Consider the following 72,089-nt stretch of genomic DNA (forward strand, 5'->3'; position numbering starts at 1 on the left):
GTCTGCACCCTCGCTAGTTCTCATGTCCCCTGTTCCTACCAGTACCTGCCTGTACCTGTCTGCTTGTACTTGCTGTGTGATCCTGTATTCCAGTCATGCACGCCAGCACCTGACTGCCTGTATATCAGCCATGCTCGCCAGCACTTGCTTGCCTGTATATCAGCCATGCCTGCCAACACTTGCCTGCTAGTATATCAGCTGTGCCTGCCAGCACCTGCCTGTCTGGATATCAGTAGTGCCAGTCTGTATTCCAGCCATTCCTGCCTGCACCTGCTGTGCCTGCCTCTATACCAGCCGTACCTGTCTGCACTTGCAATGCCTGCCTGCACCTGCTGTGCCTGCCTGCATACCAACCGTCCCTGCTTCCACCTGCCATTCCGGCTCCCTGTCCCTTTGAGGGGTCAGCTGCCGTGTGTCTGAGGTCATGGAGTAGCACCTGGCATTCATCTGGAGCCAAGTCTAAGCACACCATCAGAGGCTCTAGTGAAGAGTCAGGTGTTCGCCTAGTTATGCACCTCCAGGCTGTCATCGGTCCAGGGCACAGTGGTTTCGCTACCACAGACGTTACACAATGTTCCAATGAAATGTAAAAAGCCTATTACTTCACTTTTCAAGTAAACTTGAGGGGTTTGTAGGTCAGAAGCTCCCCAAACAATACCACATTTTAAATATTTCAGCCCTCAAACTGCATTTATGAAGCTTTTTAACCTTTCAAATGCTTCACAGTAATTACCATAAAGCAAAATTAAAAATTATATTTTGTTCACTAAAATTTTATTTTTATTTTTCCTTATAGTGTTTCATTTTCACGAGGATTAATAAAACATGGATACCCTAATTTGTTATAAAATTTTTCCTAAACTTGGCAATACCCAATATATGGTCAGAGACCATTGTTTAGGCATTAGGCAGGGTTCAGAAGGGAAGGACCCCTGATTGACTTTTAGAGCGCAAATTTGGCTTGAATAGATTGCAGACGCCATGTCGCATTTGTAGAGCCCCAAAAGTGGAAGAATAGCAGAAAACCCTAAAAGTGACTCAATTTTGAAAATTACGTTCCCCAAACAATTCATCTTGGGGTGAACTGAGCATTTGAACAAACAGATGCGTAAGAGAATTTTAATATATTGGTCCATGAAAAAGAAAAATTTTTACTACTGAAATGTTGATTTAATACCAAATTTTCAATTTCACAAGGGTTAATAGTAGAAATCGTCCTCATAATTTTGTACACAATTTCAACTGAGAACACCAATATCCTATATATCGCCTGAAATTACTGTTTTGGGCCATGGCAGAGCTCAAAATGGAAGGCACACTTTTTCACTTTATGAGGGCAAATTTGGCTGGAATAGAATGTGGATGCCATGTCCCTCCTCGAGGTGCCAGAATGGCAGGAATCCCTAAATGCGTCAATACCCCTTATGTGGTTGGAAACTACTTTTTGGAACACTACACGTCTTGGAGGGGAAAGAATGCCATTTGATTTTTGGAGTGCAAGTTTATTTGGAATAGACTTTGTCGCATTTTACAGGCCCCCTGAGGTGCCAAAACAGCAGAAACCCCAAATAATGACCCCGTTTTCTGAAATACACCCCTCAAGGAATTCGTCTAGAAATGTATCGAGCATTTTGAACCCACAGTTGCTTTACAGAAAGGAGGGGGCTGGAGACAGCAAGGCTAGGGGGAAGCCACCCATGACTGGGGTTTGGCCTGGAGGTTTTACCCCACCCACTTTTTGTTTTGATTTGAATATAGTGGGTTCTGGGATTGGGTAATGGGAAGATGGGGGCGGGTAGTTGGAGGGGGGATATATAGGGGAAAAGTGCGGGAAAGCGGCCATTCCTATTGGAACAGCAGAGGCAATCACCTGTCATGGCGTCCGTAGAATCCCTGGTGAGCCAGCTTCAGGATGTCGCACAATCAAGAAGAGGTGGATGGCTGGAGGCCCAGCTGTCTGCATTACTGGGAGCAGCCGGAATTTCGGAGGCGCAGGCCGGAGTTGGTAGAAGAAGCAGGAGGACCCGACCCCCGGAGAGACTATCCCCAGAGGTACTAGCGCAGAACAGGCGCAGGCCCCGGAGCCCCTCCGGGGACCCTGCGGGGGGAGAGCAAGATGGCGCGGTTCCAGCCCGCCGCTCTCGCCCCGGCAGGAATCCAGCCGGCCTGTTGCTGTGGTTCGGCGTGGAGCGCGGCCTAAACTGGAAGTCAGGGCTGCGCCGGAAGTGAGGGCCGCACCGGATGTGCGGCACGACGGAGGAGCGACGCGGGACACAGAGGTTCCGGCCCCAGACGAGCGACGCAAGCGCGGCGCATGTGCGACACGCAACGCGGCTGCGACGCGCAACGGAGCTGTGACGCGCAACGCAGCTGCAAGGGACGACGCAGCTGCGATGGGAAACGCAGCTGCCATCAACGTTGGGGGCCTGAATGAATGGAGAGGACCCAGGACGATCGTGGGAGCGGAGACGGGAACGGCAGGCACCACTGGCGATGTTCCTGTCGGGGTGCCTGCTGGGAAGGCCATGAGGACACCAGGGAGGCGAGCATCGGCGAGCAGGCAGCAATCCTGGCATCCACGGCTGCTTGGCTCACAGGGAAGACGCAGAGGAGAAGGAGCGGCGGGCAGCAACATTGAGCCGCCGGGCAGTGTTGGTTATGGCAGCACGGACCAGGCCCGTGCGCCTGGGTCCGGTAACAGGAGGAGGCCCGGATCAACAACCAGGATTGCAAGTCGGTCCGGCGGGAGGCGGTCACCAAGGAGACAACACCCGACAGCATCCATGACCGTTAGGGTCCCCCCTGGTGACGGGGAGGCCAGGGGTGCGGGCCTAGAGCGGCAAATGGAAACAGACGGATCCGATTCCAGCAGCGACTGGGGCGGAAGAACCGATCGTCAGGATTCAGGATTTCCGGCTGGCAGGAACACAGCGCCTTCGCAGCGGCGTGAGTATAACTCCATGTCTTGTTTGTCGCCCGCGGGGGCAGCTTCGCTAGGGTTAGCGGTCCTTTTGTTGCCCCAGAGGGAGGTGTCTAGCCAGTCCGGGAGGGATAGAGGTATCGGGAATTAGGGAAATCTTAAATAGTATGTCGCAGGTTTTACGGAGAATGGAGAACGCAGCAGCGGGTGGGTCAAGGGCATCTCCAACAGAAGCCTGGTTACCAGGCCAGGAGGTGTCGCTTCAACCCAGTGGTGTGGCGGTAGGGTCTGCGGCTGGTGCAGAAGGGGCAGTTATCGAGGTTTCAGTATCGGTTCAGACGAAGAAGGACAAGGGCGATATGGTGAAGTTGGATGACAGGGCAAAGGGGGAGGTGTATGTGTGCTTCGAGGGGCCATTAGGATCACATTTGAAAAAAGAGGTGAAGGAGAAAATTTGGCGTGACGAATACGTGGAAATTTTCTCCCTCCTTCCCCTGGAGAAGTTTAATTTAGACAGGGGAAAAAAAGACGATAGCAAAAAGGAAGAGGAGGAGAAGCGGAGGTGGCGCTTGATACCTCAAACTTTTACGAATTGGCTTCAAACATTTGCGATTTTGGCCGGGGTCATAGGGGAAAAGTTTCCTTAAAATTGCTCTGGCTTATTTTGTTATTTAGATGCCATTGGGGAAGCGCATCGTACTTATGAGGAACAAACTTGGCTGAGGTACGACGAGCAATTTAGGCAGAGGAAGGCGGTACGGCCTGAGATTAAGTGGGACCAAAAAGATATTGGCCTTTGGTTAAAGGTGATGGCTCCCGCTAGATACGGGCAGTCCTTTCACGGGAGCGGAGGAAGTGGGAGTCAATCGTCAGGAACAAGTGGAGGTAGTCAGGGAGTGCAGGGAAGTAAAGAAAAATCAGGAACGTGCTGGCAATTTAACGACGGCCAGTGCAAATACGGAGCAGGCTGTAAGTTTAAGCACGTTTGTTCCCATTGCAACGGGAGCTCCTATGGGGGGCAAAATGTTACAAAAAAGGAGAGGGGAGAATGTCTGTGGGTCCCGGTTAAGGGGGTGACTCCAGTGAATCTGGAAAAGATGGCCCCCTTTCTAAGTAGATATCCTGATCAATTGAAGGCCAGGATTATTAGGGATGCGTTTTCAGAGAGTTTCAGGATCCCGTCACCCGACCATAAAGTTCCTTTTTCAGTTAAGAATTTAAGGTCTTCTTTGTTGCATCCAGAGTTTGTGGAGGTTAAGCTGGCAAAGGAGGTGGAGTTAGGTCGCATGGCGGGGCCTTTTCATAGCTTGCCGGTCGAAGGTGCGGTCATTTCTCCTCTGGGGGTAGTGCCTAAGAAGGAGCCGAACAAATTTCGCCTGATTCAGCATTTGTCGTACCCAAAAGGTTGTTCGGTTAATGACGGTATAGCCCAGGATTTATGTTCGGTCGAATACACATCTTTTGATGCGGCCGTGGCATGGGTTCGGAGGTACGGGCCTGGGTCATTGATGGCAAAAACCAACATTGAGTCAGCGTTTCGGCTCCTTCCTGTTCACCCGGCTAGTATTCCACTTTTGGGTTGTTTTTGGAACAAAAGTTATTACTTGGATAGGTGTTTGCCTATGGGCTGTTCTATTTCATGTTCATTGTTTAAAACCTTCAGTACTTTTTTAGAATGGGTGGTTAGGGATGTGGCAGGCATGCAGTCCGTTATCCACTATCTTGATGATTTTTTGTTTTTAGGTCCCCCAGATTCGTTGGTCTGTGGTAATTTGTTAGCAGCCATGAAGTGGGTTGCTGAACGCTTTGGGGTCCCTTTGGCAAAAGAAAAGACCGAGGGACCTTGTACAGTTTTAAGTTTCTTAGGGATTCTAATTGATACGGAACATATGGAGTGTCGATTGCCAGAAGAAAAATTGTTGTTACTCAGGCAGGAGGTTGAGCGAATTGGAAAACTGCATAAGGTGACATTGAAGGAGCTCCAGTCGCTGCTAGGGAGATTGAATTTTGCCTGTAGGATCATGCCGATGGGTAGAATATTCTGTCGTAGGTTGTCAAGGGCAACTGCGGAAGTGTGGGCTTCGCATCACTTTATTCGCTTGAATAGAGAGGATAGAGAGGACTTGGGGGTGTGGAAGCGCTTTTTGGACACTTACAATGGCAGGTCGTTGATTCAGAAGGAGTTTCTGAACAGCTTTGATTGCGAGATTTACACGGAAGTGGCAGGCGGAGTTGGATATGGAGCTTTTTGTAGGGGAAAGTGGAGTGTCGGTAAATGGCCCGATTCTTGGAAGGAGAGGGTTCTTACAAAGAATCTCGCTCTTTTGGAATTATTCCCAATTGTAGTTGCAGTCTCGATTTGGGGTGAGTTCTTTTTGAATCGGAGAGTCAGGTTCCATTGTGATAACATGGGCGTAGTAGCAGTGATTAACAGCCTATCGGCCTCGTCTCCTCCGGTTATCAAGCTGGTTAGGGAACTGGTACTACGGTGTTTGGAGCTGAATGCATGGGTCTCGGCGGTACATGTGCCCGGTGTCCAAAACTCAATAGCAGATGCTTTGTCTCGTTTCCAGTGGGAGCGTTTCCATGCGCTGGCACCAGAGGCAGAAGTCGCAGGAGTGGAATGCCCTTCGCAGTTGTGGCAGATGGTTTTGGACAAGCTGGAAGATTGATTCAGGAGTCGGTGGCAAGTTCAACCTGGGCGGCTTATGAGACATCGTGGCGAGTATGGCAAAGCTGGGTTGTCACAGTTGGGGGCATTAGAGAGTGATGAAGATAGGACGTTGGCGGTTTTGTTTTTTGTAGGAAAGGCTGCGGATTTAGGGTGGTCGTCATCCAGAATTAGCAAATTTATAGCCGGGCAGGCTTTTGGTTTTAAGTTGCAGGGTTGGACTGATGTCACTAGATCTTTTTTGGTCAGGCAGGCACTCAGAGGTTTTCAAAAGGGAAACAAGATTTTTGATAAGCGTAGGCCGGTAACGTTTGGTATGTTAGAAAGGTTAGGTCTGGTTTTGGAGAGCATTTGTTGTTCTGTTTTTGAGGCGGCGCTGTTTAAGTTAGCATTTGCCTTAGCATTTTTCAGGGCGATGAGAGTAGGGGAGTTGGTCGCCCCCAGCAAGAATAGGGAAGGAGGGCTATTGGCCGAAGACATGAGTTCTTGGGCCTGGGGCATTGATTTTTGGATTAGACGGTCTAAAACTGATCAGATTGGTAGAGGTAAGCGGGTCGTTTTAGGAAGAGTGGACGGGGCTCTGATGTGTCCAAGAAGGTGCTCGGAGGCTTATTGGCAATTGTGGACAGGGATATCCGGCCCACTCTTACGTCATTGTGACGGGTCATTTCTTTCCCGTTTCCAATTTATAGCGGTATTACAAAAAAGGGGTGCAGGAGTTGGGCCTTAGCCCGGAGGTTTATGGTTCTCATTCCTTTAGGATTGGCGCAGCGTCTGAGGCTAGCAGGCGCGGCTTGGGTGCGGAGGTGATAAAACGGATCGGAAGATGGAGTTCAGACCGTTATTTGACATATGTTTGCCGCTAGTTGACACAGTACTTTGTTAGTTGTAAAACAGTTGTTGAATATGCTTGTTTATCATTCTTTTAGGTGAAGTTCCCCCTTAGCTTGGATGCTTGGACACTCGTACGTGCATTGGGGGGCACGGCGTGCTGATGTCAGGCGTGACGGTAGGCAATTGGGCTTTCCGAGGGCACAAGTGATCATTAGGTGGCTAGGTTTTAGGGGCATGTTATGGAACCGGTCTTTGGGGGAGGTTCAAAAAGCTGCGAGATGGGACAGAGTACCGGATATTTTAGTTGTGCATCTGGGGGGGAACGATTTGGGGGCAAGGCCGGTAAGGGAGTTGATTCGGGATATTCGTTTCAATTTCTTGAGATTGTGGACTTCGTTTCCGGGGGTTATGACAGTGTTGTCGGATATAGTCCCCAGGAAAAAATGGCGGGCGGTCAGATCGGAAAAGGGCATAAACAGGGCACGGATAAAATTAAATAGGGCGGTGTCTAGCTTTGTGTTCAGGAATGGGGGCATAAGTGTTAGGCATTTGGAGTTGGAATCCGGAGTCGGAAATTTGTGGTTGGAGGACGGAGTACATCTCAACGATATTGGCATGTATCTTTGGGCTCTTTCAATTCGGGAGGGAATTGAAAGGGCATTGGTGGCTTTGGGGCACGCACGAGCCTGAGGTTTCAGGGCTGTTCGTGGTTGGCGGGGGGTGGGGTTCTTGGAGTTGGTTAAATTGAGTGGGGAGGTGATCTGGCAGTCGGTTATGGGCTCTGGACGGGGTTTTACCTCGGGAGAATTTTTGTAGTTGGTTGGCCTGCCACGGAACATGGAGGTCTTTGGTGCCCTCGAGCTGGCGCTGAACGGCTGGGGGTAACATGGCGGTGCAATGTTATAGTGAATTTAAAGCCAGATCTTTTAGCTCCACGAACCCTTCCTCCTTATATATATATATATATATATGGATATATATATTGATATACTGATATTTTATTTCATTGTTATTTGTTGTTTGTTAATAAACGGCCGCTGTGGCTACAATTTATCCAACAAATAACTTGTTGTGGAGTTTTTATTTCAGGGGACGGGATCATGGGATCGCCGGGTATGTTGGGCAGAGTGAAGGTATCAGGTAGTAAAACCACATTGGGCCATAACAGGTCAAGGAGGGGGCTGGAGACAGCAAGGCTAGGGGGAAGCCACCCATGACTGGGGTTTGGCCTGGAGGTTTTACCCCACCCCCTTTTTGTTTTAATTTGAATATAGTGGGTTCTGGGATTGGGTACTGGGAAGATGGGGGCGGGTAGTTGGAGGGGGGATATATAGGGGAAAAGTGCGGGAAAGCGGCCATTCCTATTGGAACAGCAGAGGCAATCACCCACCCTCCCTCCCTCTTTTTCTGAGTATTGTTAAAGTATATTGAATGATTCTTGTCTGTTTTTCTTTGTCACAGTGGCTTGGTTGGCGGGGGGTGGGGTTCTTGGAGTTGGTTAAATTGAGTGGGGAGGTGATCTGGCAGTCGGTTATGGGCTCTGGACGGGGTTTTACCTCGGGAGCATTTTTGTAGTTGGTTGGCCTGCCACGGAACGTGGAGGTCTTTGGTGCCCTCGAGCTGGTGCTGAACGGCTGGGGGTAACATGGCGGTGCAATGTTATAGTGAATTTAAAGCCAGATCTATTAGCTCCAAGAACCCTCCCTCCTTATATATATATATGGATATATATATTGATATACTGATATTTTATTTAATTGTTATTTGTTGTTTGTTAATAAACGGCCGCTGTGGCCACAATTTATCCAACAAATAACTTGTTGTGGAGTTTTTATTTCAGGGGACGGGATCATGGGATCGCCGGGTATGTTGGGCAGAGTGAAGGTATCAGGTAGTAAAACCACATTGGGCCATAACAGGTCATGTTAAAACTGATACTCACCTGTCTCCGCCTCTGGGCCTGGATCCGCTCCCTTTCCCTATGGCCGCCACTCTTTGTTATGCTTCACATTGGGCTTTAAAAGTTACCTGGTATGCCTCAGACATCTTCATGCAAGGTCTTTTAGGGTTCACTTTAGACACACCTGAAGTGTCCAACTATTCAGTCAGTGTAGAGTTGTGTTCAGTTGCCGTGTGTTTCAGACCAGCCACCATCCAGTTCCTTCTGCTGCATCTTCGCTGAAAATGGCTTCTGAGACCTGATAGTTAAGCCATTGTTTGCTGTAAACATTATGGGGTTTATTTCCCAGTCCTCTGACATTCATTATTGCGGATGCAAGAATCCGTTACTATAAATATCTCTGTGGCAATTCCTGTTGAGGAACCAGTGTATGGGGAAACGCATTGAGGCTTATGCTCTTTTTGAGGAAATTATTGTGGGACATTCGTCTATAAGGATCATCTGAGATAAGTTTTATTGATATTCCTTTCTACACACTGTTATTTACTCTCTATTTAGGAGGCTGCATTGGATTGTGGTACATCATAGTGTGAGGGCTATCCAGGGATAGTGAGGGACAACCATCGTTGAGCGGGGGCACCATACCGTCATCTTTAATTAGGGTGCCAACCCCCGCTGATAGGAAGGAAAAGGTGGTTAGCCTCTTATATCAGATGGTCTAGTGAATGATTATATGGGACCAAGTTTTTCTGCATATCAATGAAATTAAGACTTGTCTGTATGTTTTTAACATTTTAATATGCACTTTTGTCACTTTGATTGCACTTTTGACACTTTATTTTTGAGGACACTTCTGAACATGTGTGATTTGGGTCCAATCATCTGATTGCCACCTGGTGGAAATATCAGGAATATTGTCATATTCCATAAGGATATGGAATTTGACGTGGTAAAAATGCTCCTGTAATATTAGTTTGTGTTTATATTTGATTATTTGAAATCTTAATCAGTATATTTTAGTGTTGGCAGGATAGTATTAAGGGATATTTTTGCCCTGCATATCGGGTGACCCATCAGTGCCCTCCTTTTTTTTCACAGGTTTTGTATATGTAGTCCGTTGGTTAATGATTTATAATAAAGATTGTTGTTTTTAACTCTTTGAGGTTACATGTTAGCTGACTTTGACTCCTCAAAGACATTGAGATCAATAATATGTGTTTTTGCTATAAACATTATGGAAATTGTCTCTTCAAAGAGGAAGAGGACTAGAACTCTAGTGCAACCTATAGGAAGTAGCAACCCTAAAAGTCAATATTGACTCTCTAACGAGCCTTGTCACATGACTTAGGATAATAGCCAAAACCAAAATCTCAATTTGCAGACAATGTGTTTTGGGGTACTGCCCCTCGTCAGTGCAAAGTATTAGATCAGGTTTGGACTGGGTGAGAGGCGTCTGACCGGAATCCAATGGGTAACTAGATCTCACACTTTGCACTATAATCTGGATTAATGCCGTACATGATAGCTTGCTGTCAGGGGCCTCGCTGTTTCAGATGACTTCCAGCTTGCTGTGCCAACACTCTGGGTGCATGCGTCCACCCTCACCTCTAGCTGTGTGAATCCACCTTATCATGTGAGCACTAACAATGACATTGGGTAGTTAAGACAACGTTTTTTTTCCCACTTTGACCCCTTAATGTTTAATTTCCCCAAGAGATAACAGAAGTAAATGAATCCCAGAATTTGCTACGCACTTTCTCCTAAGTACGCCAATATGCCATAGATGGTCGTAAACTGCTGTTTGGACACCTGATAGGGTTCAAAAGGGAAAGAGCACTATTGCCAAATTTAACTGGAATAGATATCAAGTGCCATGTTGCATTTTCAGAGCCCCTCAAGGTACCATAACAGCAGAAAACCTCCAAAAGTGATACCATTTTGAAAATTACATTACTCAGGGAATTCATCTGGCATTTTTACTCTACTGGTGTTTCACAGAATTAGGCTGTGAAAATAAAAAAAAATAATTTTCAACTATAATGTTGGTTTGGCCCCACATTTTTAATTTTACAAGGAGTAATAGGAGAAAATGGACTTCACAATTTGTTACACAATTTCTACTGAGTGCTGCAATACCATATATGTGATCAGAAACTACTCTTTGGACAAATGGCGGGGCTCAGAACGGATGAATCGCTCTTTAACTTTTTGGGGACAAATTTGGCATTAATAGTTTGCAGGCACTAGTTACGTAATCTCCCAGGTGCTAGAATAGCAGGAAACCCATAAAAGTGATCAAATTTTAGAATTTACACCACTCAGGGAATTCATCTAGTGGTATGATGAGCCCTTTCTATCCAACAAGTGTTTCACCAATTACTTTACTATACAACTTAATTCTTTGGGTCAGTACAATTACAGCAATACCAAATTAATATATATATATATCTATAGCAATACATTTTTTATATATATTTTTTGCCAATAAAGCAATGTCGGACTTTTTTTTTTAAGTTAAGGTTTTTATTGGTTATTTGGTATACAAAACAATTTTTCTAACGCTTTTAAATTCTGCTTTTTAGTGGCAGAATTAAAAAAAAAAAAACAGCAATTCAGGAATTGTTTTTATTTTTTTATACCATTCACTATGCAGTATAAGCGCTAAGACTAGTGTTGAGCCACCCCCGTAGTGTTCGAGTTCGGTTCGGTTCGTCGAACTGTTCGTCGAACACCTTCGAACACCGTTAAAACCAATGGCAGGCAAACAAAAACACATAGAAACACATAGAAAACACCTTCAAAGGTGTCCAAAAGCTGACAAACTGCTCAGAAGACACAACTAACACATGGAAAAGTGACAAGTACATATAGTCATGCGAAAAGAAAAGAGGTGGAGGAGTAAAAGGAGGGGGAGACACAGATATAGCCATGTCATGCCCTTCTAAAATCCAAAAAGTGAGAAGCCGACACGTTCAGTCCGCTCCTGCCCGTGCCACCTCCGTGTCGCCGGGTTTGTGCCAGAGCCGCGGTGAACCCTGACGGCCAGCCCCCCTCTCCCAATACTGGTGCCTGTCCGCTGGTGGGTCGAGCGAGCCCCCCTGTGGTGGAGGCAGCTCTAAGCTTTTTAATTTAAATTGTCTCTCTAATTTGAATGAATACACTTTAAATCCATTTACAAGGATCTATTGGAGGGCAAGTCTCATGCCTGCAGCCGCGTAATTCCAGCTCCAGTAGCGTCCACTAAAGCTGCTGCAGTTAAAAAGCTTTTATAAGGATCGAGCTCGGCTGTCCACCGCAAGGCATCCTACTGCCAGTCCAAGCCCCTATGCCTTGGGGTGCCTCCTGATGCTCTTCACTGAGTATCCCGTGGTCCCGAAGCATTTCCTTTGAAAAAATGAAGTGTCCAAACTACAGGTGGTGTAGCTTGCTTAACAGCCGGGATAATCCGCTGACTAGCAGACCCTGCTACTAGGCACAAAGTATTTCCTGGGCTAGATGCAGTTAAAAATTTGTAATTAGATACTCTCGTTGGATGCTGAGAAAGCATTCCATAGAGTCTCCTGGCACGCCATATATGATTCTCTTAAAAAGCTTGGGGTAGGGGTCTAGGGGACCCTTTTATAGCCAAAATCACGGCCCTGTATCGCAATACGTCACCTAGGCTGAAGATAAATGTAGCACCCTGAGGGCTCGGTTGCTACAGAGGTATTGCACCTCACCCAGAGGTGTGATATCTCACTCTCAGGTAAGGATGTAGTGTGGATCAGGACCCGACACCTGCATGCATTACACCACATTGCCGTGGGGCAGGGCGACCAATATGCCCCTGAGATGGGCACGACAGTCCCTGTCCCTGGCTGGAGTGGGGGGAGGGAACACTGAGGAAGGGGAACCCTGTAGTGCAGGAGCAGGGAGGAAGCAGTTCCTGGGTGCATTGAGAAGGGAGTATAAAAGGTGGGCACCATCTTAGTTCAGTGCAGAGAAGTCTGAGCAGAAGTGGCAGGGAGCAGGGGCTCTGCATGAGCTCTGCTCCGGAGGCGGGCCTAGTAACAGAGGCCCAGGCCTGGAAGAGGGAGAAGGAAGGAAGAGGAGCGGAGAAGGCTCCAGGAACGAGGAACGAAGGGATCTCAGGGGTGCGGACGGGCGAGTCGCCACCGCACGCCCGAATCCACCTGCGTGGAGGGGTCAGGCCAAAGGGGGAGACCGGTCCCCGAAACTAGTGGAGGCAGGAAACGACCCTCAGCTAGAAACAGGAGGCTGTGACATTTTATGTGGCGCAGCCCCTCGCTACACCCGCTAGGAAGGCACCACATAGGGTCAGGGAAACTGGCGCCAAGTTTACCAAGAGGAGGCCCGAGGCAGCCGGACAGAAGGGTTGGTAAGAAAGGCCAGACAAAGGACACACAAAGGGGGTCCTGTGAAGCACTCCAAAGTTATCTGGGAGTTGTCTGAGCCCCTCACCTGGTGAGCACAGTACGACGTGGGCAGCCGTTACCTGCAGACGTGGTCTGGATAATAAGAACTGTGAGTAAAGGCCCTGGACTGCATCACTGACTCCGTGTCATTACTGCTGCTGCCCTGCACCATCACCCCCATCCTCCGCATACACTGCCCTGAGGCTATACTCCTCCCGTGGGGAGTTATGCTACGCTCTGCTGCACCCACAACACCAGCCTCAGCGGTCTGCCCTGGAGCGGCGGTTCACTCTGACCGCAATCCACGGGTGGCGTAGTCGGACATTTAAACATCAAAACCACATAAATAGTTCCGCCACTGGTTTGACCGCCCTGAGCCACGGAACCGGGTTGCCGCCACGGAGACTACAACCACCAGCATCCACCAAAAAGGGTCCGGCTCCGGGTGTCCCAAGGCCCAGGGGGCGCGTCAGAACATTTTCATCACCTTTCACAATCACCAATGGGACAAGGCAGGGATGTTCTCTGTCCCCTCTCTTATACATCCTAGTGACGGAGCACCTGCTCTCATCAATTCGCCATAACCCCAATATTAGGTGGATTGAGGTGGGAGGCACCGAGTACAAGTGCTCTCTATTTGCTGATGATGTCCTAGTATATATCACTCAATCACATATATCCATCCATGCTGTTATGGCTGAAATAGATCACTTTGTTACAAGGTCAAATTTTAAAATCAATGCAGCGAAGTCTGAGGCCCTCGATGTCTCCCTCCCCAAATCCATATAGGATTCCATCCAGTCCAACTTTCCCTTTGCCTGGCCCTCACAGGGTATCAAATACTTAGGAATTCCTATTCATAGAGACCTCTCCCATCTATGTTATCTTAATTTTGGGCCCTTTATTGAACAACTCCATACAGACCACGGTTGGCAAGTTAGAACTGTAAGATTCACTACGTGAACCACTGGTGTTTTGTGGAAAAGCACATGTACACTGTGTTCCAAATTATTATGCAAAAAGTGTTTAGGAGTGATAAGGGAAGAATTTGTTTGTTTGTCAGTTAAACTCATTGATGGTGATGTGTGTCAGGGCTCTTTATATCACTGTAAGCAATTGCAGACACCTGTGCTAATTAGTTTGGCAGGTGTGTCCAATGAAAGGCAAGACTACTTAAGAAGGCTGTCTCACATTATTAAGCAGCCTACATTTTCTGCCAAAATGGGAAAGAAAAAGGATGTGTCGGCTGCTGAGAAGCAACAAATTGTGGAGTGTTTAGGTCAAGGCATGACTACAATCAACATTGTGCGATGATCAGGATGAAGTGTCTTGGCAATCAAGAAGTATGTAGCTGATTCACAGTACACACGTGTGCGTGCTGATAAGGGCAAATTGAGGACTCTTTCCTACAGGCAATTACGTCAGGTTGAAAGAGCAGCGGCAAAAAAGCCTTGTCATAGCAGCAGACAAGTTTTTGAAGCTGCTTGTGCCTCCAACGTCCCCCGAACAACAAGATGCAGGGTCCTTCAGAGGTTTGCAGCTGTGCATACGCCATCCTGTCGACCTAATCTATCCACTTCACACAAGCAGAAACGGCTCCAGTGGGCCAAACATTACATGAAGACTGATTTCAAAACTGTTTTGTTCACGGATGAGTGCCGTGCAGCGCTCGATGGTCCAGATGGATGGAGTGGAGGATGGCTGGTTGATGGACACCCCACGCAAACACGGCTACAGCGCCAACAAGGAGGAGGTGGAGTAATGTTTTGGGCTGGAATCATGGAGAGAGAGATTGTCGGCCCCTTTAGGATCCCTGAAGGCGCTAAAGATGAACTCCATAATGTATGTGGATTTTCTCAAACAGCACTTCCTGCCATGGTTCAAGAAGAAGAACCGTGTATTTCACAGCAAGATCATTTTTCTGCATGATAATGCACCATCTCATGCTGCACATAAAACATCTGCATCTCTGGCTGATATGGGCATAAAAGGGGACAAACTTATGGTGTGACCCCCATGCTCCCCTGACCTCTACCCCATTCAGAACCTTTGGAGCATCATTAAAAGGAGTGTCTATGATGGCGGGAGGCAGTTCACATCTAAGCAACAGCTCTGGGAGGGTATTCTGTCCTCATGCAAAACAATTGAAGCAGAAACCATCCAAAACCTGACAAATTCAATGGACGAGAGAGTTCAGAAGCTCCTTTCGAACAAGGGGTCCTATGTGAAAATGTAACATCACCTAGAATAAAGTTTTGAGTTGAAAACTGTTTGATTTCAGTTTCTAACAACCTGCTAATGCTTATAATTTCAAAAATGACCATTTTTTTGGTCTTTATTAAAATGAAAAGGTTGATCGAAAAGTTTGGGGGATCTAAGAGTGTGGCAACCCAGTAGTCATGATTACTTCGAATTCTGACAATATGAGGGTCATGCTGCAGGTAGTGCAGCAAGAAGGCAATTATGTGTCTTGCGCATCTCGGAGCCCCAAAATTATTTTCCGGGCTAGATGCAGCTAAAAATTATTATTAATTTTAAATCTGGTGAAGCTTTAGTATAGATGGCCTAATAGGATCAGTGCTGCACACTGCTACAAAGCCCAAATTATTTTCCAGTCAAGATACAGATAAACATGATTAGTAATTTTAAATCTGGTGGAGCTTATTATAGATGACCTAATAGAATCAGTGCTGCACACTGCTACAAAGCCCAAATTATTTTCCAGCCAAGATACAGATAAACATGATTAGTAATTTGAAAGCTTAAAACGGTTGGTAGGGTGATTTTAACCAATTATCAAGCTTTTACTCTCCCCAGGATGACACAGGGGTAGAAAAGTCGTTTCGGATCCATGATTTGTTCATCTTTATGAACGTGAGTCTGTCTACATTATCAGTGGAGAGCCGCGTGCGCTTATCTGTCAGCACACCACCAGCAGCGCTGAACACACGTTCAGACAGAACGCTGGCTGCGGGGCATGACAAGATCTCCAAGGCGTAAGTGGCTAGCTCCGGCCATTTATCCAGATTGGAAGCCCAAAAAGAGCAAGGGTCCAGTGACACAGTCGTGGCTTCAATGTTTACTTGGAGATACTCCTGTACCATCGTCTCTAGGCGTTGACTATGTGTCAGACTTCTTATCTCCTGTGGCCTTGCAAAGGATTGGCTTTAAAAATTTGTGAAATGATTCCGCAAAATTGATGTTACCAGCAGATACTGTGGTTCTGTTACGGTTTGAGTGCTGAACACTTGACGGTCCCACGGTTGGCAAGTTGGAACTGTGAGATTCACTACGTGCACCACTGGTATTTTGTGGAAAAGCACATGTAAGATTCTGCAACAGTCTCTGCGGATACTCCTGCATGCGTGCATCCCTTTCTATGGCAGGAATAATTTCTGCAAATTTACTTTTGTACCGGGGATCTAACAGTGTGGCAACCCAGTAGTCAGGATTATTTCTAATTCTCACAATTCGAGGGTCATGTTGCAGGTAGTGCAGCAAGAAGGCACTCATGTGTGTTGCGCATCCAGGAGCACCAAGTCCCTGTTGTGTTGGTGGCGAGGTAACAATCATGCTTCCTTCCTCTGTCCTCTCCCCCCAACCTCGCACAACAGAAATGTGATCAAGGTCTCCCTCATCTGATGAGTCTTCCATCAGTTCGTCCTCCACTTCTTCCTGGGCTCCTGCACCTTCCTCACTAGTTTGGCTGCTACCATGCGCCCTGGTAAAACCATCTCCCCCACCCTCACATGCCTGCCGCCTTGGTGCTGCCGACCGTCTGGACCTTGCAGATGTTAGCCCTTCCGCATACAACTCCTCCTCCTCTACTTCCTCCACCTCCTCTTGTGCCACCACCTGACTCCGAATTCTGTTTAACATGTGCTCCAGCATGTAAATCACCGGAATAGTCATGCTGATAATGGCATCGTCAGCACTAAACATCTTCGTCGCCATTTCAAAACTGTGCAGAAGGGTGCATAGGTCCCTGATCTGAGACCACTCCTCCAGCGTGATTTGCCCCACCTCTGGATCTCGTTGGCCCAGGCTATACGTCAGAACGTATTGCACCAGGGCTTGTCGGTGCTGCCACAGTCGCTGCAACATGTGCAGAGTTGAATTCCACCGGGTAGGCACATCGCATTTTAGCCGGTGAAGTGGCAGGCCCAACGACTTCTGTAGAGATGTAAGTCGCTGAGCTGCGGGATGCGAACGGCGAAAGTGAGCACACAGCGACCGTGCCCTCTGCAGAAGGCCATCTAGTCTGGGATAGTGGGCTAAAAATTGCTGGACAACCAGGTTCAACACATGAGCCATACAAGGCACGTGTGTGACATTGCCCCGGCGAAGGGCCGCACCCAGGTTTGCAGCATTGTCGCACACGGCCTTCCCTGGTTTCAGGTCCAGTGGAGACAACCATTCATGAAATTGGTTCTTCAGAGTTGACCACAACTCCTCAGCTGTGTGACTCACATTTCCCAGACATTTCAATGTAAAAACCGCCTGATGACGTTGAGCCCTACTGCCAGCATAGTAAGGAGGTGTGCAGGATCCCTTCTGCGCAGTTAGAAAGCTTGTGGCATGACCAGACAGGCTTTGGGTGCAGGTGGAAGACCGAGAGGAGGTTGAGGAGGCAGAAGCAGTGGAGGAACTTTGACATAAAGAGGATTGACGCACAACTCGTGGGGACGGCAAGACTTGGACAGCAGCCCCTTGTCCTGCTGTCACCATAGTTACCCAGTGCCCAGTCAGCGACATGTAACGCCCCTGTCCATGCCTACTTGTCCAAGTGTCTGTGGTGAAATGCACCCTGTCACACACAGAGTTTCTCAAAGAAGCGGTGATGTTGTGTGCGACATGCTGGTGGAGCGCAGGCACACCTTTCTTTGAGAAGTAGTGCCGACTGGGCATCTGGTACTGGGGCACTGCGACGGACATAAGGTCTCGAAAATCCTCTGTGTCCACCAGGCGGAAAGGCAGCATTTCTGTAGCCAAGAACTTGCAGATGGTGAAATTCAACCTCTTAGCTTTCTCATGGCTAGGAGGAAATGGTCTTTTACTTGTCCACATCTGAGGGACCGAGGGCTGGCTATTGTGCTTAGACGGGGTTGATAAGGGTGTCCCCGGCAAACTGCCGGTCTGTGAGGAAGATGCAGGCGGACATGTTAGGTTGCCTTGATCCAAAGGTGGTGCTATCGATGTCGGACAGCGCTCAACACCAGCTGGTGTTACCACCTCCAAAGAAAATGATGACCTGCCAATCACGCTGGCTGTTGCGGGTAAAGAGGTGGCAGGTCTGCGCCCCAAAACAGGTGTGACTGCTGTCCCCCCAGTAACAGAGGATGAAGAGGCCACGGATGCACAAGATATGGCAGACGGTGGTTGGCCCGGCCGGCTAGGCCGCATTGTAGCACACTGAGCTTCCCACTGCAACTTATGCTTCATGTCCATGTGCCGGTTCATGCATGAAGTACTCAAACTATGTATTTTTTGGCCTCTACTTAGCTTTTGCTGACAAATGTTACAGATAACACGAGTTGGGTCATCTTTATCGATCTGAAAAAATGCTCAGGCTATGCAAGGCTTAGCACCCATGCGACCTGAAGAGCCACCACGACTTGTGGTGAGAGGCAGAGTTGTGTTTGAGGGTGCAGTTGTTGACGTGCTTCCAGTACTACGTCTCTGTCCAGGAAGGCGCAACCTGACCTCGTCGTCACTAGCATCTTCCTCCACCTCCTCTGCTGACCTCATCTCTTGGCTGACTGTGGGTTGACAGTAAGTGGGATCTCCAACCTCATCATCATCACCCTGTGCGTTATCACACCCGTCGTCCTCAGAGCCAACCTGTTCCTGCCCTGACAAAAAACTAAAGTTGTCGCTCCAATCAGGTATTTGAGTCTTATCATCGTCTTCCTCATTGTCTCCACCAACAGGAGTTACAGTTTGGGAATGAGGGTCTACATTATGGTCAGAACCTTCTGCGTCTGGTCCTGGATCCGACTCATAAAGATTCTGGGCATCAGTGCAGATCATTTCCTCGTCTGGATTCACAGAAGCGCTGGAGTCGACTTCTGATTCCCAGGCTATAGTATGAGTAAACAGCTCTGCAGACTCAACCATCTGTTCTACCTCATACTCAGACGGGCAGCTGGAGATTTGGGAGCTGTGAGGAAGCAAGTGCGATTGGGGTGACACCTTTGAGGACTGGAGTATTTGTGATGTTGAAGTTGATGTGGAGGAGAGCCCACTTAAAGGAGCATTTGATATCCATTGAAGCACCTGCTGTTTTTGTGCCTCATCTGGAATTTGTAGCGATTGGCGTGGCCGTAAGAAAGGATTCTTATCACATTGTCCGCTAAAAGAAGTAGACATTTTAGTTTGGCTGGAAGATGGTCTTTCTTCTGCAGATGTTACTGTTGCTTTAACACCTACCCCACGGACACAACCTTTTTTCCCCTTCCCAACACGCCTATTCCCCTTTCCAGCAGCAGCAGGCCTTTTTCCACTCATTTTGGTGGTTAACTAATTAACAACTCTGGAGTTGTTTGCACAAAAAAACAATGGATGGGAACCGAGCAGAGCTGAGTGGCCAAACTGTGGTATTAGGCCAAAACTATTGGCTGGGTTAGATGTAGAAAAAAATTATATTCAATTTGCAACCTGATGGAGGTCAGTATAGATGAACTAATAGAGAAAGTCCCACACACTGCTAGAAGGCCAAATATTTTTTCAGAGCTAGATGCAGAAAAAAATATATTCAGTTTGCAACCTGATGGAGGTCTGTATAGATGGATTAATAGAACAAGTCCCAAACACAGCTAGAAGCCCGATATTTTTTCAGAGGTAGATGCAGAAAAAATATATTCAGTTTGCAACCTGATGGAGGTCTGTATAGATGGACTAATACAACAAGTCCCACACACAGCTAGAAGCCCAATATTTTTTCAGAGGTAGATGCCGAAAAAAATATATTCAGTTTGCAAACTGATGGAGGTCTGTATAGATGGATTAATAGAACAAGTCCCACACACAGCTAGAAGCCCAATATTTTTTCAGAGGTAGATGCAGAAAAAAATATATTCAGTTTGCAACCTGATGGAGGTCAGTATAGATGGACTAATACAACAAGTCCCACACACAGCTAGAAGCCCAATATTTTTTCAGAGGTAGATGCAGAAAAAAATATATTCAGTTTGCAACCTGATGGAGGTCTGTATAGATGGATTAATAGAACAAGTCCCACACACAGCTAGAAGCCCAATATTTTTTCAGAGGTAGATGCAGAAAAAAATATATTCAGTTTGCAACCTGATGGAGGTCTGTATAGATGGATTAATAGAACAAGTCCCACACACAGCTAGAAGCCCAATATTTTTTCAGAGGTAGATGCAGAAAAAAATATATTCAGTTTGCAACCTGATGGAGGTCAGTATAGATGGACTAATACAACAAGTCCCACACACAGCTAGAAGCCCAATATTTTTTCAGAGGTAGATGCAGAAAAAAATATATTCAGTTTGCAACCTGATGGAGGTCTGTATAGATGGATTAATAGAACAAGTCCCACACACAGCTAGAAGCCCAATATTTTTTCAGAGGTAGATGCAGAAAAAAATATATTCAGTTTGCAACCTGATGGAGGTCTGTATAGATGGATTAATAGAACAAGTCCCACACACAGCTAGAAGCCCAATATTTTTTCAGAGCTAGATGCAGAAAAAAATTATATTCAATTTGCAACCTGATGGAGGTCAGTATAGATGGACTAATAGAATGATGCTATGCCCAAAAGATTTTACTTCACTGGGTGCAGTAAAAAAATTGGTATTCTATACACAGGTGGTATATGTTGCAACACAGATAGGCTACTCCACTGACTAACACACTCTGCAATAGGCCAAAAAGGATTAGCTTTGCTAGATTCAGCCAAATGCTGTGAAAAAAACTTGCACAGCACTGCCACAGACCTGCCTGGCAAAAACTGATAGGAACTGATGTAACCTAGTCCTGAAAAGGACTCCAATTACAATTAGTCTTTACTCCCACAATCTATCTATTTAAGAGCACAGACCTGCCTGATAAAAGTCGTAGGAAATGCTGTAACCTAGTCCTTAAAAGGACTGCAATCACAGCTATTCCCTACTCCAAAGCTATCTGTAGATTTGTGCGAAAATTGGCTTGAAATTAACAAGGTATAGCGCACACAGCAACAGCGGTGCCGTCTAACACGCAGCTGCAGCAGTGAGAAAATGGTGGCGACGGGGAAAATGGCTTGGTCTTATAGGGCAAGGACATGTGACATACACTGCCAATGACACATGCCCTTGCTTGTGTGAAAAAAAGCACTTCGCTCCGTGTGTGCGCTGCTGATAGGCTGACAGATTGCACCTCCCCACTGTAAATGCGGGAAAGAGAAAAAAAAAATGGAGATCTTCATTGTTCCTGCAGAGATCCATTCCCTGCCCCTCCCCCCACCCCGCTGTACACTCAAACTGCGTATTAACATTAATTTTCATCATTACTGAGAAAAAATCCAGTTATGATTTTGGTGCACGAACAGTTATCGAACATAACCTCGAACAGCCGAATTTTTCTCAAATTGTTCGTGTTCGCCGAACGGCTCGAACACCGCCCAAAACAGCTCGAATTTGAGATTGGCGAACAGTTCGAGTAGAACAACGCTCATCTCTAGCTAAGACAACTTTGTTCTTAGGGGTAAGCACGATTATAGAAATACCAGATTTATATAGTTTTTTTATGTTTCAATACTTTCGCACACTAAAAAACTGTTTTTTAAAAATATAATTTGTTTTTGTATAGCCATAACTTTTTTATTTTTTGATACAGAGCCAAAGTCATAAAAAAGGTTATGAATGCTTTTTTAAAGCATTTATTTAACTGAATTATGTTGTACAGGGATGGTTAGGGAGGGGGTATAATCACAAAAGCTGAATGCTGCTGGATTGGAGGGCATGGGGGACCTGACAGGTACAGATGCTACTGTAGGGAGGTGGACTGTCTTAACTAGTGTTGAGCCACCCCCGTAGTGTTCGAGTTCGGTTCGGTTCGTCGAACACCCGTGTGTTCGCCGAACTGTTCGTCGAACTGTTCGTCGAACTGTTCGTCGAACACCTTCGAACACCGTTAAAACCAATGGCAGGCAAACAAAAACACATAGAAACACATAGAAAACACCTTCAAAGGTGTCCAAAAGCTGACAAACTGCTCAGAAGACACAACTAACACATGGAAAAGTGACAAGTACATATAGTCATGCGAAAAGAAAAGAGGTGGAGGAGTAAAAGGAGGGGGAGACACAGATATAGGCATGTCATGCCCTTCTAAAATCCAAAAAGTGAGAAGCCGAGACGGCCAGTCCGCTCCTGCCCGTGCCACCTCCGTGTCGCCGGGTTTGTGCCAGAGCCGCGGTGAACCCTGACGGCCAGCCCCCCTCTCCCAATACTGGTGCCTGTCCGCTGGTGGGTCGAGAGAGCCCCCCTGTGGTGGAGGCAGCTCTAAGCTTTTTAATTTAAATTGTCCCTCTAATTTGAATGAATACACTTTAAATCCATTTACAAGGATCTATTGGAGGGCAAGTCTCATGCCAGCAGCCGTGTAATTCCAGCTCCAGTAGCGTCCACTAAAGCTGCTGCAGTTAAAAAGCTTTTATAAGGATCGAGCTCGGCTGTCCACCGCAAGGCATCCTAGTGCCAGTCCCAGCCCCTATGCCTTGGGGTGCCTCCTGATGCTCTTCACTAAGTATCCCGTGGTCCCGAAGCATTTCCTTTGAAAAAATTAAGTGTCCAAACTACAGGTGGTGTAGCTTGCTTAACAGCCGGGATAATCCGCTGACTAGCAGACACTGCTACTACGCACAAAGTATTTCCTGGGCTAGATGCAGTTAAAAATTTGTAAGTAGATACTCTCGTTGGATGCTGAGAAAGCATTCCATAGAGTCTCCTGGCACGCCATATATGATTCTCTTAAAAAGCTTGGGGTAGGGGTCTAGGGGACCCTTTTATAGCCAAAATCACGGCCCTGTATCACAATACGTCACCTAGGCTGAAGATAAATGGAACTGTAGCACCGAGGGCTCGGTTGCTACAGACGTATTGCACCTCACCCAGAGGTGTGATATCTCACTCTCAGATAAGGATGGAGTGTGGATCAGGACCCGACACCTGCATGCATTACACCACATTGCCGTGGGGCAGGGTGACCAATATGCCCCTGAGATGGGCACGACAGTCCCTGTCCCTGGCTGGAGTGGGGGGAGGGAACACTGAGGAAGGGGAACCCTGCAGTGCAGGAGCAGGGAGGAAGCAGTTCCTGGGTGCATTGAGAAGGGAGTATAAAAGGTGGGCACCATCTTAGTTCAGTGCAGAGAAGTCTGAGCAGAAGTGGCAGGGAGCAGGGGCTCTGCATGAGCTCTGCTCCGGAGGCGGGCCTAGTAACAGAGGCCCAGGCCTGCAAGAGGGAGAAGGAAGGAAGAGGAGCGGAGAAGGCTCCAGGAACGAGGAATGAAGGGATCCCAGGGGTGCGGACGGGCGAGTCGCCACCGCACGCCCGAATCCACCTGCGTGGAGGGGTCAGGCCAAAGGGGGAGACCGGTCCCCGAACTAGTGGAGGCAGGAAACGACCCTCAGCTAGAAACCGGAGGCTCTGACATTTTATGTGGCGCAGCCCCTTGCTCCACCCGCTAGGAAGGCACCACATAGGGTCAGGGAAACTGGCGCCAAGTTTACCAAGAGGAGGCCCGAGGCAGCCGGACAGAAGTGTTGGTAAGAAAGGCCAGACAAAGGACACACAAAGGGGGTCCTGTGAAGCGCTCCAAAGTTATCTGGGAGTTGTCTGAGCCCCTCACCTGGTGAGCACAGTACGACGTGGGCAGCCGTTACCTGCAGACGTGGTCTGGATAATAAGAACTGTGAGTAAAGGCCCTGAACTGCATCACTGACTCCTTGTCGTTACTGCTGCTGCCCTGCACCATCACCCCCATCCTCCGCATACACTGCCCTGAGGCTATACTCCTCCCGTGGGGAGTTATGCTACGCTCTGCTGCACCCACAACACCAGCCTTAGCGGTCTGCCCTGTAGCGGCGGTTCACTCTGACCGCAATCCACGGGTGGCGTAGTCGGACATTTAAACATCAAAACCACATAAATAGTTCCGCCACTGGTTTGACCGCCCTGAGCCACGGAACCGGATCGCCGCCACGAAGACTACAACCACCAGCATCCACCAAAAAGGGTCCGGCTCCGGGTGTCCCAAGGCCCAGGGGGTGCGTCAGAACATTTTCATCACCTTTCACAATCAACAATGGGACAAGGCAGGGATGTCCTCTGTCCCCTCTCTTATACATCCTAGTGACGGAGCACCTGCTCTCATCAATTCGCCATAACCCCAATATTAGGTGGATTGAGGTGGGAGGCACCGAGTACAAGTGCTCTCTATTTGCTGATGATGTCCTAGTATATATCACTCAATCACATATATCCATCCCTGCTGTTATGGCTGAAATAGATCACTTTGTTACATGGTAAAATTTTAAAATCAATGCAGCGAAGTCTGAGGCCCTCGATGTCTCCCTCCCTAAATCCATATAGGATTCCATCCAGTCCAACTTTCCCTTTGCCTGGCCCTCACAGGGTATCAAATACTTAGGAATTCCTATTCATAGAGACCTCTCCCATCTATGTTATCTTAATTTTGGGCCCTTTATTGAACAATTCCATACAGACCACGGTTGGCAAGTTAGAACTGTGAGATTCACTACGTGAACCACTGGTGTTTTGTGGAAAAGCACATGTACACCGCGTTCCAAATTATTATGCAAAAAGTGTTTAGGAGTGATAAGGGAAGAATTTGTTTGTTTGTCAGTTAAACTCATTGATGGTGATGTGTGTCAGGGCTCTTTATATCACTGTAAGCAATTGCAGACACCTGTGCTAATTAGTTTGGCAGGTGTGTCCAATGAAAGGCAAGACTACTTAAGAAGGCTCTCTCACATTATTAAGCAGCCTACATTTTCTGCCAAAATGGGAAAGAAAAAGGATGTGTCGGCTGCTGAGAAGCAACAAATTGTGGAGTGTTTAGGTCAAGGCATGACTACAATCAACATTGTGCGATGATCAGGATGAAGTGTCTTGGCAATCAAGAAGTATGTAGCTGATTCACAGTACACACGTGTGCGTGCTGATAAGGGAAATTGAGGACTCTTTCCTACAGGCAATTACGTCAGGTTGAAACAGCAGCGGCAAAAAAGCCTTGTCATAGCAGCAGACAAGTTTTTGAAGCTGCTTGTGCCTCCAACGTCCCCCGAACAACAAGATGCAGGGTCCTTCAGAGGTTTGCAGCTGTGCATATGCCATCCTGTCGACCTCCTCTATCCACTTCACACAAGCAGAAACGGCTCCAGTGGGCCAAACATTACATGAAGACTGATTTCAAAACTGTTTTGTTCACGGATGAGTGCCGTGCAGCGCTCGATGGTCCAGATGAATGGAGTGGAGGATGGCTGGTTGATGGACACCCCACGCAAACACGGCTACAGCGCCAACAAGGAGGAGGTGGAGTAATGTTTTGGGCTGGAATCATGGGGAGAGAGATTGTCGGCCCCTTTAGGATCCCTGAAGGCGCTAAAGATGAACTCCATAATGTATGTGGATTTTCTCAAACAGCACTTCCTGCCATGGTTCAAGAAGAAGAACCGTGTATTTCACAGCAAGATCATTTTTCTGCATGATAATGCACCATCTCATGCTGCACATAAAACATCTGCATCTCTGGCTGATATGGGCATAAAAGGGGACAAACTTATGGTGTGACCCCCATGCTCCCCTGACCTCTACCCCATTCAGAACCTTTGGAGCATCATTAAAAGGAGTGTCTATGATGGCGGGAGGCAGTTCACATCTAAGCAACAGCTCTGGGAGGGTATTCTGTCCTCATGCAAAACAATTGAAGCAGAAACCATCCAAAACCTGACAAATTCAATGGACGAGAGAGTTCAGAAGCTCCTTTCGAACAAGGGGTCCTATGTGAAAATGTAACATCACCTAGAATAAAGTTTTGAGTTGAAAACTGTTTGATTTCAGTTTCTAACAACCTGCTAATGCTTATAATTTCAAAAATGACCATTTTTTTGGTCTTTATTAAAATGAAAAGGTTGATCGAAAAGTTTGGGGGATCTAAGAGTGTGGCAACCCAGTAGTCATGATTACTTCGAATTCTGACAATATGAGGGTCATGCTGCAGGTAGTGCAGCAAGAAGGCAATTATGTGTCTTGCGCATCTCGGAGCCCCAAAATTATTTTCCGGGCTAGATGCAGCTAAAAATTATTATTAATTTTAAATCTGGTGAAGCTTTAGTATAGATGGCCTAATAGGATCAGTGCTGCACACTGCTACAAAGCCCAAATTATTTTCCAGTCAAGATACAGATAAACATGATTAGTAATTTGAAAGCTTAAAACGGTTGGTAGGGTGATTTTAACCAATTATCAAGCTTTTACTCTCCCCAGGATGACACAGGGGTAGAAAAGTCGTTTCGGATCCATGATTTGTTCATCTTTATGAACGTGAGTCTGTCTACATTATCAGTGGAGAGCCGCGTGCGCTTATCTGTCAGCACACCACCAGCAGCGCTGAACACACGTTCAGACAGAACGCTGGCTGCGGGGCATGACAAGATCTCCAAGGCGTAAGTGGCTAGCTCCGGCCATTTATCCAGATTGGAAGCCCAAAAAGAGCAAGGGTCCAGTGACACAGTCGTGGCTTCAATGTTTACTTGGAGATACTCCTGTACCATCGTCTCTAGGCGTTGACTATGTGTCAGACTTCTTGTCTCCTGTGGCCTTGCAAAGGATGGGCTAAAAAAGTGGTGAAATGATTCCGCAAAATTGATGTTACCAGCAGATACTGTGGTTCTGTTACGGTTTGAGTGCTGAACACTTGACGGTCCCACGGTTGGCAAGTTGGAACTGTGAGATTCACTACGTGCACCACTGGTATTTTGTGGAAAAGCACATGTAAGATTCTGCAACAGTCTCTGCTGATACTCCTGCATGCGTGCATCCCTTTCTATGGCAGGAATAATTTCTGCAAATTTACTTTTGTACCGGGGATCTAACAGTGTGGCAACCCAGTAGTCAGGATTATTTCTAATTCTCACAATTCGAGGGTCATGTTGCAGGTAGTGCAGCAAGAAGGCACTCATGTGTGTTGCGCATCCAGGAGCACCAAGTCCCTGTTGTGTTGGTGGCGAGGTAGCAATCATGCTTCCTTCCTCTGTCCTCTCCCCCCAACCTCGCACAACAGAAATGTGATCAAGGTCTCCCTCATCTGATGAGTCTTCCATCAGTTCGTCCTCCACTTCTTCCTGGGCTCCTGCACCTTCCTCACTAGTTTGGCTGCTACCATGCGCCCTGGTAAAATCATCTCCCCCACCCTCACATGCCTGCCGCCTTGGTGCTGCCGACCGTCTGGACCTTGCAGATGTTAGCCCTTCCGCATGCAACTCCTCCTCCTCTACTTCCTCCACCTCCTCTTGTGCCACCACCTGACTCCGAATTCTGTTTAACATGTGCTCCAGCATGTAAATCACCGGAATAGTCATGCTGATAATGGCATCGTCAGCACTAAACATCTTCGTCGCCATTTCAAAACTGTGCAGAAGGGTGCATAGGTCCCTGATCTGAGACCACTCCTCCAGCGTGATTTGCCCCACCTCTGAATCTCGTTGGCCCAGGCTATACGTCAGAACGTATTGCACCAGGGCTTGTCGGTGCTGCCACAGTCGCTGCAACATGTGCAGAGTTGAATTCCACCGGGTAGGCACATCGCATTTTAGCCGGTGAAGTGGCAGGCCCAACGACTTCTGTAGAGATGTAAGTCGCTGAGCTGCGGGATGCGAACGGCGGAAGTGAGCACACAGCGACCGTGCCCTCTGCAGAAGGCCATCTAGTCTGGGATAGTGGGCTAAAAATTGCTGGACAACCAGGTTCAACACGTGAGCCATACAAGGCACGTGTGTGACATTGCCCCGGCGAAGGGCCGCACCCAGGTTTGCAGCATTGTCGCACACGGCCTTCCCTGGTTTCAGGTCCAGTGGAGACAACCATTCATGAAATTGGTTCTCCAGAGCTGACCACAACTCCTCAGCTGTGTGACTCACATTTCCCAGACATTTCAATGTAAAAACCGCCTGATGACGTTGAGCCCTACTGCCAGCATAGTAAGGAGGTGTGCAGGATCCCTTCTGCGCAGTTAGAAAGCTTGTGGCATGACCAGACAGGCTTTGGGTGCAGGTGGAAGACCGAGAGGAGGTTGAGGAGGCAGAAGCAGTGGAGGAAAAATGACATAAAGAGGATTGACGCACAACTCGTGGGGACGGCAAGACTTGGACAGCAGCCCCTTGTCCTGCTGTCACCATAGTTACCCAGTGCCCAGTCAGCGACATGTAACGCCCCTGTCCATGCCTACTCGTCCAAGTGTCTGTGGTGAAATGCACCCTGTCACACACAGAGTTTCTCAAAGAAGCGGTGATGTTGTGTGCGACATGCTGGTGGAGCGCAGGCACACCTTTCTTTGAGAAGTAGTGCCGACTGGGCATCTGGTACTGGGGCACTGCGACGGACATAAGGTCTCGAAAATCCTCTGTGTCCACCAGGCGGAAAGGCAGCATTTCTGTAGCCAAGAGCTTGCAGATGGTGAAATTCAACCTCTTAGCTTTCTCATGGCTAGGAGGAAATGGTCTTTTACTTGTCCACATCTGAGGGACCGAGGGCTGGCTATTGTGCTTAGACGGGGTTGATAAGGGTGTCCCCGGCAAACTGCCGGTCTGTGAGGAAGATGCAGGCGGACATGTTAGGTTGCCTTGATCCAAAGGTGGTGCTATCGATGTCGGACAGCGCTCAAGACCAGCTGGTGTTACCACCTCCAAAGAAAATGATGACCTGCCAATCACGCTGGCTGTTGCGGGTAAAGAGGTGGCAGGTCTGCGCCCCAAAACAGGTGTGACTGCTGTCCCCCCAGTCACAGAGGATGAAGAGGCCGCGGATGCACAAGATATGGCAGACGGTGGTTGGCCCGGCCGGCTAGACCGCATTGTAGTACACTGAGCTTCCCACTGCAACTTATGCTTCATGTCCATGTGCCGGTTCATGCATGAAATACTCAAACTATGTATTTTTTGGCCTCTACTTAGCTTTTGCTGACAAATGTTACAGATAACACGAGTTGGGTCATCTTTATCGATCTGAAAAAATGCCCAGGCTATGCAAGGCTTAGCACCCATGCGACCTGAAGAGCCACCACGACTTGTGGTGAGAGGCAGAGTTGTGTTTGAGGATGCAGTTGTTGACGTGCTTCCAGTACTACGTCTCTGTCCAGGAAGGCGCAACCTGACCTCGTCGTCACTAGCATCTTCCTCCACCTCCTCTGCTGACCTCATCTCTTGGCTGACTGTGGGTTGACAGTAAGTGGGATCTCCGACCTCATCATCATCACCCTGTGCGTTATCACACCCGTCGTCCTCAGAGCCAACCTGTTCCTGCCCTGACAAAAAACTAAAGTTGTCGCTCCAATCAGGTATTTGAGTCTTATCATCGTCTTCCTCATTGTCTCCACCAACAGGAGTTACAGTTTGGGAATGAGGGTCTACATTATGGTCAGAACCTTCTGCGTCTGGTCCTGGATCCGACTCATAAAGATTCTGGGCATCAGTGCAGATCATTTCCTCGTCTGGATTCACAGAAGCGCTGGAGTCGACCTCTGATTCCCAGGCTATAGTATGAGTAAACAGCTCTGCAGACTCAACCATCTGTTCTACCTCATACTCAGACGGGCAGCTGGAGATTTGGGAGCTGTGAGGAAGCAAGTGCGATTTGGGTGACACCTTTGAGGACTGGAGTATTTGTGATGTTGAAGTTGATGTGGAGGAGAGCCCACTTAAAGGAGCACTTGATATCCGTTGAAGCACCTGCTGTTTTTGTGCCTCATCTGGAATTTGTAGCGATTGGCGTGGCCGTAAGAAAGGGATCTTATCACATTGTCCGCTAAAAGAAGTAGACATTTTAGTTTGGCTGGAAGATGGTCTTTCTTCTGCACCTACCCCACGGACACAACCTTTTTTCCCCTTCCCAACACGCCTATTCCCCTTTCCACCAGCAGCAGGCCTTTTTCCACTCATTTTGGTGGTTAACTAATTCACAACTCTGGAGTTGTTTGCACAAAAAAACAATGGATGGTAACCGAGCAGAGCTGAGTGGCCAAACTGTGGTATTAGGCCAAAACTATTGGCTGGGTTAGATGCAGAAAAAAATTATTTTTAATTTGCAACCTGATGGAGGTCAGTATAGATGGACTAATAGACCAAGTCCCACACACCGCTAGAAGCCCAAATATTTTTTCAGAGCTAGATGCAGAAAATTTTTTTATTCAATTTGCAACCTGATGGAGGTCAGTATAGATGGACTAATAGACCAAGTCCCACACACTGCTAGAAGCCCAAATATTTTTTCAGAGCTAGATGCAGAAAAAAATTATTTTTAATTTGCAACCTGATGGAGGTCAGTATAGATGGACTAATAGACCAAGTCCCACACACTGCTAGAAGCCCAAATATTTTTTCAGAGCTAGATGCAGAAAAAAATTATTTTTAATTTGCAACCTGATGGAGGTCAGTATAGATGGACTAATAGACCAAGTCCCACACACCGCTAGAAGCCCAAATATTTTTTCAGAGCTAGATGCAGAAAAAAATTATATTCAATTTGCACCCTGCTGGAGGTCAGTATAGAAGGACTAATAGAACAAGTCCCACACACTGCTAGAAGCCCAAATATTTTTTCAGAGCTAAATGAAGAAAAAAATTATTTTTAATTTGCAACCTGATGGAGGTCAGTATAGATGGACTAATAGACCAAGTCCCACACACTGCTAGAAGCCCAAATATTTTTTCAGAGCTAGATGCAGAAAAAAATTATTTTTAATTTGCAACCTGATGGAGGTCAGTATAGATGGACTAATAGACCAAGTCCCACACACCGCTAGAAGCCCAAATATTTTTTCAGAGCTAGATGCAGAAAATTTTTTTATTCAATTTGCAACCTGATGGAGGTCAGTATAGATGGACTAATAGACCAAGTCCCACACACTGCTAGAAGCCCAAATATTTTTTCAGAGCTAGATGCAGAAAAAAATTATTTTTAATTTGCAACCTGATGGAGGTCAGTATAGATGGACTAATAGACCAAGTCCCACACACTGCTAGAAGCCCAAATATTTTTTCAGAGCTAGATGCAGAAAAAAATTATTTTTAATTTGCAACCTGTTGGAGGTCAGTATAGATGGACTAATAGAACAAGTCCCACACGCTGCTAGAAGCCCAAATATTTTTTCAGAGCTAAATGAAGAAAAAAATTATTTTTAATTTGCAACCTGATGGAGGTCAGTATAGATGGACTAATAGACCAAGTCCCACACACTGCTAGAAGCCCAAATATTTTTTCAGAGCTAGATGCAGAAAAAAATTATATTCAGTTTGCAACCTGATGGAGGTCAGTATAGATGGACTAATAGAATGATGCTATGCCCAAAAGATTTTACTTCACTAGGTGCAGTAAAAAAATTGGTATTCTATACACAGGTGGTATATCTTGCAACACAGATAGGCTACTCCACTGACTAACACACTCTGCAATAGGCCAAAAAGGATTAGCTTTGCTAGATTCAGCCAAATGCTGTGAAAAAAACTTGCACAGCACTGGCACAGACCTGCCTGGCAAAAACTGATAGGAACTGATGTAACCTAGTCATGAAAAGGACTCCAATTACAATTAGTCTTTACTCCCACAATCTATCTATTTAAGAGCACAGACCTGCCTGATAAAAGTCGTAGGAAATGCTGTAACCTAGTCCTTAAAAGGACTGCAATCACAACTATTCCCTACTCCCAAGCTATCTGTATATTTGTGCGAAAATTGGCTTGAAATTAACAAGGTATAGCGCACACAGCAACAGCGATGCCGTCTAACACGCAGCTGCAGCAGTGAGAAAATGGTGGCGACGGGGAAAATGGCTTGGTCTTATAGGGCAAGGACATGTGACATACACTGCCAATCACACATGCCCTTGCTTGTGTGAAAAAAAGCACTTCGCTCCGTGTGTGCGCTGCTGATAGGCTGACAGATTGCACCTCCCCACTGCAAATGCGGGAAAGAGAAAAAAAAATGGAGATCTTCATTGTTCCTGCAGATATCCATCCCCTGCCCCTCCCCCCGCCCCGCTGTACACTCAAACTGCGTATTAACATTAATTTTCATCATTACTGAGAAAAATCCAGTTATGATTTTGGTGCACGAACAGTTTATCGAACATAACCTCGAACAGCCGAATTTTTCTCAAATTGTTCGTGTTCGCCGACCGGCTCGAACACCGCCCAAAACAGCTCGAATTTGAGATTGGCGAACAGTTCGAGTAGAACAACGCTCATCTCTAGTCTTAACCCTGTTCCTACCCCTGAAGACAACAGACACACTATGTGAATACTGTCGTACGGTTTTATATGTGAAAGAAACGTGTGTCTAATGTAATGTGATACAATGTATTATGGTGATGTACAGTTTATAAAGTGTTAGAGCATAATGTGAATATAGCATAAGGATAAGCTTTGGACAGCATAGAATATAGCATAAGGGTAATAGGTCAGCAGGTCAGATAGGAAATGGTTATGATTAGCCCAGTGGGTGGGCACTAGTGCTGATAAGAAGGGGGGCACTTCCTGGATATGGGGAGTTCAGTGTCAGCCGGTGAAATGTGGAGGAGAGTTTAGGTTCAGGTGGGGTGGTTTGCTAGGGGCAGCATGTTCCAAATGTTCAGGATAGTGGCAGCCAAATGGAGATCCTTGATGAACATTCCAACGAGGTCTGGAGACAAGGGGTCAGGCCAGGTACCATGGAGTGAGCCTGGTCTTCCGACATCACAAGGTCGGTGGACATGGAGATACATGAGGGGAAGCTGGTCAGACCCAGGTGCACTGCCAGAGTGGACAATGAATACCTGGGGCTGGTGAAGTCAGAGGGCTTGGGGATAGTCCAGAATGAATGTGTGGCAGAACTGAAGAGGAGTTGTGCTAAGGAGGAAGGAAGTCTGAATTTCTGTGCCCTATCCCATCTGTATCCACCTGATGACCTTGGACTGTTTAGTAAAAGTTTGACTATTTCAAATAACCCGGTGTCCCATGCGTTGTGTGCAGCGGCTCCTGAGGACGGAAGCCTGGAGGCAATGGAGGCCTGCATGTGAGTGTGATACACCCCACACCCTATAGCACACTAGGACTGGGACACCCATTGTCTGTAAAGTGCCGGACAGCAGCTCGGTCACAAATATCGCTCTGCAGCACTTTACACGACATAGGGTGCCTTATCCTCTGGTGGACAGAGGAAGATGAATTTGGGAATGGGAAGGTAATGGAATGGCTGATAGAATCAGTAAGCGTACGGCTAGTCCAGGAGGAGTGTTGTGCCCGATACTGTGTGTTACAATCTGATGAACTTGAACTGTCCAGTAAACTTCTGTTTGTTGAAACGAACTGCATGTCCCCTGAGGTATGTGCGGTGGCCTCGGAAGATGGAGGCCTGGAGACAGCGGAGGCCTGCGGCCTACAAGTGAGTGTGATATACCCCACGCACATTGAGACTGGGACACGATTTTCCGTACAGTGCCAGGAAGTTATGGAGCACCAGCTCACCCACGGCTACCGCCTTCCCGCACCTTACAATATTAATCATGCAGTATGTCTACTTTTGTTTTTCCATAAAAACTGTGGTTTTAGTGGCAAAACAGTTTTCTGCTCTTTTTTGTGCTTTGTTTTGTTTTATTTTTTTTCCAATTTTACATGTTTTATTATTATTTAGGTTCGGTGTGGATTTGAACTTTCACCAGTCTGATTGGTGGTCTAATACACCGCAATACTTATTTATTTCAGTTTATTAGCTTTAATCAGATTTAGGGCTGATGCAGGCGAGCGTATAAATCGTAAGTGCACTGTCCCATTTTTAATCACCTAGCATAAGGACAGAACATAGACCTATATTATCCAATAGGGCTGTTCAAATTAACAATTTTTTTTCTCAGTCCAAGTGTCCATGCAAAAAAAAAATCCGCAGCATGCACTACTTTATGCCGATTTTCAGATGAGACTCACACATTGAAGTCTATGGTTGCGTGAAAAAAATCCACAGAAAATCCTACAGAATATCCTTGTGGCATCTGATTTTTATGGATAGACTTCTATTGTAAACCTAGGAAACTGTATTTGATCATGTACATGTTTTAATTTAGTTGTATGAAAACAGATCGCACACAGATAGCACACATATGTCACTCAGATATAAGTAAACGGACACACAGATGGATGGCATATGGATGAAAATATGATAAAAAATAGAAAAAATTGACCAAGTTTTCTGGATGAAACTCGGATGATTTTTCATAGGCTCATCTGCAGCTGCCCTTGGGCCGGTTTCACAAGCCCGTATACCTCCGGTACCGGAAAAACATGTACTGGAGATATCAGTGTCCTGTGTGTCCGAGTGTTTCACACGTGTGGCAGCCATGTGCCGCATCAAGATCACACGGACCGGCGCCTGAGAACCAGCACTACAGTTAGTTCTGCTCCCAAGCGCCTGTGCTGAACATTGCCCTCATCATGGTTCCCTGCTGGTGCTGCAATCAGCACCAGCAGGGGCAGTGATGAGGTTAGTAGTGTCTGCCTCGGACCTACGCTGAGCTCAGGAGCAGTGTCCTGTCACTCACTGAGAGCAGCTCCAGGGCCGCTCGCTGAAGTGCTTCATTCTCCCCGACTCCTCTGCTGATCGGTCGCATGGATTACAGCAGGGGATACTGAGGACAGGTGAGTATAAGGATTTTTTATTTTATTCTTATTTTTACATGGGTGGACACTGCGGGAGCAGACTATTACTACCCTCATCATTGTCCCTGCTGGTGCTGATCGCAGCGCCGGCAGGGGACTATGATGAGGGCAGCGCTCAGCACCCGGTGCTTGGGAACAGCGCTAACTGTAGCGCTGATTCCCAAGCGCCAGTACATGTCTCACTGATGGCATCCATGTGCAGCACATGTTTACACTGACCCTTTGACTTGAATGGGTCCGTGTGATCCGTGCTGTCGTCCAAAAATAGACATGTCTCCATGTGGAGCACACAGACACATGGTCAGTGAAAACACACTGAGATGTGCACAGACCCATTCATTTGAATGGGTCTGCATGTGTCAGTGCGTCTCCAGTACGTGTGGAAACTGTCACGTGTGAAAGAGTGCTTAAACTGACAGGAAGTCCTGTTGGATCCTGCTTAGCAGACCTGGAAGCCGTTAAAACTTACGTAAAAACACAATAAAAAGCCTAAAGTAACATCATTCAGCTAATTGGTGCAGAGATGATGTTAAAGATAAGCGGTGCTAACAAGGCACTAAAATACTGCTGTAGACACTATGCTTTACACACAGGTTCTGCCTTGTGCATGAGGGCTATGGCTTTATGTAAGACACATTTGATTGGTGTCAGAGCTAGACTATAAAGCAAATATCTTTGTATTTTTGTATCTTAGGCTGCCTGATGTAAAGTTTATTCATCTAGAAAAAAAATTGTTCTTAATAATGTGACGCGAGTCACTACAGAAATAACAGTCTCAGAAGAGGAGAGAAGAGACTAATATTACTGAAAGAAATATTACGTAAGTACTACTTACTGGATAAATAGAGGGAGGTCAAATAATACAAAGTCAAGTCCAGGAAAATGGCGCAGTACAAAGGGAGCAGACAAAAGAGTAGTCAGATAACAGGCAAATGGTCAAAATCCAGGTAAGGGAAATAGTCAGGCTGGGTCAGGCACAGAGCGCAGAGAGATCAGTCCTACACAGGCAACAGCAAGTGTACAATTGACACTGGGTGAAGGAGCTAGCATGCTTAAGTAGAAGACTAATCAAGGGAAGTGAACACAGATGTTTGAAGAAACAACCCAGCAAAACCAAAACAGACTGACAGCCTCCACACAAAAGTAACATAGCAGACAAGTAAAGTGTGGAGACCATGACAAATAGTCTATAAGGACTCTTTCACACATCGGAATTTATGGTAGGTGTGCTATGCGTTATTTTTATGGGTAGATTACAGATCCATTGCAATCAATGTGCCGTTTCACGTCTTTTTTTGTGGAGACAAATACAGAGACATATAAAACTCACCAACTTATGTAAATAATTTATGCCCAAAAATGACAAAACTAAAAGTCTTAATACTAAAAGGTCATTTTAAGGACAACAGAGAGAAAGGAGTTTTGAAAATCATACTGATATGGATGTTCAATTTTTTGACAATAGGACTCAATTTAACACCTGGATTTTTGACTTACTACATGGTGTAATGCAGCGGCTTGCGGCATTACTGTAATGGTCCAGGGTGTGTTTTGGCTGACCATGTACCTCCCCCTTAGGTGACTGGTCACATTACTGTGACATCAGCACAGGTCCTGTGCACACAGAAGGTCTGATCACATGACTGTGACATCAGCACAGGTCCTGTGTGTGCACTGGAAGATATGTAAACCCTGGTAGTTTTGAGACAGGGTGTGTAAGGCGTGAGGCCTGTTCCCATGTGTGGGACACCGTTAGCCTGAAAGGCAGAGGCTGGATCCTTATGTGTAAACAATCCCAGTAGCCTTGGAGGGCCAGAGGCTTGGAAGGCAAGAGTCCTGGAAGGCAGAGGCTGGATATTAGTTGTGAAAACATACCAGTAGCCTTTGAAGGTATGAGGGCTGGAGACCCCCATCTGGGAAGCCGTAAAGCCACAGCGGTGGCAGAACAAACCTGAAGCAGCTAAAACACGGCAAAGGTAAAAACACTGATTGATGTGGACATTTATGTTGTTGCCTTGCTGAGGGCTGTATCTGGAGCCAAGTGGACGTGTCTGTCGCTGGAAAGGCTCCTGGACATTATATGTGTAAATGTCAGCGAGCCACTGAGTTGGACTCGGTTATAAGCAGTTATGAAGAGTAATAAACTGCTGGATTGTGAAATACTGGAAAACGTGGCTGGTGTGCTTTAATTGACCCTGTGCAGCGAGTGTCCCCCAGCATGATGACTAGTGCTGCCTTACATGTGGTTGGAGAATGCAGGCAACTGCAGCCCGGTTGCTAGGGGCAACTGCAGCCCGGTTGCTAGGGGCAACTGCAGCCTTGTTTCTAGGGGTAACGGAACAGGACGACGAGTGTGGATACGAGCATCTTGCTGTGGCTTGGCGGGGTCACGAAGATTAAAGCATCTTGCTGTAACTCGGCGGGGTTACGAAAATTGTCTTCGCACTCAAACCTGGTTTGCTGTGGCTCGGCGGGGTCACGAAAATTAAAGCATCTGGCTGTAACTCGGCGGGGTTATGAAAATTGTCCTCGCACTCAAACCTGGTTTGCTGTAACTCAGCAGGGTTACGAAAATTGTCCTCGCACTCAAACCTGGTTTGCTGTGGCTCGGTGGGGCCATGAAAATTTTCCGGGGAGAGCAGTGTGAAGGGTCTAGTGTGAATAGTGTACAGCGATGGCTGTGAATGGAGCAGCAAAAGAAAATGAAGCTATTGAGCGATTAAAGTGCCAGTTAAAACTGCAGCAGGTATTTGAGAAACGTCTACAGGACACGGTGCAGGAACGGCAGGAGCTGTGGGCACCATATAGAATGGCAGCAGTGAACCATTCTGTGAACTCTCCGGGGGCGCCAGTATTGTCCCAGAGTGCCCGGGGAGGTGGTAAGAGATGTTGTGAACTGGGTACTAAGACTATTGCTGATTTTTTTTGTAAAAATTCCCCTACCGGTGTGGTTGTTCAAAAAGGGGCGGAGTCTAAAAAGGGGGGGATTTTCACAAGAGCGTGGAGTATAGAAAACCAAAATTTGTTACTGGTTGTGGGTTGGTACCGCCTAAAAACGACAATTTGACTGTTGATAACGGGGTAGCTCCAGTAGAAGGGGTTGACGTCAAAGTGGGAGGTGACCTGTTAGTCCACAAAACCATGGGGAGTGACACAGACCCCGTAGCTGACGGTGACACTACGAAAGTAGAAGGAGAGTTCGGTCAGGAGAAGCTAGACGAGGAGAGAAAGTCCCCCTCTCGTCGTCGACTGCGCAAGGGCCACAAAAAGGTTGCTCCTGTAGTCTTTGCTGCAAGTGAAAATAAAGAAAATGTAGTATTGTGTGCCTTTGTTTCAAGTGTGGATCCTCCTTTAGAGGCAGAAGAGGAGGTGACGTTGCCAGTAGCAACCTCCGGTACAGTACTGAGACAGAAGGATCAGGATCTGACAGCCCTGAAAGAGGAGGTGGCCAGTCATGACCAAGAGCTGGAGCCTATCAGGCAGCAGTGTCAGAGTGACGTGCAGCAACTATGGGAAAATCTGGAGAACGGGTCCCCAGACCAGCGGAGCCTGGAGTCTGAACGGCAGAAAATATACCAGGTTGTGAGGAACTTACAGCGGGACCTGGAGGGAAGCAAAGAGGAAATTAACCAATGGAAAGAAATGTTCCAGGAAATTAGGGAGGACCGCCACAAAACCAAGGAGGAGGTTTTGCAGTTTAAGCTTGAGAAGGTGGCACTGCAGGATGAAGTTTCTGGGCGTGAACAAAACCTAGAACAACTGCACGAACAGTTCAACCAGGAGCTGTGTGAATCCAAGAAAGAATATGGTGAACGCAGTGGGGAACTGCAACAAATTAAGAGAGACTATGAGGATCTCCTCAGGGTTTAAGAAAAACTAGAGGATGATAAGGCGGATGCAGAGCACATGCGCCAAGTGGTTGAGACCACTCTGCAGGACACCCGTGATGAAAATGGTGATCTCCGCAGAAAGACGTTAGGTCTAGAAGCTCAGGTGAAGGAGCTGCAGACGTTCTGTGATAATCTCCAGAGGGCAAAGATGTGCCTTAAGCAAAGAATCAGCAAGATGGAAGCTGAGCGGAAAAAGATGGAGGAGTCTATCGGAGAAGCCACAGACCAGGGCCAGGAGTTGGCCACTGGAGATGGGAGATATGAAGCAAATACCTCCTCGAATAATACAAGCTCGGATGATTCGGTGGATGTAAGAGCCGAGATCAAGGAGCTCAAGGAGTCGCTACAAGCCCATTTGAAGCAAGTGAAGCTTGAGAGACTAGCTGTTGAGAGCCGAGTGGGCGCATGGGAGACAGAGAGGTCTGAGAGAACTATACTGTTAAAGGAGCAGTTGAAGCAGGAAGAGCTTCAGAGATGGGCTGCTGAGAGGTGAGTAGCGGAGCTAGAGGAAGAAGTTTTCGAGCTCAAAGGTCGCCTGGCAAAGTATCACTCAGTGAACGAGGCCTCCTTGAAGAAGGAAAAGGAAAAATAAGTTGCACTTACTCCTTTATACCATGAGAAGGTGGACCTGAGGAGAGCTAAGAAAGTGTTAACAGAAAATAAGTATGAAATGGAAGTGGTCAAGATGAAAATTCTTGAATTTGTAGCTGTGAGTCAGCTCAGGGGAAGCATACAGGGTGAAGAAGCTGAAAGTCAGTTGTCCCTGAAACCTGAGCCGGTTGATCGTCTGGAAACCACTGGTGAGACAGAAACGTCTCGGTACAAGTGCCTCATAGATGTCCCCAAGGATTTGAGAGAAGAATGCACCAGTGAGTCCGTGCATGAAGAGTTTAAGAAGGCCGTGGGAGCCTGTAAGGTGTACTCGACCTCAGAAGCTAAACAGCTGCTGGTCCTGTCCACAACTGAAGTCACAGTGAAGAGGGTGGCGATCCTAAGTGACATGCACTGGCGATGCATTCGCACAAAGCGGTTTCTCCGGTTGAAGACGGAACAAGCCGTTAGACAACTGGAGCTTATGAGAAAAGCTCAAAGTCTGCATGAAGAGGTCATCCGGGTGCCTCAGGCTCTGGTAAGAAAGCTTATTGGGAGAAATGGCCGAGCCATGCAGATGATGGTAAAGAAGTCTGGTGTGATGAAAGTAAGCAGTCCACGTGAACGTCAGGACTGGATACCAGATGAAGACGGCATGGTGTCATTCTCCTCTGTAGGAACGGAAGAAAGTCTTGCATATATACGCATGCTGATGGAGTACCGAGTGACCTACCTGCGAGAGGTAGAACAGTTGAATCTCGCTAGACTGCGAGTGGAAAGACAGAATCGCCTGAGCAGCAGAAGATGGCAGCCGTCTAGAAATTATGAGGCCAGACAGAGAAAGGGCCCCCTAAATAACAGAACAGCTACAGCTGATGTTAGGGACCTTTCAAGATGTCCTGAAAGTAGTGGGCGTGGGTTTAGAGGAAGTGAGACCTCCAGTAACTCAGGTTTGAGAGGCCCATACAAACGACCCAATAGAGTACGGGACAGAACGGAGTCTAACCGGACCTTAGAAACCAGGGAGTGTGAGTTACACTGCTGTATGGACCGCTGGGAGCGGGGGAGGTCTGACAAGGTTATGACTGACCGCTGGGAGCAGGGGAGGTCTGACAAGGTTACGACCCGGAAAGGTGACTTAACGAAGTCAGTGACAATGACAGATGGTAGGTCCCTAAGGAATGGGTTAATGTCGATGACTAATGTTCCAGGGGCTGAGCAACGCAATTGTCAAGTACATGGTCTCGGTGTGAACTGTGGGTTATAATGTGATTGTGTATATCATGTGTTCAACCCCACAAGTTTGAACAGAGGGGGGGATATGTAATGCAGCAGCTTGCGGCATTACTGTAATGGTCCAGGGTGTGTTTTGGCTGACCATGTACCTCCCCCTCAGGTGACTGGTTACATGACTGTGACATCAGCACAGGTCCTGTGTGTGCACTGGAAGATATATAAACCCTGGTAGTTTTGAGACAGGGTGTGTAAGGCGTGAGGCCTGTTCCCGTGTGTGGGACACCGTTAGCCTGGAGAGGCCTAGTGAGGCCTAGTGAAGCCTGGTGAAGCCTGGTAAAGACTGAAAGGCAGAGGCTGAATCCTTATGTGTAAGCGATCCCAGTAGCCTTGGAGGGCCAGAGGCTTGGAAGGCAAGAGTCCTGGAAGGCAGAGGCTGGATGTTAGGTGTGAAAATATACCAGTAGGCTTTGAAGGTACGAGGGCTGGAGACCCCCATCTGGGAAGCCGTAAAGCCACAGCGGTGGCAGAACAAACCTGAAGCAGCTAAAACCCGGCAAAGGTGGACGTGGACGTGTCTGTCGCTGGAAAGGCTCCTGGACATTATATCTGTAAATGTCGGCGAGCCACTGAGTTGGACTCGGTTATAAGCAGTTATGAAGAGTAATAAACTGCTCGATTGTGAAATACTGGAAAACGTGGCTGGTGAGCTTTAATTGACCCGGTGCAGCGAGTGTCCCCCAGCATGATGACTAGCGCTGCCTTACAATGGACACAATTCACAACTCCACCAGACAGACTCCAGGCAATTAAGGGATAATTCCCACCGTCTCTCGATTTCTCCATTTTAAACAATCAATTGCTTTTATGCCCAAAGATGACAAAAGTATTCTCGGAGTGATACCTTTATTGGCTAACTAGAAAAAGATATATATATACAGTACACACCTAAAGTTTGGACGCACCTTCTCATTTAAAGATTTTTCTGTATTTTCATAACTATGAAAATTGTACATTCACACTGAAGGCATCAAAACTATGAATTAACACATGTGGAATTATATACTTAACAAAAAAGTGTGAAACAACTGAAAATATGTCTTATATTCTAGGTTCTTCAAAGTAGCCACCTTTTGCTTTGATGACTGCTTTGCACACTCTTGGCATTCTCTTGATGAGCTTCAAGAGGTAGTCACTGGAAATGGTCTTCCAACAATCTTGAAGGAGTTCCCAGAGAAGCTTAGCACTTGTTGGCCTTTTTGCCTTCACTCTGCGGTCCAGCTCACCCCAAACCATCTCGATTGGGTTCAGGTCTGGTGACTGTGGAGGCCAGGTCATCTGGCGTAGCACCCCATCACTCTCCTTCTTGGTCAAATAGCCCTTACACAGCCTGGAGGTGTGTTTGGGGTCATTGTCCTGTTGAAAAATAAATGATGGTCCAACTAAACGCAAACCGGATGGAATAGCATGCCGCTGCAAGATGCTGTGGTAGCCATGCTGGTTCAGTATGCCTTCAATTTTGAATAAATCCCCAACAGTGTCACCAGCAAAGCACCCCCACACCATCACACCTCCTCCTCCATGCTTCATGGTGGGAACCAGGCATGTAGAGTCCATCCGTTCACCTTTTCTGCATCGCACAAAGACACGGTGGTTGGAACCAAAGATCTCAAATTTGGACTCATCAGACCAAAGCACAGATTTGCACTGGTCTAATGTCCATTCCTTGTGTTCTGTAGCCCAAACAAGTCTCTTCTGCTTGTTGCCTGTCCTTAGCAGTGGTTTCCTAGCAGCTATTTTACCATGAAGGCCTGCTGCACAAAGTCTCCTTTTAACAGTTGTTGAAGAGATATGTCTACTGCTAGAACGCTGTGTGGCATTGACCTGGTCTCTAATCTGAGCTGCTGTTAACCTTCGATTTCTGAGGCTGGTGACTCAGATAAACTTATCCTCAGAAGCAGAGGTGACTCTTGGTCTTCCTTTCCTGGGGAGGTCCTCATGTGAGCCAGTTTCTTTGTAGCGCTTGATGGTTTTTGCAACTGCACTTGGGGACACTTTCAAAGTTTGCCCAATTTTTTGCACTGAGTGACCTTCATTTCTTAAAGTAATGATGGCCACTCGTTTTTCTTTACTTAGCTGCTTTTTTTCTTGCCATAATACAAATTCTAACAGTCTATTCAGTAGGACTATCAGCTGTGTATCCACCTGACTTCTGCACAACACAACTGATGGTCCTAACCCCATTTATAAGGCAAGAAATCCCACTTATTAAACCTGACAGGGCACACCTGTGAAGTAAAAACCATTTCCGGTGACTACCTATTGAAGCTCATCAAGAGAATGGCAAGAGTGTGCAAAGCAGTCATCAAAGCGAAAGGTGGCTACTTTGAAGAACCTAGAATATAAGACATATTTTCAGTTGTTTCACACTTTTTTGTTAAGTATATAATTCCACATGTGTTAATTCATAGTTTTGATGCCTTCAGTGTGAATGTACAATTTTCATAGCAATGAAAATACAGAAAAATCTTTAAATGAGGTGTGTCCAAACTTTTGGTCTGTACTGTATATGCAAGCTTTCAGAGCACAGAGGCTCCTACTTAAGGCAATATTACAAATGAATTAGTAAAACAAGAGCACAACATTTAAGAGATGTTACAGCAGGACATTACCAGTGGATAAACAGATCCACAGAGCTACAAGGATCCCAAGAAGCAGCCTCCTGGATTACAGACAGAGGGAGGACAACAACAGGGCACCTGTTGTGGTCACATACAACCCCACCTGAACATCCTAAGGAAAATTGGTGCTGATCTCCAACCCATATTCCATAGACATCACAAACTGAAAGAAATATTCCCACAACTACCACTTCTCTCCTATAAACAGCCCCTTAACTTAAGGAATCTCCTTGTCAGAAGTGTCCTCTCATCCTCATCAGTGACGGGCACATTGCCATGTAACAATAAAAAATGCAAAACTTGTGCCCACATATTACCAACAAACACAGTCCACATACCAAACACAAGTCAGGACTATAAGATCGTGCATTTATTTTCATGTACATCCTCCAATGTGGTGTACATGATATAATGTACAAGGTGTCCGGGAGGTATCAATATTGGGGAAATAATGTAAAAACTACAAACAAGGATGAATCTACACGGAAACACAATCAGCAATGAACTGGACACGCCTGTGGGAAAACATTTCTCTCGCCTGGGACACTGCATGACAGATTTAAAAGTCTTAATACTAAAAGATCATTTTTTACGGAGACAGCGAGAGAAGAATTTGGGGATTCAAACTGATAAGGATGTTCAATTCTTTGACTACATACATACAATTCACACCTCCACCAGACAGACTCAAGATAACTAAGAGAACATTCCCATTAACATAGTAACATAGGTTGAAAAAAGACCTAGGTCCATCAAGTTCAACTTTCGTCCCCTAGTTGTACTCCCTACTAGTGATGAGCGACCGTGCTCGGTTAACTTGTTCACCGAGCACTCTTGGGTGCTGCCCAAGCATTTTGAGCGTGCTGGACACCTATGTTCGAGCACAAACAGACAATCCCTGCATGTGTTGCAGCTTTCTAACAGCCGCGACACATGCAGCCACGGCGACTCGATCATACAGTGGGTACGGAAAGTATTCAGACCCCGTTAAATTTTTCACTCTTTGTTTCATTGCAGCCATTTGGTAAATTCTAAAAAGTAAATTTTTTCTCATTAAAGTACACTCGGCACCCCATGTTGACTAAAAAAAAAAACAGAATTGTATACATTTTTGCAAATTTATTAAAAAAGAAAAACTGAAATATCACATGGTCATAAGTATTCAGACCCTTTGCTCAGACACTCATATTTAAGTCACATGCTGTCCATTTTCTTTCGATCCTCCTTGAGATGGTTCTACTCCTTCATTGGAGTCCAGCTGTGTTTCATTAAACTGATAGGACTTGATTTGGAAAGGCACACAGCTGTCTATATAAGACCTCACAGCTCACAGTGCATGTCAGACCTAATGAGAATCATGAGCTCAAAGGAACTGCCCAAGGAGCTCAGAGACAGAATTGTGGCAAGGCACAGATCTAGCCAAGGTTACAAAAGAATTTCTGCTTTAATCAAGGTTCCTAAGAGCACAGTGGCCTCCATGATCCTTAAATGGAAGAAGTTTGGGACCACCATAAGTCTTCCTAGACCTGGCCGTCCAGCCAAACTGAGCAATTGTGGGAGAAGAGCCTTGGTGAGAGAGGTAAAGAAGAACCCCAAGATCACTGTGGCTGAGCTCCAGAGATGCAGTAGGGAGATGGGAGAAAGTTCCACAAAGTCAAATATCACTGCAGCCCTCCACCAGTCGAGCCTTTATGGCAGAGTGGCCTGACGGAAGCCTCTCCTCAGTGCAAGACATATGAAAGCCAGCATAGAGTTAGCTCAAAAAAACATGAAGGACTCCCAGACTATGAGAAATAGGATTCTCTGGTCTGATGAGACAAAGATAGAACTTTTTAGTGGTAATTCTAAGTGGTATGTGTGAAGAAAACCAGGCACTGCTCATCACCAGCCCAATACAATTCCAACAGTGAAACATGGTGGTGGCAGCATCATGCTATGGGGGTGTTTTTCAGCTGCAGCGAGAGGACGACTGGTTGCAATTGAAGGAAACATGAATGCGGCCAAGTACAGAGATATCCTGGATGAAAACCTCTTCCAGAGTGCTCTGGACCTCCGACTTGGCCGAAGATTCACCTTCCAACAATACAATGACCCTAACCACACAGCTAAAATAACAAAGGAGTGGCTTCACAACAACTCTGTGACTATTCTTGACTGGTCCAGCCATAGCCTTGACCTAAACCCAATTAAGCATCTCTGGAGAGACCTGAAAATGGCTGTCCAAAAACATTCACAATCCAACCTGACGGAACTGGAGAGGACCTGCAAGGAAGAATGGCAGAGGATCCCCAAATCCAAGTGTGAAAAACTTTTTGCATCATTCCCAAGAAGACTCATGGCTGTACTAGCTCAAAAGGGTGCTTCTACTCAACACTGAGCAAAGGGTCTGAATACTTATGACCATGTGATATTTCAGTTTTCTTTTTTAATAAATTTGCAAACATTTCGACATTTCTGTTTTTTTTCAGTCAAGATGGGGTGCATAGTGTACTTTAATGAGAAAAAAATGAACTTTTTTGAATTTACCAAATGGCTGCAATGAAACAAAGAGTGAAAAATTTAAAGGGGTCTGAATACTTTCCGTACCCACTGTAGGTGTCCAGCATGCCGAAAATACTCGGGCAGCAGGGTTAACCGAGCACGCTCACTCATCACTACTCCCTACACTAACACTACACTAATTTACTAACTAACTGGAACTAGACTTCACAATGTATTATTATTATTACTATTTTTATTATAGCTGTACTATTACAGTTAAAAATGTACCCGTTTCTAATTTCATTTTTTTAATTAATTTTATATTTTGTATTACTCTTGTGATTCTAATAATGGTATTACTAAAATACCTATGCCTAAATCTGTTGATCCAGAAGTAGGCAAAAACCCCAGGACACATTCAGCCAATTTGTGTCACAGGGGAAAAATTCCTTCTTGACCCAGAGAAAAGGCGATCAGTACAAGAACCCTGGATCAAACCTAATTATGATAGCAGTTATGTAATTACTATTACCTACTAGATGTGCTACTATAGTTGTAACATTTTGTCGAATTTAACTGTAGCCCACAATGTTATGTGTATCGAGGAAATCATCCTGCCATTTTATGAAAGCTGTTATAGTGTCTGCCATTACTCCCTCTTGTGGAAGGGCGTTCCATAATCTGACTGCTCTGACTGTAAAGAACCCTTTCCTGTTTAGGTGCCTGAATCGCCTTTCTTACATACGTAATGAGTGCCCCCTGGTCCTTAGTATGGTGTTTGTTAGGAATAAGTCATGAGCCAGTCCTCATGAGTACTGACCTCACATATATTTATACATGTAAATGAGATCCCATCTGAGACGTCGTTTTTCTAAGCTAAACAAGCTCAACTTTTTCAACCTCCCATCATATGCGAGGCCTTCCATCTCTTGTAATAATCTAGTTGCCCGCCTTTGAACTGACTCTAACTTCTAAATATCCTTTTTAAAAAGTGGAGCCCAAAACTGGATCCCATATTCCAGATGTGGCCTCACCAGTGATTTATAAAGGGGTAATGATACGTTGGGATTGCGGGATTTTATTTCTGTTTTTATACATCCTAAAATCTCGTTTGCTTTTGCGGCTGCTGCCTGACATTGAGTACTGCTTCTCAGCTTACTTGTAACCAGAATACCCAAAGTCCTTCTCCTGTTCTGTTGTCCCAAGTATACTCTGTAAGAAAGTCTCTTACTGGGAACTGGAAGAGCCGGATAATAGTGTGGACGATTTCTACTTTAAAGGCAGAGAATGAAGTTTATTCAGAGATACGCAGCAGAACAGTTCAGAAAACAGGCAGAAAAATTACACAGGCCCTCGCAGGTGACCAGGTTCAGCAACACGGAATTGGGATACCTAGGGATGGTCTGGCCCCGATTTCTCGGGTAGGGTGTTTTTATACATTATTTAGGCAAAGAAAGCACATAGGAGCAAAAGGGAGTATACATGATAACCTCATACAGCAAATGAGTACATGCATTTTAAAATTAAGAACATGATGACACAATATAACAACATTAATGATTATTTCACCAAACTACGTTAAAAACCCATAAAACTTCGTGTTCCTCTTAGATAATATCGTTAATCACATTACTGCTCTAAGCCTACTGACATTACTCTTAGATATTGACAACTACTGATTCTGGTTTTTATACTATTATCACAAAACAAACTTCTTGACACCGCATGCTACCATTTACTATCGCACGGCCCTGCGGCTTGTTCCATTTTAACCTTTCTATATACCAGCTATACCGGCTAATGGCGCTGACATCATTCTCTGGCTCCATTATGACTGGGAGCTCCCAAAACCACTTTACCTTAGCTGCAAGGACAGTGGGCTCTAACTTTTGGACAAAATGGCTCGCTAAGTTTAACATAGCCGTTCGGAATATTGTCTTCTCATTCTCTTACATACTCCCATTTAATGCGTATGCAGCAATAGGATTACTCTGTCCTAGGTGTATTAATCTACATTTATCTACATTAAACCTCATCTGCCAAGTGTTTGCCCATTCGGTCATCTTATCCAGATGGTTCTGCAATATCGTAACGTCAAGATCAGATTTTAATATCCTACATAGTTTGGTGTCATCAGCAAAGACTGACACTTTACTCTCAATCCCATCCCCAAAGCCATTAATAAAGAGATTAAAAAGAATTGGTCCTAGCACAGATCCCTGTGGTCCTCACAGCTGACTATATCCCATTTAGAGAATGTACCATTTATGACGACTCTTTGTTTCCTATCATTTAGCCAATTCCTTACCCATCTGCATATAGTTCTCCCAAGTCCTTGCTTCTGTAGCTTCAGTATAAGGCTGCTATGTGGTATAGTATCAAATGCCTTTGTAAAGTCCAGATAAATCAGATTAGCCGCATTACCAACATCCAGATTTGCACTTACCTCCTCATAGAAACCCAGCATGTTGGTTAAGCACAACCTATTTTTCATGAATCCGTGCTGATTATCATTTATTATATTATTCTCTGCAATATAACTGTGCAGGTCATCTCTTATGATGCCCTCAAAAATTTTGCACACTACTGATGTCAGACTTACTGGACAGTAGTTACCTGGATCCACCTTCTTACCTTTCTTAAATATCGGTACTACATCGGCTATCCTCCAATCCTGTGGCACTATCCCTGTTACAAGAGAGTCTAAGAATATGAGCTACAGCAGTCTGTCAATTACTGAGATCAATTCCCTCAGTATCCGTGGATGAATACCACATGGGCCAGGGGATTTGCAGGCGTACTTCTTTTTGTGTTAAACTAGTTATATCAGGTGGTGAACTTTGTTTTTTGCCCTGTTGAAAGACCCCTGGAACAGACGGTTTGTTGATGAACACGGATGAAAAGTTCCTGTTTAATATCTCAGCCTTTTCTTTGTCCTCTACAATTATCTTGTTATTACCATCTTTTAAGGGGCCGATACCATCTGTTTTTTTCTTTTTGGCATTGAAGTATTTATAAAAACTTTTGGGATTTATTTTAACCCCTTAGGCTATGTGCCCACGATGCACAAACGCTCCGGATTTTTTCCTGAGCGTTTCTGCATCTCCCTGGCAGAAAAAACGCATGCAGATTCTACATGCGTTTTTCCTGCCAGGGACAAGCGGAAGTGAAGCGTTCTTCACCTGCATTTCCGCATGCGGGTTGACAAGTGCTTTCCAAGCGATTTTAGCACTTGGGTAAAATAAAAAATAAATATATACTTACCTTCTGATGGCCCCCGATGTCCTTGTCTCGGCTTGCCGGCAGCTCGCGGTAGATTTTTAAGGACCTGCCGACTTCAGCGGTCGCATGACCCGTCACATGACTAAATGACGTCACCGCAGGTCCTTGAGTCCACCGCGAGCTACCGGCAAGCCGATACAAGGACTCCGGGAGCCATCAAAAGGTAAGTATAATATTTATTTTTTATTTTATTCTTTTTTTTTACATGTACTATGGTACCCGGGTCCGGAGGAGAGTCTCCTCTTCTTCAAACCTGGGTACCATCCGCACATTGAAACGCATGTAATCCGCATGTACAGATCCAGTGATGCGGATTCCATGCATTCCAATGCAAGTCAATGGCAGTAAAAATGCCGCATTTAAGCAAAAGATTTGGTAGTCCTGCGTATTTTTCCGCAATAATAATCCGCAGCGGAAATGCACAGCACATGCGGATTATCATTGGGGAACATGGCAGACCTTCTACCAAGCATTTTTTAAGCGTTTCTGCAGCGGAATTGCCGCTGCGGAAGCACTTAAAAAACGCATAGTGGGCACACAGCCTTAAGTACTGATCCACTTTGTAGGTTAATGACCAGGCCTTATTTTTTAAATCTGAAAACTGTCACTTTATGAGGTAATAACTCAGTACGCTTCAACGGATCCCACTGATTCTGAGATTGTTTTTTCGTGACATATTGTACTTCATGATAGTGGTAAAATGTATTCTATATGACTTGCGTTTATTTGTGAAATGAACGGAAATTTGGTGAAAATTTTGAAAATGTTGCAATTTTCAAACTTAGAATTGTTATGCCCTTAAATCAGAGAGATATGTCACACAAAATAGTTAATAAATAACATTTCCCACATGTCTACTTTACATCAGCACAATTTTGGAAACAAATTTTTTTTTTTGTTAGAAAGTTATAAGGGTTAAAACTTGACCAGCGATTTCTCATTTTTCCAACAAAATTTACAAAACCATTTTTTTTTGGGACCACATCACATTTGAAGTGACTTTGAGGGCCTTTATGACAGAAAATACCCAAAAGTGGCACCATTCTAAAAACTGCACCCCTCAAGGAGCTAAAAACCACATTCAAAAAGTTTATTAACCATTCAGGTGCTTCACAGGAACTGAAGCAATGAGGAAGAAAAAAATTAACATTTAACTTTTTTTCACAAACAATTTAATTTAGACCCAATTTTTTTTAGTTTCACAAGGGTAAAAGATAAAAATGGACCCCAAAATGTATAGTGCAATTTCTCCCGAGGACGCCGATAACCAATATGTGGTGGAAAACCACTGTTTGGGCACACGGCAGGGTTCGGAAGGGACGGAGTGTCATTTGACTTTTTGAATTCAAAATTTGCTGGAATAATTAGCGGACGCCATGTCGCATTTGGAGAGCCCCTGATGTGCCTAAACAGTGGAAACCCCCCACAAGTGACCCCATTTTGGAAACTAGACCCCTCAATAAACTTATCTAGATGTGTGGTGAGCACTTTGAACCACCAGGTGCTTCACAGACATTAATAACGTAGAGCCGTGAAAATAAAAAAATCTAATTTGTTCCACAAAAATGAACTTTTAGCCCCATTTATTTATTTTCACAAGGGTAACAGGAGAAAATGGAAACCAAAAGTTGTTGTGAAATTTATCCTGAGTTCACTGATACCTCATATGTGGGTGAAAACCACTATTTGAGCGCGCGGCAGGGTTCAGAAGGGAAGCAACACCATTTGACTTTTTGAACGCAAAATTGGCTGGAATTGAGAGAAGACGCCATGTCGCATTTAGAGAGCCCCTGATGTGCCTAAACAGTGGAAACCCCCCACAAGTAACCCCATTTTGGAAACTAGATCCCTTAATGAACTTATCTACATGTGTGGTGAGCACTTTAAACCCCCAGGTGCTTCATAAAAGTTTATAACTTAGAGCCGTGAAAATAAAAAAATCAAATTTTTTCCACAAAAAAAAAATTTTAGCCTCAATTTTTTTATTTTCACAAGGATAACAGGAGAAAATTGAGTGAAAAAGTTGTTGTGCAATTTCTCCCCAGTACGCTGATACTTCATATGTGGGGGAAAAACACTGTTTGGACACACGGCAGGGCTTGGAATGGAAGGAGCACCCTTTGACTTTTTGAGTGCAAAATTGGCTGGAATTGAGAGCAGACCACATGTCGCATTTGGAGAGCCCCTGATGTGCCTAAACAGCGGTAACCCCTCACAAGTGATCCCATTTTGGAGACTAAACCCCTCAAGGAACTTATATAGATGTGTGGTGAGCACTTTGAACCCCCAGGTGCTTCACCGAAGTTTATAACGTAGAGCCATGAAAATAAAAAAAATATTTTTTACACAAAAATTTTCTTTTAGTCCCATATTTTTTATTTTCACAAGGGTAACAGGAGAAAATTTACCTCTCATTTTCTTGTGCAGTTTCTTCTGAGTACGCCAATACCCTACATGTAATTGGGAATTACTTTTGAGGCATAGTGCAAAGGTCAGAAGGGAAGTAGCACTATATTATAGTGCAGATTTTACTGTTATGGTTTGAGGGTGCCATGACCCACTAGGAGATCCCCTGAGGTGCCATAACAGCGGAATTCCCCATAAGTGACCCCATTTTACAAACTACACCTCTCAATGAACTCATCTAGGGGTGCAGTGATCATATTGACGCGACAGGTGTGTCACAGAATTTTATAGCATTGGGCAGTGAAGAAAAAATAATTACATTTTTACTGCAAAAAAATTGTTTTAGCCCCAGTTTTTACATTTTCAAATGGGGATAATGGATTAAACTCGCACCAAAATTTGTCCCACAATTTCTGATGAATGTGGCAATACCTCATATGTGGCTGTACAGTACTGCTTAGCCACACGGTGACACTCGGGAGTGATGGAGCGTTATTTGCCTCCTGGAGCGCAGATTTTCCTAGAATAGTTTGCAGACTCCATATACAGAGACCAGGGCCGGCGTCAGCACCCGGCGCACCCGGGCGAGTGTCGGGGCCCTGAGCAGGCGGGGGCCCACTCGCGGTCAGGCTCCCCGCCAGGCTATGGGCGGAGGAGAGCAGTGCCAGCGCCACCCTCCCCCCCGCTTGCTCAGGGCCCCGGCAGCCGGATGCTCACCTTTCCTCATGCCTCCACAGATCCACTGTCTTCCTGCTGTGCGCTCCCTGTGACGTCTCAGGTCAGAGGGTGAGGGCCCTCCCCTGAGCCATCACAGGCAGCGCAGAGCGGGAAGACGCCAGTAACGCTGGAGTCCGGACCTGAGCAGCGGCGGCAAGTGAGGAGGAGTGAGGTGAGTATTTGATTTTTTTTTTTTAATGTATGGAGGCATGGGGCATAATATGGGGGGGTGACATCCTGCATGGGGCATTATAAGGAGGGGTTGAAATTTTGCATGGGGCAATATAAAGGGGGGCTGACATCCTGCATGGAGCATTATAAAGAGGAGGGGTGACATCCTGCATGGGCATTATAAAGGGGGTGACATCCTGCATGTGGCATTATATGGGGGGCTGACATCCTGCATGGGGCATTATAAAGAGGGGGGTGACATCCTGCATGGGGCATTATATGGGGGGCTGACATCCTGCATGGGGCATTATAAAGAGTGGGGGTGACATCCTGCATGGGGCATTATAAAGGGGGAGTGACATCCTGCATGGGGCATTATAAAGGGGGGGTGACATCCTGCATGGGGCATTATATGGGGGGCTGACATCCTGCATGGGGCATCATAAAGGGGCGGATGACATCCTGCATGGGGCATTATTAGAGGGGGTGGCATAATGCATGGGGCATTATAAGGGGTGGTGACATCCTGCATGGGGCATTATAAAGAGGGGGGGTGACATCCTGCATGGGGCATTATAAAGGGGGGGTGACATCCTGCATGGGGCATTATAAAGGGGGGGTGACATCCTGCATGGGGCATTATATGGGCGGCTGACATCCTGCATGGGGCATCATAAAGGGGGGGGGGTGACATCCTGCATGGGGCATTATTAGAGGGGGTGGCATAATGCATGGGGCATTATAAGGGGTGGTGACATCCTGCATGGGGCATTATAAAGAGGGGGGTGACATCCTGCATGGGGCATTATAAAGGGGGGGTGACATCCCGCATGGGGCAATATAAAGGGGGGGTGACATCCTGCATGGGGCATTATAAAGGGGGGTTGACATCCTGTATGGGGCATTATAAGGGGGGAACAGCCTGCATGGGGCATTATGTGGGGGGGTGACATCCTGCATGGGGCATTATATGGAGGGGCTGACATTTTGCATGGGGCATTATAAAGGGGGGCTGACATCCTGCATGGGGCATTATAAAGAGGAGGGGTGACATCCTGCATGGGCATTATAAAGGGGGGGTGACATCCTGCATGGGGCATTTTATGGGGGGCTGACATCCTGCATGGGGCATTATAAAGAGGGGGGGTGACATCCTGCATGGGGCATTATAAAGGCGGGGTGACATCCTGCATGGGGCATTATAAAGGGGGGGTGACATCCTGCATGGGGCATTATATGGGGGGCTGACATCCTGCATGGGGCATCATAAAGGGGGGTGACATCCTGCATGGGGCATTATTAGAGGGGGTGGCATAATGCATGGGGCATTATAAGGGGTGGTGACATCCTGCATGGGGCATTATATGGGGGGCTGACATCCTGCATGGGGCATTATAAAGAGGGGAAGTGACATCCTGCATGGGGCATTATAAAGGGGGGGTGACATCCTGCATGGGGCATTATATGGGGGGCTGACATCCTGAATGGGGCATTATAAAGGGGGGGTGACATCCTGTATGGGGCATTATAAAGGGTGGGGTGACATCCTGCATGGGGCATTATATGGAGGGGAACAGCCTGCATGGGGCATTATATGGAGGGGAACAGCCTGCATGGGGCATTATATGGGGGGTGACATCCTGCATGGGGCATTATATGGGGGGTGACATCCTGCATGGGGCATTATATGGGGGGTGACATCCTGCTTGGGGCATTATATGGGGGGTGACATCCTACATGGGGCATTATAAGGGGGGTGACATCCTGCATGGGGCCTTATGTGGGGGGAACAGCCTGCATGGAGCAATTTACGGGGGCCAGTATCCGGTATGGAGCGTTATAAGGGGACCAGTATCCTGTACGGATCGTTATATGGGGGCCAGTATCCTGTATGGAGAATTATATGGGGGCCAGTATTCTGTATGGATTGTTATATGGGGGCCAGTATTCCGTATGGAGCTTTATATGGGGGCCAGTATTCCGTATGGAGCATTATATGGGGGCCAGTATTCCGTATGGAGCATTATATGGGGGCTAGTATTCTGTGTGGAGCATTTTATAGGGGCCAATATTCCGTATGGAGCATTATATGGGGGCCAGTATTCCGTATGGAGCATTATATGGGGGCCAGTATTCCGTATGGAGCATTTTATGGGGGCCAGTATCCTGTATGGAGCATTTTATGGGGGCCAGTATACTGTGTGGAGCGATTCGCCGGTTTCTGAGTTATTGTGGAATTTACAATAGATATCACTCATGTAATGTAAGAAGTGAAATCTTTGGCCTTGTACTATACACTGTGTTCCAAATTATTATGCAAATAATATTTTCTCAGATTTTCCCAAATTACCTATATGAATTGCAGTCATTGTAATTTTCCAGTCAAATAACTATTAGAGTACAATTGAAAGGTTTTGGTACAAACTGCCTATGATAACAGTATATTTAAAAAAAAATAAAAAACTCAAACTGCACTCAAAATGTATGTTCCAAATTATAATGCACAGCAGAGTTTTCAACCTTTTCATTTTAATAAAGAACAAAAAAATGGTCATTATTGAAATTATAAGCATCAGCAGGTTATTACAAACTGAAATCAAACAGTTTTCAACTCAAAACTTTATTCTAGGTGATGTTACATTTGCACATAGGACCGCTTGTTCGAAAGGAGCTTCTGAACTCTCTCGTCCATTGAATTTGTCAGGGTTTGGATGGTTTCTGCTTCCAATTGTTTTGCATGAGGACAGAATACCCTCCCAGAGCTGTTGCTTAGATGTGAACTGCCTCCCGCCATCATAGACACTCCTTTTGATGATACTCCAGAGGTTCTCAATGGGGTTGAGGTCAGGGGAGCATGGGTGCCACACCATATGTTTGTCCCCTTTTATGCCCATAGCAGCCAGAAATGCAGATGTGTTATGTGCAGCATGAGACGGGGCATTATCATGCATGAAATGATCTCGATGGTCCAGATGGATGGAGTGGAGGATGGCTGGTTGATGGACACGCCATGCAAACACGGCTACGGCGCTAACAAGGAGGAGGTGGAGTAATGTTTTGGGCTGGAATCATGGGGAGAGAGATTGTCGGCCCTTTTAGGATCCCTGAAGGGGTAAAGATGAACTCCATAATGTATGTTGAGTTTCTCAAATAGCACTTCCTTCCATGGTTCAAGAAGAAGAACCGTGCATTCCGCAGCAAGATCATTTTCATGCATGATAATGCCCCGTCTCATGCTGCACATAACACATCTGCATCTCTGGCTGCCATTTTTTTGTTCTTTATTAAAATGAAAAGGTTGAAAACTCTGCTGTGCATAATAATTTGGAACATGCATTTTGAGTGCAGTTTGAGTTTTTTATTTTTTTAAAAATATACTGTTATCATAGGCAGTTTGTACAAAAACCTTTCAATTGTACTCTAATAGTTATTTGACTGGAAAATTACAATGACTGCAATTCATATAGGTAATTTGGGAAAATCTGAGAAAATATTATTTGCATAATAATTTGGAACACAGTGTATATATATTCCTCTGCGGTATCTGTGCATCATGTATCATGGTATGTGTTAAAGGGGCCCACTGAGACTCTTTCACCCGGGGCCCAGAAAAACCTGGAGCCGGCCCTGACAGAGATCCTAAATGCTAGAAGAGCAGAATCCCCCCTCAAGTGACCCCATTTTGGAAATTATACCCTTGCCAAACATGTGGATGCTAAATGTGGTTTAGGCACACACTGGAGCTCAGAAGAGCTGGGGGGGCATTAGAATTTCAGAGCGCAGAATTTGCTGAATTTCTTTTGGGGGCGAGGAGCCATTTCACTTTTCCAGAGCCTTTGTGCTACCAGTAATGTGTAAGTCCCATATATTTCCATTGACAGATGATGGACCTGAGTGTTTTTTTTTTTTGTGGAATGAGTTGAAACTTTTATTAGGAACATTTTACATAGCATTTGGGATCACATTTATCCGCTCTATGCTGAGCAATTGCTTTGGGGTTTCCATCTAAATCTTTGAGTGACGTGACATCCCCCAGGGGATCCATTCCCTATAATGAGGCAGCAGAGTTACTCTGGGCTCCGTCTGGCCTCTGTTCAGCGTTATTCTTCTTTTACGAGGTGCACAAAAACTGCGGCTGACCGCGCTTTTATGCACGCCTAATAAAAAACCCGACACCGCCGGATCACAGGTCAGACAGCGTTCACAGTGCCTCCATCTGCCTCATTATAAGTAATATTCCTCAGGACAGTCATGTGAGGGCTTGTTTTTTGTGGGACCAGTTGACGTTTTTATTGGTACCATTTTCGGGCACATAGCATTTTTTGATCACTTTCTATTCCAATTTTTGGGGAGGGAGAATGAACAAAAACCCGCAATTCAGGAATAGTTTTTTTCCGTTATTTTTTTATGCCGTTCTGCGTGTGGAAAAATTGATAAGGCAGCTTTATTCTTCAGGTCAGTGCAATTACAGGGATACTACATTTATAGCATTTTTTACATTTTGCCGCTTTTACACAATAAAAACTTTTATAGAAAAAAGGTTTTTTTTGCATCACTGTATTCTGAAAGCTATAACTTTTTTATTTTTCTGCTGATGGAGCTGTATGGTGGCTTGTTTTTTGCAGAACAAGATGACATTTTCAGCAGTACCAATTTTATTTATATTTGTTTTTTTAGCTTGTTTTATTCCACTGTTTCCAGCGGTATGATGATAAAGCATCGTTTGCCTAATTTTTTTGTTGTTGTTTTTACGGCGTTCACTTAAGGGGTTAACTAGTGTGACACTTTTATAGGCCGGGTCATTCTGGACACGGTGATACCAAATGTGTGTACTTTTTTATTTTTTTATTTTATTTTTTTTTTTTACATAAAAATGTCCATTTATTAATGTAATATTTTTTATTATTATTATTATTTTGTATTTTTTTTTACATATTTTTATAATTGTTTTTACCATTTTTTTATTTTTTTACTTAGTCCCTTTATGGGACTTTCACTTTTTTCCCTTTGATCACAGGTATAATGTATTGCAATGCACTAGATTGCCTACAGTATAGTGAAAGCTCCTGAGACCATGCTGTGAGCATGGTCTCAGCAGCTTTCCATAGCTTGGTGACCGGTGGTCGTTATGACGACCCCTGATCACCATGGCAACTATCAGGCCCCACAGTTACAATGCAGGGGCGCCGATCTGAAGGCAGAGAGAGCTCCCGTCCCTCTGCCTGCCTCCTGAACACTGTGATCATGCTCAATTGCAGCATTCAGGGGGTTAACAGCCAGGGGCAGTGCTGACACTGCTCCTGGATGTTTAATGCCGGAGCTCAGCCACCAGCAGCGCTGACCTCTGGTACTGATCAGGCCGGAGATGCTGATATTACAGCATCTTCTGCGCGATCATGCTGAGATCGGTCAATCAGATGGACTGACCAATCGCAGCGATCTGGATGCGGCAACCACCGGCATGGGTCCTTGCACCTCTTCCCTTGCCGCTCAACTGTCACATACAGCTGTTGGCACTTAACTGTCACTGTGTGTTACACACAGTGACAGTTTAAAGCCACTGCACGGCAATGAGCAGGAACTTACACCCGCTCATGCCGTGCAGTGTCCGTCATTGAGCGTTATGGGGTTAATGTTGCTGGCGATTTGTTGTTGTGTAGCTAGCTTTGCTAACTTGATTTCTTTTTTACATTTCTTATTTAGGGCTTTATTCTCCTGCAATGCTATTTCTGTATTTTTGGCCTTCAAGATTTTGAATGCCCTTTGTTTTTGTCTTATTAAACTTTGTACTGTCTTATTTATCCATAATGGTTTCTTTTTATTCCTGGAAATTTTATTACCAGAGGGTATAATTTTTCTACAGGATTCTAGTAGTATTTCCTTAAACATGCCCCATTTACATTCGGTATACCCCGTTACAATGACATGGTCCCAGTCTACACGATTAAGCTCTTCCCTTAATTTGTTGAAATCAGCTTTCCTAAAGTTCCAGGTTTTTGCATTTCCTTTTTGAAATGTTTTATTGAATATTACATTGAAAGTTAACATATTATGGTCTCTGATTCCCAAATGCTCCCGGACCTGTAGATCTGAAATTGTATCTGGTCTATTTGACAGCACCAGATCCAGCAGATTATCTCTCCTGGTTGGTTCATTTACCAGCTGAGAGAGGTAATTGTCCTGAACTGTGGATATGAACTTGCAGCTTTTAGCACAACTGGAAGATTCTATGTCCCATTGAATGTCTGGATAGCTAAAATCCCCCATAATAAGGACCCTATTATTATTTGCTGCATTTTTAATTTGTTGCAGCATTTCATCCTCTACCAGTTCAGCTATATTAGGAGGCTTATAGCAAACTCCAATTAGCAGCTTTTCATTATTGCCATCCCCATGTACATTTACTCAAACTGACTCAGAGCACAGGTTATACGTTGGATCTTACGAAAATACACACCCCTCTGCATTTTATTGTCTTTCCTGCCCTTTCTAAATGTAGTATATCCCTCCATGTTTGTCACCCAGTCATGGCTTTCATACAGCTATGTTTCCGTAATACCCACCACATCATATTCTGTGACCGACATAAGAGTCTCCAGTTCAGCCATTTTGTTTGCGAGACTTCTAGCATTTGCTAGCTGACATTTAATACAATTAGCGCATTTGTTACTCCTACTCAGCTCCCTAAATTCCTTGCGTATTCCCATTGCCTCTCCATTTGTAACAAAATCCCTAATTTTATTTCTTTGGCTTATCTTTAGGAGGCATCACCCCTTCCACCTCATGAACAAATGTCCTGTTGTAATATCTCTTAAATGTTGTGCTCTCGTCTTATTAAAGAAGTTGTGCACTACTTTAGTCTACCCTCCCAATGTATCCCCCCGGGGGCCCTAAGCCTCTTTGTAAATACCTTATGTTGCAGATAATGCCTGTGAGTGGCGCTATCGGTGGCCGCTCACAGGCATCATGTGACCCCGCGCTGACGTCATGACAAGTGAGGTGTGACTCATCGCTGGGGTCCCCTCGGTGGCTGCTGTGTTGTGGGCGGGGTTACTCCCCCGTGTCGCACCCAGCATCCACCGCGCACTTTCCCAATGAATGGGGAGAGGCAGAGCGCGAGGTGGATGCCGGGTGTGATGCGGGGGGGGGTAACCCCGCCCACAGCCTGGCATCCACCATGGAACCAGGAAGAAAAAGACCCCCGGCTGCTGCCAGCACTTGTCGTGACATCAGTGGATGTCAGAGTCGGCTGCAGCCGAGGGTCACATGATGCCTGTGAGAGGACAGTGATAGCAACGCTCACAGGCATTATCTGCAACGGAAGGTATTTACAAAAAGGCTTAGGGCCCCCGGGGGGGTACATTGGGAGGGGTAGTCTAAAGTAGTGGACAACCCCTTTAATTCTTTTGTAAAATTGCCTGAAGATGGAGCCTCTGTGCTCTGAAAGCTTGCAAATATATTTTTTCTGGTTAGCCAATAAAAGTATCACTCCGACAATACTTTTGTCATTTTTGGGCATAAAAGTATTTACATCAATTTTTCTGGCTAACGCGGTTCCACTATATAGTTTGTTATTTTTATTTTATCATCAAAACTCACCAATGCAAGTCAACAGCCCCATGAAAAAGAATGGAGAATTCTCTGATGTAATCCTTGTGCTGTCTGTATTTTATTGTTTAACAGATTGGAGAAACAAAGAAATTTTTTCTATTTATGGTAGGGTTTTATTGACATCTATTCTCAGGTCAGAGAACAGGCACTAAAGTGCTTTACTATACAGCTATGTACAAGTAGTGGGAAAATATGCACAAAATCTTAAATATTTAGGGACCACAACCATGCAGTATTCAATTCTACAAAAATGCTGTGTGCAAATAAATAATACAGGCAACTCTATTAGTACATTTATGGCATTTTTCTGTGTAAATACATTGCTAAATGACATTCAGACCAAACAACATATTTAAGAAGCCTTTGCGCCACGTTCTCTGACATATGCAAATGCGTCTTGAAAAGGGACTCAGAGTGGCACTCCTGGCACAAACGCACACTTGGCACCTCAGATTTTCCTACAGCTAACAGATCCTAATTGTGTTTCTTTTTGAAAATCCCTCCAGTTACCAAGAATATTTCTTAAGCACTATAGTTTTGTACCTTGTTTTATGTTATTATGTTGATGAAAGTGTTAATAATGTTGTGTTCTCACAACAAAACCAAAGTGTGACTAAATATAGTATAATAAAATTATCTTGACATTCTGCATAGAAATTGCTAGCCGCCTTTGAATTGCTTTACTAATTATCACCTACAGTATTTTGCCTACAACTTGGCATTTTAGAAATGTTTACAGAATTAAGAGAGAAAGCTGCCCACGACTGCACCGAACAAGAAGAGAGTGCACCTGCTTGGCGAAGTGAATTGCAGTATGTAATCTTCATTCCTTTGCTTCTGGATAGTGCAGGTCAAAGCTTAAAGTCAGATATTTAAATTGCACAAAAGATCAGCTATTTACTTTTAACAAATCTCTGGAAATATCCAGAACTCTCCAGCCACGGCAGAACACACATCTACTACCCTTCAGAACTTGTGGACTGTGATAAATATTTTTTTATTCTAAGCTCTCCACCTCAAGGAAATAAACACACAGCAGCCATTTTCAGGAAATGCAGTGATTTTAATGCATTAAACAAATGAGGCTTGTATTGCAGAAAATATTATGTTACATTTATGTTTTATTTAAAAATTTTGGACATCATTGAATTTGGAGGTGATGTAGGGGCAATGGGGGTGAAATCCTAATGCCGGCGCCCCTGCATTGTTCCCTTTACATCCCCATGCAGGGACGCCAGCATATTCACTGCCGCGGCAACGCAGCGTGGTCCCCAGTCTGCTCCTTCCTCCCTGTGTCTATGTGCGCTGCACTTTCTGGCAGCACGCCTAGTTTGCGTGCACTGCCCTTTTCTTAAAGGGGCAGTGTACACACATGGTAAAATGCCCCCAGCCAATATCTGGGAAGCATCTGAGTATAAAAGACACCCTCTCCACCTTAGGGAGGTGCCTGAGCAATCCCAATAATTTCCTACTAGTTGGTAGTGTGTGCAACTGTATGTTGCCAGGTTGTCCTGTGTCTGTGACTCCGTGTCAGTATGCGTCTAGCTCAAGGAGTAGTCTCAACAGAGCTTGAGTCAGCAGCTGCAGTACTGGGGACTGCCGAGCTGTGGTACCTGGTGGCTACCTGCAGCTCAAGTCTGACTCCACCATCAGTGAACACCAGGTAGCCGCTTAGCTACGCCCCTCCAAGGCAAGCCCGGCCCTTGGCACAGTGGGTCCACGAACTATGTGTGCCACCTGCGTGTGTGATAGTTTGCTCAGGTCATGAACCCCACTGATCACCATGGCCTTTCACACTCGGAAATATACCAACAGTTGTTTTGCCTACATGAGCAACAGGAAAAAATTTTGTTCCACCTACAAATGCTGGATGCCCAATTGGAAGCCCTGACTTTTGCTGCACCAGCCCAAGTTGCAGTCCCTGCGGCCGTGTCTACTCAACCTGCAATTTACATTCCTGGAAAGGAACCCATCCTGTCTGATCCACACCAGTACTATGGGGATTCAAAACACTGCAATGGGTTCCTAGAACAGTGCAGTCAACGGGTCAAGGTGGGATTCCTTATGTACTACCCAGCAGGAGATGCCCTAGTGTGGCTCAATCCCTTGTGGGAGAGAAGGGATCCTATGACCTCAGAATCTGCAGGCCTTCCTCTTGGCCTTCCAAAAGGTCTTCAATGAGCCCAGTCTCAATTTTTTTGCTTAAATCTTCCCTTCCCAGCTTCCAGGAGCAGACCAGAGAGGTGATACGTGTGAGAAGGCCGTCACGTCCGGCTTTGTCGTTCCAGAGACCACCTGTTCCCTAGCCTGTTGAGGCAGCTGCCCATATGGAATCCATGGAGGTCAACAGTGTTTGGCAGGCTGAGCAGCAGCCGAAACTCTGTGGTGTGAGGATTGCAGTATTGATGCGGTTGTGTGGAATATCCTGGCTGTCTTTGTTCTGTGAAGTCTGAATAACTGAGCAATGGAGAATCAGTCAGATCACTGTCCAAGAGTTCCAGAAGCCAGTTAGGGTGTTGTCAGATGAAGAACGAGCCCTACCCAAAAACAGTCAAATCATTTATGAACAAATATAGCTCTAGATAGGAGCATTGTATACAGAGAAGTTCATCTTCCAAGTGCTGTCTGGTTTATTCCATCCACTTTTCTTAGGTTGTCCAGAGCTGAGAACTCGAGTGCCCATTCTAGTCTTGAGATCCAAAGAAGTGCTTCGTTGGGAACAGTGGAGTCACAAGAAATGTCTGGTCCCTAAACGTCCAGTTGAGCCACCAGTGTCACCATCTTCTCCATCAGGTCTGCTAGTCATCGACTCGCTGTGTGCTGGCATCTCCGGAGGAAGAGAAGTGGAGGCAATGTCCCCACACAGTCCCGATGATTGTTCCAATGACCTACTCCCAGGAACCTCCCCGCCTCAAGAACGTGTCATCATGGAGAGCAGGCTGAAGATAGACCCAGAGAAGGTTAATTCAGTTTCTAGGTGGTCGGTTGAAGAGAACGTCAAAGCGGTGGCATCTTCAAAGTTTCTGCAATCCACCAACCAGGTGGAGGAACTCCAGTTGGTCCTTGGATCCTCCAGGGTGGTAGCTGGTCTCACCGGATAGAGAGAGACTTCACAATGCAAAGTTCCTGTTACTAAGCCCGCTTTGTCCTACACTGAGGATGGCTTGATGGAGAGAAGCATCTTAGTCGAGAAGATGATGAGAGATTTAGCTTTTCTTCTAGTGGACTGGAGAGAATGTGGCAATGAAGAGATGTCATGGGAGCCTGTGAAGATGAGTCGGATCCCAATTTCTCTGCAGAGAGTCCTCACGGGCTTGAAGAAGAGTGGGTGTAGGTACTGTGATGTGAGGGCAATATGAGTGTAACGCTAATTCCAGCGCCCCTGCATGATTCCCCTTACTCCTCCATGCAGGGACGCCGGCATACTCACCACGCCAGCCGCGTGGCGTGGTCCTCGGCGCGCTCCCTGCTTCCTGTGTCTGTGCATGCCGCACTTCCAGGTGGCATGCCTAGTGCGTGCACGCTCCCCTGCTCTGCAAGGGGCTGCGAGCGCACATGATAAAATGCCCCCAGCCAATAGCTGGGAGGCATCTGAGTATAAAAGGCACCTTTCCCCTTAGGGAGGTGCCTGGGCAACCCCTATAGTTTCCTGGAAGTTGGTAGTGTGTGCAACTGCATGTTGCCAGGTCGTCCCGTGTCCTAGTATCCTGAAGTTAGTACCTGAACCTTGGTCCTTGTGTGGCCAGGTCCTGAACCCGAACCCCTGGTCCTTTCATTTTAGTTTTTTCCTCCCCTCCTTCCAAGAGCCAAAACGTTTTTATTTTTCCATATAGCTCTAAGAGGGCTTGTTTTTTACAGGACGAGTTGTACTTTTACATTCTACCACATAGTGTACTGGAAAATAGAAAAGGAGGGCGTTGAAATTGCAAACAATTCCACAATTGCTTTTTGAGTTTTTTTTATTTACCATGTTCACTATATGACAAAACTGACTTTCCAATATGGTTCTCTAGGTCAGTATGAGTATGCAGATACCAAATATGTATAGTTTTTTTTTTTTTTTAAAGCACCATTCCAGTGTTATTTTTTGTTTCACTGCTGAAGTGGTGTTTCAAATCCAAGTCCCTTGCCCCCTGTCTGCCTTCCGGCATTTTCATCTGTTTTCGTCGCCACTCCTGCAGTTTCCGACCAGTGTTTCATGGAGCAGTGTCACGGGTGTGTCAGGTGTGACAGACAGTCGCTCAGCAGCTGATTATAGAAGGTCACTGCACTTGGCATTGCAGATGCCTTCTTGATCCTCTCATCTCTGTAGTATAGTTATAGCCTTCTTCCTTTAGGACCAAGCAGCGACCTCAACCTTCTGCTGCTGATTGACACACCCTTGCTTGGTAGTTAAATACTCTCAGTTTCTCCAGAGAGTCGCCGATGATAGTTCTATGTACTTCTGTGCAGACTTGGAGTACTGGCAGTTGGCTACTCTCATCTTTGGTGCCCTTGGAGGACAGTTGGCGTTATCTCTCTGGTTATCTCTTATCTCAAGCTAAGTGTATTCCCTTTGTTTGTTTACCTTGTTGTCTTTAGTTTGTAGTGGGGCCTGACTAGTGCTCACCCCGTCCTTTCCCTATCCAGGGCCTAGCTCTAGGGACATTCAGGGCTTAGATTCCTGCTCGGCGATTGGTGCAAAACCAATATAGGGACGATAGGGTAGGCAGGGTGATATTACATCTGCCTATGGGTCTCCACTCCCGTTTCCCTAGTTGTTGGGCTCCCTTCCCCCTCTTCCTGTCCTTGTACACTTATTCCTTACCTCACCGTGACAAGCAGCCTCGTTCTGGCCTCATTCTGGCTCTCATAGACTTGCATTGAGAGCTTGTGACGTAGCTTCTTAGTTCCGGCCACTCAGAAGCTGCCCTCACTAGATGAGACCGGCGCCAAAAAACAATGAAGACACTGGAGGGTGAGTATATGACCGGAAGCAGGGGACTTCCGCTTAAAGCACCACTCCAGCGGTGAAAAATAGAAACAACGCTGGAGTGATGCTTTAAGAAGTGAAAGAAAATTCGGAAATTTGTAAAATAAAAAATCTTTGCTTGTGTCGCCATTTTCCGAATCCCGTAATGTTTTAATTTTTTGGGATATAGGGTAGTGTGAGGGCTTATTTTTTGCACTCTGAGCTGACATTTCTACTGATACTATTTTAAGGCAGATATGATGTTTTGATTTCCTCTTAAAGCAATGTTTTGGCTGCCAAAAAAAATGTAATTCTGGCATATTTTTTTCTCGTTACGCTGTTTACTAATTGGATTAATTTACTTTATATTTTGATAGATCGGACTTTTACAAATGCAGCAATGTCAAATATATGTATTTTGTTTAATTGTTTTAATGCTATTATCAGCGTAGTTCCTGCTGTAGAGGCTTGGGGCCCCCAAGGGTGTGGGAACCCTGGGATGTTGCCCTGTTTCCCCTCCCCCTAACTCTGGCCCTGGATGCAGGGGCTGCAATTGCACCTGGGTCCTGGTGTTTAGAGAGGCCTAAAAGGTCTCTTTGCTTCATATGAGAAGACAAATATTATTAAAAACTTGTGATAGTTCTGACCCTGTTGGAAATTGTGCATTGGGGTCCGCAAGCTTCAAGTTACGTCATTGAGCTGAAGTTCTCGTTGACTGAAATCAATGTAAAATGATGTCCGGCATTGAAATCGTGTTATGTTACAAGCAGTTATACTAAAATTAAAAGCAAAACCGCAGAAAGAGGAATTAAGATTCACTTAAAAATTCAAGAATTAACACAGCAAAAAAAGTGTAGCCGTATTTACCTTCCCAGGTCTCAGAACTAAAGCACTATCAGGATGCATCAAATCCAAATCCATATAATAATGACGGCGGCAACACAGGAGCAAAATACTGATGAGACAATCACTCACAACCTACCAGTTCTTGGAGGAGGTGATTGCTTACTATTAAAATTGCACACAGGTAGTGCACAGTGTGTGGATTACAGCCTATTAGTGACACACGTACTATTAGATTAGGCGGGCAGCCCAGCACTATATGAGTGCACCCCATGAGGACAGACACCCTAGTTTACTACTGTGTACTACCTGTGTGTGACCAGCGTGCTATACAAGTGTTTTTTGTGTATAATTTTAATACTAAGCAATCACCCCCTCCATGAAATATTAGATTGTCAGTGGTGGTCTCATCAGTATTTTGCACTTGTGTTGCCTCCACCTTTTTATTAAGGGGGTGTGCTGCATTCGTTCATGAGACCTGGGCATGTAAATACTGTTGCCCTTTTTTGCTGTGTTAATACAAGCAATTATACTCATAGGGAGTGCCAGAGGCATAGCTGGGGGTTTGGTTCGGGAGGGGAGAGGGGGGGGCAAAACTTCAGAGTGGGCCCCTAACCATGTAACCCTGATTACAGCTATGGTGGCGCACCCTAATAGTGGATGTAGGAGAACCTCATCAGATGACCGCACTGTTACTAAAAAAAACTCTATACAAAGACCAGCACTGGTATTATTGCTATATGGTGACATATAGTGGTAGATATAAACAACCAACAGGAGTTTAGACCCCTAAAATATAACTTTTATTTAAATATACTAAAATGGACTCAATAATCACCATAACAATAAACACGAAACGAAATGCCAGGGATCAGGGATAAGTCACATATCAGTCAGGAAGGATTATGGGCTCTGTCTGTCCCTATTTTGTCCCTAAATTCTCTCCCTTCCTGACAGCGGAGGTTGGCACACTAATTTATGCTCCGTGGCGCCCCGGCTCCACGTCGGTGTCCCTAATATCCCTGGTAAATATCTATCTTTATAATTAAAAAACCACAATCGTGAAAAAAAGATGAGAAAAAGTGAACGTAAAGATTAAGAGGCCGACAATTCATCATAAATATACATTAAAGAAACCATATAGTATAATGCACCTCTGTAGCATCGGCGTCTCTGCCTCCTGCCGGACAGAGACGCCTTTCCCGTCACCGTCGCGGCCCTGGTCCGTAACCCTTCAGGTGGGAATGCTGCACTCGGACAGGATTTCCTTTCATGTGCTGTCAGATCTCTCTCACTCCCTCTTGCTTGGTCTACCATAGTTACAGAGACATGAACCCGTCCTGAATTGGAGGTCTGGTGAAGTGCTCCGTTGGGGTCAGGAATGCCATGAGTCCTGTCTGGTTCCGGTCTGTCCAGCTCGACCTCCGTCTACTCTGGCTAATCTACCTGATCTGCCGCCATATGATTGCCCCATCGACATGGTGCTTCTCCTCCCCGCGGGCGTATCTACCCCTTGTCGCTGGCTGAGACCCGGGCCATGTCTGAGTAAATAGAAGAAAATCTTGCTAGGGGATTCATCCAGAAATCTACCTCCCCAGCTGGAGAAGGATTCTTCTTCATTAAGAAGAAAGATTGCTCACTACGTCCCTGTATCGATTACAGGGGCCTTAAACAGATTACCATCAAAAATAAGTACCCCCTGCCTCTCATCTCTGAGCTGTTCGACCGCCTTAAAGGCACGAAGATCTCCACCAAGCTCGATCTTGGTGGGGCGTACAATTTGGTCCGGATCCGCCAGGGAGACGAGTGGAAGACGGCATTCAACACCCGGGACGGTCACTACGAATACCGCGTGATGCCCGTTGGTCTCTGTAATGCTCCAGCCGTCTTCCAGGAGCTGGTTAACGACATCTTCCGTGATCTCCTGTATTCTTGTGTGGTGGTGTACCTGGACGATATCTTGGTCTTCTCTCCGGATCTGCCCACACACCTGAGGGATGTTCGTCAGGTTCTGCTAAGGCTCCAGCAGAATCGCCTATATGCAAAATTCGAGAAATGCCTCTTCGAGCAGTCCTCCCTTCTTTTCCTGGGCTATGTTATCTCTGAGACTGGTCTGCGGATGGACCCCGAGAAGGTCTCTGCCGTCTTAAAGTGGCCCCGACCTGAGGGGTTGAAGGCAATTCAGCGATTCCTGGGTTTCGCAAATTATTACCGCCTCTTCATCCGCTCCCATATCCGCGCTCACCAGTAAGGGAGCAAATCCTAGGGAATGGACTTCCGAAGCGGAGGAGGCCTTCGTCTCCCTAAAACAAACTTTCTCCTCCGCTCCTGTGCTGCACCGTCCGGATTGCAACAAGCAGTTCTTCCTGGAGGTTGATGCATCCTCCTCCGGGGACGGAGCTGTACTCACTCAGAAGTCTCTGTCCGGGAGAATGGTAACCTGCGGCTTCATCTCCAAGCTCTTCTCCTCGTCTGAGCGTAACTACTCCATTGGAGATCGCGAGCTGCTAGCCATCAAATTGGCGCTGGAGGAGTGGCGTTACTTGCTGGAGGGGGCTCTGCACCTGGTGGTCATCTACACTGACCACAAAAACCTTGCTTATCTGCAGAATGCCCAAAGACTTAATCCGCGTCTGGCTAGGTGATCTTTATTCTTTGCCCAATTCTGCTTCAGCCTACATTACCGTCTGGCGGACAAGAACATTAAAGCTGACGCTTTATCCCGCTCGTTGCTGTCCACCGACCAAGAGGAGGAGCCTCTACATATCATCGACCCCTCCAAAGTGATGACAGTGGCTCCGTTTGACCTGTCTCGTCTTCCACCTGGTAAGACCTTTGTGGCGGTTCCAGATCGTAAGAAGGTTCTACTCTGGGGCCATTCATCCAAACTAGCCGGTCATGCTGGTCAGAGGAAGACCTTTCTGCTCATCGCCCGACATTACTGGTGGCCTTCCCTGCGCAAGGATGTTGCAGACTTCATCCCGGCTTGTTCCTCCTTTGCTCGTAACAAGGTTCCCCGGCACCTTCCATCCGGCCGTCTCCTTCCTCTTCCCGTTCCTGCCGCTCCATGGCAACACATTGCTATGGACTTCATTACGGATCTCCCTGTTTCTGCCGGTTGCACAGTCATTTGGGTGGTCGCTGACCGCTTTTCTAAAATGGCCCACTTCATCCCTCTGCCTGGTCTTCCGTCTGCATCTGTGCTGGCTAATGACTTCATCCATCACATTTTTCATCTTCACAGCCTACCACTCCACATTGTTTCTGATCTCGGGGTTCAGTTCACTTCGCGCTTCTGGAGAGCTACGTGCAAGCTGCTGGATGTCTCCTTGGATTTTTCCTCTGCTTATCACCCTCAATCCAATGGAATGTATCAACCAGGTCCTTACCAGCTTTCTCCGGCACTTCGTCAATGCTCACCATAAAGATTGGGTTGAGGTCCTGCCCTGGGCCCAGTTCTCCTATAATAACCATGAGAGCGAGTCTTCTTCTAAATCCCCGTTCTTTGTGGTCTACGGTCAACAACCCCGGATTCCGTTTCCCGTCTCCTCTTCTGTGGACAATCCTGCCGCGGAGTCTCTTGTCTTCGAATTTTCGGCTATTTGGGAAGACACCAGATCCGCACTTCTTCAGTCTTCCAGAAGAGACGTGCTGATAAGAGACATCTGGATCCACCTCAATTCCGTCCAGGAGACAAGGTCTGTCTTTCCTCCAAATATGTTCGTCTCAAGATACCTTCTTATAAGTTGGGCCCACGGTTCATCGGTCCATTCGAGGTTCTGAACCAAATCAATCCCGTGGCATACAAGCTGAAACTCCCGGCCACCTTACGAATTCCCAACTCCTTTCATGTATCCCTCCTCAAACCTGTTGTCCTTAATTCCTTCTCTGACGATGCAGGTACCACTCCAGCTCCAGTCTCCGCTGAGGACGTCTTTGAGGTAGAAAACATTTTGGCCACCAAGAGGGTAAGAGGAAAGACTTTCCGGAGGAGAGGTCTGGGGAACCCAGAGAGAACATTCATGCCCCTCATCTTCTTGAAAAATGTATTTCGGGCTTAAAGAAGAGGGGGCGTAAAGGGGGGGAACTGTAGCATCGGCGTCTCTGCCTCCTGGCGGGCAGAGACGCCGTTCCCCTCACCACGGCGGCCCTGGTCCGGAGTCTTCCGGCTCCCGTCCTGCTGCTGTGGCGCGCAGCTTCCCAAGCACTGTGCTTAGGGTGCGCACGTGCTCCCTCCCTCTTAAAGGGGCCGCGCGCGTCGTTCTAAAAAGTCCCCGGCCAATGGCCGGGGGACTTCCCCTATTTAAAGCACCTCCTCCAATATGGAGGTGCTTGTGCAATAGTTGTTGTTCCGTGTGCTAACACTTGCTTCAGCCCTCAGGTCCCGCTGCCTGTCAGTCCTGCCCGCCACTCTGCCTGTCAGTCTTGCCCGCCTGTCTGCCTGTCAGTCCTGCTCGCCAGTCTGCCTGCCAGTTACCTGTTGTGCCCGCCAGCCAGCTTACCTAGAAGCACCTGTCTGTTACCTGCTGTGCCCGCCTGCCAGCCTACCTGGAGCACCTGCCTGTTACCTGTCGTGCCCGCTAGGTTGTTTACCCGGACCACCTGTCAGCCTTCCTGCCGTGTTCATCCGCTGTACTGGTCAGTTCCTGCCATCTGACCCGTGGGAGACACCTGCTCTCATACAAGGTCGCTCCCAGAGTGGCACCTGGTCCCCCTGCTCGGTACCTCCCTGGTTCACGGAGTCGATTGAGCCGCCGTGCGACCTTGGTCAGGCCGAGTAGGTACTTAGTCACGCCCATCTGGTCCCTCCTTGCACTGAAGCACAGAGGTTACACCACCTGGACCCGTAACAGTTTGCACAGGCCATGGACCCCGGTGGCCCCCAGGCTCCTTCGATTTCTCTGACCTGTACCAGGAGGTCTCACATCAGAGATCCCAACAGGAGACTATCCTGTCCTATCTGCGGACTGTCAACTCCTGCCTGGAAAACCTGTCCACCCCGTCTGTGTCCGTCTCCAGCCGAGCGGCACCCGCTCCGGCGGCACCTCCATAGCCCATTCAGTATAATGCACCCCCATACAGTATAATGCACCCATAGCCCTTACAGTATAATGCATCCCATAATCCATTCTGTATAATGCACCTCCATAGCCCATTCAGCATAATGCACCTCCATAGTCCATTCAGTATAATGCACCCCCATAGCCCATTCTGTATAGTGCATCCCCATGCAGTATAATGCACCTCCATAGCCCATTCAGTGTAATGCACACCATTCAGTGCACCTCCATAGCACATATAGTATAATGCACCACCAAAACCCAATCAGTATAATGCATCCCATAGTTCATACAGTATAATGCTTCACCATATAGTATAATGCACCTATAGCCATAGCTCATACAGTATAATGCACCCCATACAATATAATGCTTCGCCATATAGTATATTGCACCCTATGGCCCATACCGTATAATGCACCCTCATATAGTATAATGTACCCCATAGCCTATTCAGTTTAATGAATCCCCATATAGTATAATGCACCCTCATAGCCCATTCAGTATAATGCACCCCATATAGTATAATGTACCCCCATAGCCCATTCAGTATAATGCACCCCCATACAGTATAATACACTCCATAGCCCATTCAGTGTAATGCACCCCCATATAGCATAATGCACCCCCATAGCCCATTCAGTATAATGCACTCCATAGCCCATATAGTATAATGCACCTCAAAGCCCATACAGTATAATGCTTCGCCATATAGTATATTGCACCCCATAGCCCATATCGTATAATGCACCCCCATATAGTATAATGTACCCCATAGCCTATTTAGTATAATGAATCCCCATATAGTATAATCCACCCCCATAGCCGATTCAGTATAATGCACCCCCATATAGTATAGTGTACCCCCATAGCAAATTCAGTATAATGCACCCCCATACAGTAAAATACACCCCATAGCCCATTCAGTATAATGCACCCCCATATAGTATAATGCACCCCCATAGCCCATTCAGTATAATGTACCCCATAGTCCATTCAGTATAATGCACCCCTGTACAGTATAATATACCCCATAGCCCATTCAGTATAATGCACCCCCATATAGTATAATGCACACCCATAGCCCATTCAGTATAATGCACTCTATAGCCCATACAGTATAATACACTCCATAGCCCATTCAATATAATGCACCCCATACAGTATAATGCACCCCATAGCCCATTCAGTATAATGCATCCCCCATATAGTATAATGCACCCCATAGAGTATAATGCAACCCCTTATCCATTCAGTATAATGCATCCCCCATATAGTATAATGCACCCCCCTAGCCCATTCAGTATAATGCACCCCCATATAGTATAATGCACCCCATAGACCATTCAGTATAATTCTCCCCATACTGTATAATACACCCCCATAACTCATTTAGTATAATGCACCCCATAGCCCATTCAGTATAATGCACCCCCATACAGTATGATTCATCCCGCAGCTCATTCAGTATAATGCACCCCCAAAGCCTATTCAGTA

This window comes from Phyllobates terribilis, unplaced genomic scaffold (genome assembly GCF_046119375.1).
Source record: "Phyllobates terribilis strain yellow unplaced genomic scaffold, ASM4611937v1 Scaffold_13__5_contigs__length_258822181, whole genome shotgun sequence".
NCBI lineage: Eukaryota > Metazoa > Chordata > Amphibia > Anura > Dendrobatidae > Phyllobates > Phyllobates terribilis.